A 62,374-nucleotide genomic window follows, 5' to 3' on the forward strand; every position below is an offset into this window, starting at 1 on the left:
CTTTTTAAAATTGGACTTTTCTTGCTGGCATACTGACTTAAAGTGGCTCTGAGCACATCCAAGGTAGAGCTGAGTTCTCTGACCGTTCCTACAGTCCCCTTCAAGCTGCCTCTTTGCTGACAGAATTAACCTTTTCTTAGGTAACAGAGGAGACAAAGGAAAAAGGAAAAAAGCAGCTCAGTGTGAGGAAGAAAAGACTGCCCTGCCAATTACAAGGCCCAGAGGACAGGCACTGATAAAGCTAGATGCAAAGTAAACAAGAAACAGGGTTTCTCCCAAAGACATGCTGTACCCATCAATTCATAAATTGTCATAATGATTTCCCCTCCCTCCTTTGAATTTTTTAAAAAATGTATTTATTTTTGAGAGAGAGAGAGACAGCATGAGCAGGGAAGGGTCAGAGATAGAAGGAGTCACAGGATCTGAAGACAGGCTCCAGGCTCTGAGCTGTCAGCACAGAGTCTGACACGGTGCTTGAACCCACAAGCAGTGAGATCATGACCTGGGCCAAAGTCGGATGCTCAACCGACTGAGCCACCCAGGCGCCCCCTCCTTTGAATTTTTAAAAAATATTTACTTAATTTTGAGAGAGAGAGAGACAGACAGACAGACAGAGACAGAGTGTGAGTAAGGGAGGGGCAGGGAAAGAGGGGCACAGAATCCAAAGCAGGCTCCAGGCTCTGACCTGTCATCACAGAGCCCGACATGGGGCTAAAACTCATGAACCATGAGATCATGACCTGAGCTGAAGTTGGATGCCACCGTAGCACCCCCTTAAACATCCCACTCTGGTCTGGAAGACCTAGTCACACCGACAGAGAAATAGCCTTGACTTACAACTCAGTTGCAGAGTTTCAGTTAAAGGGCTACTGGATATAACATTCTAGATGTATCTCAAGTTTGTAGTTTCCAAGGAAATCAGATCCTATTTCACAGTCAAGATCTGTTGATCTTACACCCACAATCCAAAACAACATTTTTATTTATTTAAAGTTTATCTACACTTCATTCTTCCCCAAAATCCTATAAAAAGAAAAAAATGTTTTTTTGCTGAGATGCTCCATGGTTTTCTCTTATGCTTTGTCCTTCATTAGGATGAGTCAATAAAACGGCTTTATCAGACTACAGGCTTGTCCCCAGTGGTCTTAAACTGACTAGCATTTGGGCTAGGACAATTTAAAAAAAATTTTTTTAATGTTTTTATTTATTTTAGAGAGAGAGAGAGACAGCGACAGCATGAGCAGGGGAGGGTCAGAGAGAAGGGGAAACACAGGATCTGAAGATAGGCTCCAGGCTCTGAGCTGTCAACACAGAGCCCGATGTGGGACTCTTACTCACAAACCACAAGATCATGACCTGAGCTGAAGTAGGGCACTCAATGGACCGAGCCACCCAGGCGCCCCTATTTGGCACTTCGATATCAAGTTTTTTATTTATCTAGCGAGATTTGGGGTATTCTCTGGTAAAATACGGCTTTCAACTTCATCTCCCTTCAGCATGCTTTGCTACTCTCTTGTATGTTATATGTCTATATTTCTTCAGTCTTGTCTGCGCATGAAAAATTCATTTGGGGAAGAGCTTCTGTGTGTGTTCTGCCTCCTAGAAGGATACTCGTTTCTCCAGCCAGCAGGTGGGCGGCCATTCCAAGACTCAGGTGAGATGCCTAGGACACAGAATTTAAGGAGGTAGTCATCTCAGGGCATGTAAGTGCAGTGACAGTGTAGTTTCTTCCTAACTGATCAAATTAAAAGTTTCCCGAGAGAGAGGAAAAGAGAGGGAAAGAAAGGAAATGTGGCAGTAGCTTCTGATACATATGAAGTTACCATTGAAAAAGCCCAATTTTCTGTTGTACTTTGTTTATCAGCAACAATCATGGTATATTTTATCATATAAATCAAAAGTTCCTGGAGGTTTGTAAATATCCTTTCCATTCATAATATGTTCTTTGACTACAATCTTATGATTGTGTTTTACCATTAGAATTCCATTTTCTTCCATTCTGCTATTGCTGATTAACATAATGCATTTTCCAGAGGTATTTAGCCTTAATTTCCATGGCAGAGATAAATTGACTAGTCTTAACCAGCCCTGATGAAAACTTTTAAAGGCATATCCAAAGAAGCTAAGTCCTCCTTACTGACAATATAATCCAGTAAAAACTGTAAAGATGAAACAGGACCTCGAGCCAAACCCTCAAGAACCCTTTAAACACCTCCAAGTGGTGTTTATTGTGTTTCCCCCAGCAGTAGGATTTAACGTTTCATCATTATATGTCTTATTTTTAGGATAGATCAAAGCTTTTCCCAAAAGTGTTGAGGTGGGGGGTGGCATGTGGAGATACCTGTCTTTGTGTTTCCTGCCTAGGAAATTCTGAGTTCTACCTCCAGTGATAGAGACACCAGAACCATTTGAAGGCGCTTTGTAAGACAGTACATCTTCTTACTCATGATCTCCCTGTCCACCCCACCTTCATCCTTCAGGTATGATAGAAAGGATAAACAGAATGTTCAAACACCTGTTAGACAAACTTTCAGAAAATTCTAAATTTATTCAGTATAAATTGTTAATGATAATAAGGACAACTCCCTCAGGAATGCATTGTTCTTCTCCCTATGAACTGATAACCAGGTTTTCCCGTATGTCTGGACATACTGCCCCTAATCTCAGTGTCTCATATTTATGCTAACATAGCATATTACAAGTACATACTGTCACGCTCAATTGGTACCAGAAGCATTTCTACAACATCCTCTAAAACAGCCTCTTCACAATTTAAATCATCTTCAGGGCACCTGGGTGGGTGGCTCAGTCCGTTAAGATTAAGCACCTGATACTTGATTTTGGCTCAGGTCATGACCTCCTGGTTTGTGGGATGGAGCCACATTGTAGTGATGTTCAGATCGGGCTTTGTGCTGACAGCATAGAGCCTGCTTGGGATATTCTCCCCACCCCCCTTTGCCCCTCTCCCAGGCTTGTGTACTCTCTCACTCAAAATAAATAAACAAACATTAAAAAAGTAACTTAAAAAACAATAATCCTTCAGAAACAGATAATGGCATGTAGGTGACCCCTTTCCTCTAAAAAGACTAGATGTGGTGACAAATTCCAGTTCTTTGACACATTAGCAGTTTCTTCACAATACCCACATGCCTGCTTGTTTTATAAACATACTTGCGGGGCACCTGGGTGGCTCAGTCGGTTAAGCCTCCGACTTCGGCTCAGTTCAGATCACACGTTCGTGAGTTCGAGCCCCACGTCGGGCTCTGTGCTGACAGCGGGCTCAGAGCCTGGAGCCTGCTTCTGGTTCTGTGTCTCCTTCTCTCTCTGCCCCTCCCCCTCTCATGCTCTGCCTCTCTCTCTGTATCAAAAATAAATAAAACATTTAAAAATAAATAAATAAACATACTTGCATCCTGTGATTCAACAACTTTATTCCTAAATCTACTACAACATGAGTAAGCTGAAGAATACTGTATGATTCCATTTATATCAAGTTCAAAAACATGCCAAGAGAAGGAAGGTCCCAAGGACCCTGGTAATATTCTTTCATTTGATCTGGATGGTGTTTACAGCTTCTTTGAAGATGCACTGAGCTTCAGTCTTATGATTTGTACACATAAGTAGATAAACATTTTAAAAAAAGAGTTTAGACATCTACTGATCAAGTATAATTAGCATGTAGTCTTAATAGATTCTGATTTACATATAAATTTGAAATTATTTCACAAAGACCACAGAACAGAGTTAAGTGCACAGAACACAAGAGATAGCAATGATCAAAAAAGAAGAAAAGTAGACCCAGGTTTACAAACAGGATTTGGAAAACAGTTTGTTTGGATTTCACTCTCAAGGTCAAGTCAGAGTTCTGCCTTCAGGCAATGGAGAGCTTCACTTTAAATAATGTAGAGTAAAACAGCCAGTGGGAAAAGCTACTTTTGGTGAATCCCACCATTGAAAATCATTGAAGAGAATGTATCTTAGGGGAGGAAGGTAAGGTTGAGAAAGTTAACTTTTACTTTGTCAAAGACTGCAGCGGTCCAATAAAACAGGAGCACAACTGGGCCACCTGGGCGGCTCAGTTGGTTAAGCAGGACTTGGGCTCAGGTCCTTGCAGTTTGGGAATTAGAGCCATCCCACGTTGTTGGGCTCTGCTGACACTTCAGAGCCTGGAGCCTGCTTTGGATTCTGTCTCCCTCCCTGCCCCTCCTCTGCTCACTCTCTGTCTCTGTCTCTCTCTCAAAAATAAATAAATATTTTTAATATGATTTAAAAAAAAAGCAGGAGTAGAATTTACTTTGCAAAAAGCAAAGGGTGAGCATGGGCTGAAGAATTTGGGGTGGTGACTGCAGACTTCATGGTAGTGTGGATATTCAAAGAAAGAGATAAGGCAAATAGCCCCTAAGGGCAGGGAAGTCTTGGGGGAAATGTCTCAACTGCCTCTACTTTTTTTTTTTAAGACTTTATTTCTGGGGCGCCTGGGTGGCTCAGACAGTTAAGCATCTGACTTCGGCTCAGGTCATGATCTCATGGTTCCTGAGTTTGGGTGCTGCGTCAGGCTCTGTGCTGACAGCTACCTCAGAGCCTGGAGCCTGTCTTCAGATCCTGTGACTCCTTTTCTCTCTGACCCTCCCCTGCTCATGCTGTCTCTCTCTCTCAAAAATAAATAAAAACATTAAAAAAAAAAGACTTTATTTTTAAGTAATCTCTACAGCCAATGTGGGCCTCAAACCTACAACCCCAAGATCCAGAGTTGCATGCTCTTCCAACTTAGCCAGCCAGGCTGCCTTTATTTTCTTGATCAAGTGTTTGTGAAATCGCATATGAGCCAGAGGACATGATCGTATTAGTGGGGAGTGGAAAGATTGCCAACAGGGAAAATGACAAGGGTATGAAGAGTAAACGCAGCACAACTAGAAGGAAGGAAGTAATAAAGAATAATGTGGGGTGCCTGGGTGGCTCAGTCGGTTAAGCCTCCGGCTTCAGCTCAGGTCAGATCTCACGTTCGTGGGTTCGAGCCCCGCATCAGGCTCTGTGCTGACAGCTAGCTCAGAGCCTGGAGCCTGCTTCCAGTTCTGTGTCTCCTTCTCATGCTCTGTCTCTCTCTGTATCAAAAATAAATAAAACATTAAAAAATTAAAAAAAAAGAAGAATGTGAAAAATCTATGCAGCAGAAAATGAAAAAAGTCAATGTACGAAGTGAATCCTGTGAAAAGACAAAATTGACAAACCTTAGCTAGATTGACCAAAAGATTTAAATTACTGAAATCAGAAAAGGGATATAATCATTGTCCTTACAGAAATAAAAAATTATTAGGGAATACTATGAATACTATGAACAAGCATATGCCAACAAATTAAGTAAATTGGATGAAATGAGAAACTTCTTAGAAAAAGACAAACTGCTGGGGTGCCTGGCCGGCTCAGTCGTTAGGAGCCTGGGACTCTTACCTCGAGGTTGTGAGTTTGAGCCACGCATTGAGTGTAGAGATTACTTAAATTAAGCTCAAACTTTAAAAAGAGTCAATTAATGTGACATACAATGTTAATAAAATAAAGAACATATGATCATCCCAATGAGTGCGAACAATGTTAATAGTGTTTTGGGGTGATGATGGGGTTCGGAGCCGACGGCCAAGAATTCTTGAAGACGTCTTTGGTGCAAAGAGGTGATTTTCTTTTTCTTTTCTCTCTCTTTTTTTTAAATAGTTTATTGTCAATTTGGTTTCCATACAACACCCAGTGCTCTTCCCCACAAGTGCCCTCCTTCATCACCACCATCTCTTTCCCCCCTCCCCCTTCCCCTTCAACCCTCAGTTCATTTTCAGTATTCAATAGTCTCTCAAGTTTTGCATCCCTGTCTCTCCCTAACTCTCTTTCCCTCTTCCCTTCCCCCTGGTCCTCCATTAGGTTTCTCCTGGTCTCCTGTTAGACCTATGAGTGCAAACATATGGTTTCTGTCCTTCTCTGCCTGACTTATTTCGCTTAGCATGACACCCTCGAGGTCCATCCACTTTCCTACAAATGGCCATATGTCATTCTTTCTCATTGCCATGTAGTACTCCATTGTATATATATACCACATCTTCTTGATCCACTCCTCAGGGGATGGACATTTAGGCTCTTTCCATGATTTGGCTATTGTTGACATTGCTGCTATGAACATTGGGGTACATGTGCTCCTATGCATCAGCACTTCTGTATCCCTTGGGTAAATCCCTAGCAGTGCTATTACTGGGTCATAGGGGAGTTCTACTGATAGAAGAGGTGATTTTATTAAAGCATGGGAACAGGACCTGTGCCAGGAAGAGGTGCCCTGGATTGTGCTGAGTCACTGCTTCTATGCTGCTGAGTTGGGGACCGTAAAGTCAAGAGAAAGTTTCTTTTCTTTTCTTTCTTTTTTTTTTTTAAGTCAAGAGAAAGTTTCTTAAAGGGATTTTCTTATGCTAAATAGGATTTACCGATTACCGGAGGCCTAGGTATTGTCAAGCTAAAGTTGTTTTCCTCTCTAGCAAAGTATTATTAGATAGTAGGGAGTTCCTGGAGATTAGGTTATTGAAGAGATCACTGTAAACTGATGAAGACTCTATCAGTTTAACCAGTGTTTTCGGTCCTTTTCTTTGTTCTTGGGCAGCCTGGAGTGCCTGAGGAATGTCACACACATCCCACCCTGGGGCGAGGGGGTGTTGTGCTACCTTGTGCTTAGCCCTCAGCTTGCCTTATGGTCCCTCATCAAATGTATTTGACAAAATCCAACATGTATTAATGGTAAGAACACTACTAGGAATAGAAGGCGACTTTCTTTTTTAATTTTTAAAATATTTTATTTATTTTTGAGACAGAGAGAGACAGAGCATGAGCGAGGAGGGGCAGAGAGAGAGAGGGAGACACAGATTCCAAAGCAGGTTCCAGGCTTTCAGCTGTGTCAGCACAGAGCCCGACGCAGGGCTCGAACCCACGAACGTGAGATCATGACCCAAGCCGAAGTCGGATGCTCAACCAACTGAGCCACCCAGGTGCCCCAGAAGGCAACTTTCTCAGCCTAATGAAGTTCATTATCAAAAAACACAGCTAGCATCATATGTCATACTTAATGGTGAAAGACTGAATTCTTTCCCCGGAAAATCAAGAACAAGGTAATGATGCCGGCTCTGGCTTTTATTTAACATTGTATTGAAGGTTTCTAGCCAGTGCAACCAGGCAACAACAACAACAAAAAATAAAAGGCTTGCATACTGGAAAAGAAGTAAGACTGTCTTTACCCACCAATAACAAGATTTTGTATGTAAGAAATCCTAAGGAACACACACACACTACTATAAAAAATGAGTTCAGAAAGGTTACAGGATGCAAGATAAATATATACAAAAATCAATTATATTTCTATATACTAGCAAGAGACAACCTAAAAATGAAGTTAAGAAAATTCCAGTCATAAGAGCATTAAGACACTTAAAGCAGGGGCGCCTGGGTGGCTCAGTAAGTCAAGCCTTTGAGTAAGACTTAGGTCATGATCTCACCATTCATGAGTTCAAGTCCCGCCTCAGGCTCTGTGCTGACAGCTCAGAGCCTGGAGTCTGCTTACTATTCTGTGTCTCCTCTCTCTGCCCCTCCCCTGCTCGCACTGTCTCTCAGAAATAAACATTAAAAAATATTTAGAGGGGCACCTTGGTGGCTCAGTTGGTTAAGCATCCGACTTCAGCTCAGGTCACGATCTCATGGTTCATGGGTTTGAGCCCCGCATGGGGCTCTGTGCTGACAGCTAGCTCAGAGCCTGGAGCCTGCTTCTGATTCTGTATGTCCCTCTCTCTGCCCCTCCCCTGCTCATGATCTGTCTCTCTCTCAAAAATAAATAAATATTAAAAAAAAATTTAGAAAAAAAAAGACAATGTAAAAGCTAAAACTATGAAACTCAGAGAGGGAGACACAGAATCTGAGCTGTTGGCACAGAGCCTGACTCATGGCTGGAACTTATGAACTGACCTGAGCCAAAGTAGAACTCAACCAACTGAACCACCCAGGTGCAAAGATTTAAAAAAAACTTTTAACTTATTTTTAAAGTTTATTTATTTTTGAGAGAGAGAGCACACAGGGAAGGGGCAGACCGAGAGGGAGAGAAACCCAAGCTGACTCCAGGCAATCAGCACAGAGCCCAGGGTCCCCTGGGGCCTGAGCCAACAGAACCAGACACCTAACCCACTGAGCCACCCAGGTGCCCTGAGGCAAAGATTTTAAATAAGCTCTACACCCAACAGTGGTGCTCAGAAAACATAAAAAGTAAACTTTCATGACCTTGGTTTAGGCAAAGATGTTTTTTTAGAGTTAGCCCTATATCCAATTGTGAGGCTTGAATTCCGGACCCTGAAAGATCAAGAGTCACATAATCCACTGACTGAGCCAACCAGGTGCCCCTAGGCAAAGATTTTTTAGATATAATATCAAAAGAGGAGACCCAGGGTGGCTCAGTCAGTTAGGCATCCAACTTCAGCCCAGGTCATAAAAAATATAGATATAATACCAAAAGCAAAAGGGATAAAAAAAAAAAGTTGGTAAGTTGGAGTTCATCAAAATTATAAAGGATATGTATTGATTTTACAACTTATTAAGCCAACCAATTAAAATGGATTAAGAAAAATCGGATAAAATATATTATCTTTCATCATACAAAAGGCCAATAAGCACATAAAAGTATCCCCTATATCATACATGGTTAGGGAAAAGTAAATTAAAAGCACAAAATAGCTCTACAGGACCAAAAATGTCTATAATCAAAAAGATAATTACAAGTATTGAGGATGTGGAGAAACTAGAACCCAAATACAGTTCTGGTGGGAACGTCGAAAGCCACCTTGGGGAAGTTTGCCTATTTCTCCATGACCAACCACTACAGGATATCTGCCCAAGAGAAAAGTCTTCTAAACAAACATTCATAGCATGTTTTTCATGATATCCAAATGACAAAAACCCAAATGTCCACTAACCGGTGAATGTATAAACAAAATGCACTATGTCCATACAATGGAACACTAGTTGGCAACTAACAGGAAGGAAATACTTGGGGCACCTGGGTGCTCAGTCCATTATGTGTCTGACTTTGGCTTACGTCTTGATTTCACAGTGAGGTCAGGCCCTGAATTGGGATCTCGGATGTCACGACAAAGCCTGCTTCAGATCCCGTTTCCCCTAGTCTCTGACACTCCCCCTCTGATTCTCTCCCCGTCTTAAAAAAATAAGATAAAAGGAGGTGTTGTGCGTGGGGGGTGGGGGAATGGACTAAATGGTCAAGGGGCATTAAGGAAGACGCTTGGGATGAGCACTGGGTGTTATATGTAAAGGATGAATAACTGGATTCAGCTCCTGAAATCATTATTGTAATATATGCTCACTAAATTGGGTGTAAATTTAAAAAGGATGTAAACATCATACTAAATAAATGAAAGAAGCAGACACTAAAAGATAAATATTATAGGATTTATATGTTTATGTAAACCTTTATAGACAGAAGATTGCCTGTGGCTAGAGCCTGGAGTGATTATAGATGGACAAAGTATTTTTTGGGGGTGATGGAAATGTTTTAAAATTATATTGCAGTGGGGCGCCTGGGTGGCTCAGTCGGCTAAGACTCCGACTTCGGCTCAGGTCAGATCTCACGTTCGTGGGTTCGAGCCCCAGGTCAGGATTTGTGCTGACAGCTAGCTCAGAGCCTGGAGCCTGCTTCGGATTCTGTGTCTCCTTATCTCTCTGTCCCTCCCCCTCTCATGCTCTGTCTCTCTCTGTATCAAAAATAAATAAAACATTAAAAAATTAAAAAAAATAAAATTATACTGCAGTGATTTCTAAAATTACTACATTGTAATTTTATTGCAGTCCAAAATGAGCTAAGTATGTTGGCAAAACAAGAGTCATCATCTCAGTATTAAAGAACTGAAATTTTATTTCTTTAACAGAACCATTAGTGATCTTTAAGGTTCTGTTAATAGCAAATGAAAGGTAACAGAATGATACTCCGAAATGACTGTAGGAGTTCAGGATATGCTACTCCCAAATAAGGTGCTTTGATACACTATTTTGAGCTGTAGGTGGTTGAAAAACAGCAAATGCAGGGACAGGGTTTTTCTGAACTCCCCTTTTCTGCCCACCAAGACAAGCTCCAAAAGGAACTCAACTGGCATAAACCCCTCCTGGCCAGAGTCTCATCAACGAGGTTAAGATTGAAAAAAATGGATGACACTGTCACAAACTGTCACAAACCCTCACATACCTCCCATCTATCCTTCTAGGGGCCCATTTATCGTTACTAAAAATGACTTACTCTCCCCTAAGAGACTTACATTCCTCCTCTTTTCCCCTTAAAATGGTTATTTAAGCCTAATTCCTAAGGGGTTAGGGCGTGTTGTTTATTTTTTCCTGTATCTTTCTCTTGTTAATCCACCATTTATTACAGAGATTTCAGCCAAGAACTTGGAGAAGTAGAGGGCAGATAATTGTTCCCCTCTACACACACACACACACACACACACGCACACACGCACGCACGCACGCACGCACGGCCGGCACATTCTGCAGCAGAACTCCAAATGTATGGGACTCTTGACGCCCTCACCTGTGCACCCACACAGCCCACCCATTTCACTTCGTGTTGAGGTGAACATAAGGAAAGACCCTAGTATCCCACAGGTTTCTCACCAACAGCTAATATAGACAATTGTCACGGCTTGCTTAGCTTCTCCTTCTGCCCCCGAAAGGAAAAAAAACCCACAAGACTTTCAGTAGTCCATAGGGCTATCCGCAATCCTGGCTTGTCGAAAACCCCTCGTCTATTTTATTTTATTTTTATTTAAAAAAATTTTTTTAATGTTTATTTATTTTGAGAAGAAAGAGAGCGCAAGTAGGGGAGGAGCAGAGAGAGAGGGACACACAGAATCTGAAGCAGGCTCCAGGCTCCAAGCTGGCAGCACAGAGCCTGATGTGGGGCTCAAACTCTCAAATCGTGAGCTCATGACCTGAGCCAAAGTCGGACGCTCAACCAACTGAGCCACTCACGTGCCCCTCGTCTATTTTAAGTAAAACCAGAGGAAGCCTGTCCCCGCTTTTTTCCCTCGGGACTGACTTAAGCATGTGGTGGGAACCGTTTGAGGTTAGTTTGATAGAAAGCCACGGATTCCTCCCCTTACATCTTACCCGGCTAAATCTTCAGGGACCCCCGAGGATTGCGCCTTGCAGACAGGCGAGCCCCACTCAGGGCCGTCCCTGGGTTCATCCCCACCCTGCTCTTAGGTCTCAGAGTCGCCCAGCCACCCAGGTGTCCAGAATTCGCACTTGCAGCAGGAGCTCGGTCCGTTTCTACAAGTGTGTAATTTGGTGCCTGGGTAGTGCGCGCGGCAAGGAGGGCGCACGGCAGAGGCCGGGCCTCCGCTGGCCGAGAAACTGTACCAGGGGTGGCCGCAGAGGCGCGCGCCTAAGCAGGCGACCCAATCCCAGCACTCACCAAAAATCTTCGACGCCGGCTCTACAGGCACGTCAAACACCTCCGGGGTTGCAGGTGCGCCTCTTGAAATCTGGAAAATTCGCAGATCGATGCGTCCTGGGCCTTGCAGAAAAGTCCTCCTCTGCTGCGCGAGGCCACCGTCAGGTCCCGGTGGAAGCTGCAGGCCACGGCCCGCGGGAAACCGGGAAGGCCGGTACGCCGGAGCCGCCCAGTACCGCAGCCCAGGGCTGCAGGCGAGACCCCGGCGCGCCCCGGTGGCCCGGATTTGCCGAGGGCGCGCCGCTGCCTCCTGCCACCGTGTCCGAAGGCTTCCCCGAGAGCAGCTCCGTGCGCGCGCGCCCAACCGAAGCGGCGGCCACTGGAGCCCGACGCTCGCTGCGACGATCCACCGGAGCGGCGGGAGATGGCGCTCTGGAAGGCTAGGGGCGACTTTCGAACTCCTAGTTCACCTTACGCCCACAGGCACCACGCGAACACCGAACACTCAACGTGAAGTAACGTGACAAGGGGCTCACAGTCTCATTTTTGGACCTCCGAAGGCAAAGTGGTGGAAAAAACGGTCCGATTTGCCTTTGCTTGCTCAGATAGGTTGGAATTCATTGAGAAACGAGAGCAAGTCTTCCTTTCTCTAGCTATTCGTGGCAGGTAGTGCAGCGCCTGCCTGGCACAAAATGTTTATGAAAGGAATAGAGAACTATGAATTTCAGCTCCAGCTTTGCCACTTCCTGGATTTATGACTCTGGGCAGTTTAACTTCTTTGTTCCTTGATTTCCTCATCTGTAAAATGTGAACAATAAAAATAGTAATACTTGGGGGATTGTTCAGGAGATTAATTGAATGAATGCAAAGAGCTCAGGACAATTTCTGGCTTCTAATATTTATCTATCTAGTTCAATAAATATAACATACATCACGATGGGCTGATACGCTTAAACTGTACGACGTTCTGCCGTCAACAATGATTAATTGCTCTGAATTTTGGATCCTGCTTCACTCCTCCTTTTACCCTCTTTCTACACTTCCTTCACCACCACTAACTGGCTGTGTGTGACTTTGGGCAAGGTGTCTAACCTCTCAGTCCGTTTTCCATCTGTACAAGGATGATAATGATAGTACCTTGATCCTAGAACTGTGATGCTTCAATGAGTTAATGCCATGTAAAGCCCTTAATTGTCCCAAGGAAGTAGAAAACGGTAAATATCAGCTCTTAATATTTGCATACATAACTTGTTTCATGTTATAAATATTTCCATTAAAAAAAGAACCTCAGGGGATGCCTGGGTGGCTCAGTCGTTAAGTTTCTGATTTCAGCTCAGGTCATGATTTCACAGTTTGTGAGTTGGAGCCCGGCGTCGGCCTCTGTGCTGACAGCTCAGAGCCTGGAGCCTGCCTCAGATTCTGTGTCACCCTCCCTTGCTCATGCTCTGTCTCTCTCTCTCTCAAAAATAAACATTAAAAAATTAAGAAAAAAAGAACCTCAGATGTAGAATTACTAGTAAAAGGATGACAAACTTTTTCTTCTCTTTAGAGATTGCTTTTTTCTTTTGCAACTTTATCAAATTACAAAGAATCATAGAGAAGAAAAATATTTATATGATATATCCAACTCCCTACCTGACATCTGCACTATCATAGGTATCTCGTTAAAACCTACTCCCCACATCTGCCCTTTCCTAGTACTCTTCCTTTCAATAAAGGCCACCACTGTTCACCTGGTTGATTTTCTCTCTTTGTGTCGCATTTTACACCTATAAACAAATCCTGTCAGCTCAACTATCAAAATACAAACGTACATGTACAAAACATGTATGTGTATATATGCATATACATATACATGCATATACAAACATACATATATACAAAATAATATGGTATATAATAAAAGTATTTCAAGACAGTGATGGGGCATTGGATATTTTGAAAACACATTTGGATGGCTGACATACACATAAAAACTTCCAGAAAGAGAATAAAAATCCTGCATCTTTTTTTTAAGTTTATTTATTGTGAGACAGAGTATGAGTAGAGGAGAGACGGAGAAAGGACGAGAGGGTCTCAAGCAGGTTCTGCACTGTCACCACAGAGCCTGATGTGGGACTTGAACTTATGAACTATGAGATCATGACCTAAGCCAAAGTCCAACACTTAATCCACTGAGCCACCCAGGTGTCCCCAAAATTTTACATGTTTTAAAAGGCAGTGCTATTAGAATATATAGATCGATGTTTATAGAATTTGAGGGTAAAGAGAACCAGATCTTGGCTCCAAATGTTGTCACCATAAAAGAACAATGATAGTTTTTTGCTAAATTAGAATTAAAACTTATCCCCTATGCCTGTCCCTCGCATGTGAAATGAGAAGACAAATTGTAGAGAAGACCGAACTGTAAATGATAAAGAAATACATGTTTAACAACATGGGTGAAATGCCTATTTTACAAAATTCAAGGGTAAAAGCCAGACTACAATAAGGATCCCAGAAATTTGCCTGGAAAAAAAAATTGGGAGGGATAAATTTATTTCTAGGCTATGTTTCCATTTTTTGAAACGTGTGAACACATTAATTCTATAATCATCTTGAAGCTGAAGTTAACTATCTTTATTGTCAGGGAAACAGTTTTTTCTTGGTAGAGACTGCAGTTCATAGCTGAAATCCCCTTCTTCCTGGAAGTCACCTTCGGTCCTTTAAAGGCATACTGGTGCAGCAGAAATTGTCCAGCTTTGGCATCACATTCACCCTGGGTTCCCAAGCACAAGTGGCTCCTGACCTCAGTTGCTTCATATGTGAAATGGCAACACCCACAACCACCTCACAGGAGTTTTCTAAAAAATAAATGAGAAGGCAAGCCTGGCTGATTGTAGATGTCCTACATAATGTCACCCTTCCTGATTCAGGTCACAATAGACCCTACAGGGTTTATTTTCCAAAATTATGGTTACCACTGAAATCACAGCTTGGTATGTGCCTAAATTCAAGTAGAAATTGCTCATCTAACTGCTTCCAGAGCCAAGGGAGGTATGATGCCTCCTTGTGGGATGGTGTTGAGACCATGATACTTTCCTCCCAGGATACAGGGGACCCTTAGTCCCATCCCCACAGGATGCAGGAGCGGCACGCCGTGACCCCGCCGCTGTGCAAACCCCAGGAGAAGCTGTGGCTGGGCAGGGACCTGGAGGAGGCGTCTAGAGCCTCGCGGTGCAGGGCGAGGGCGCCAGGGAGCGGGTGGGCCCCCAAGCGCCTTCGCTTCCGCTTCCGCCCTAAGAGCCTCGAGAATCTTCTTCAACCGCTGCCAGCCGAGAAAGGCCCTGGTGCGCCTTCTGAGGTTAAGTGGCTTCTGAGGTTAAGTGGGTGGAAGGGAAATAGAGTTGCGGAGTGGGGTTGATTTAGCCTCTGTCTCCAGAGTAGAAGTCCCTTCTCTCCTCCAGAGCTGGCGGTCATCACTCCCGGAGGGAAAGGGGGTGAGTGAGTGTAAGCCTTTCAGTCTGCAAAGGAAAGCTGCTGGCTTGACGGGCCCTCAGGTCAAAATCGCCTTAAATTCCGCCTTTTTATCTTTACCTGGGGGGGTTGGGGGGAGAGGAGAAGTCGAGGTCGACCGGACCTGAAAGTCTCACAGCCACACTGGTTTTCTACTTGCTTAGTGAATGTTCTGAGTTCTAGCTAGGATTTAGAGTAAAAGATTTCACCTTTTTTTTTTTTTTAATCATGAAAGGCTTAATGTCACAGATTTTGGGGGAGGGGGATGCATTTTCCTCTATTTTATGAATAATTTAAAATACAGAAAAGAATCTGTAATTACCATTTTAGATATGCCTTTCTTTTAGCACCTCTCACCAAGAAAATAAAAATATTAGAATGTTATTTGCTAGTCAACTGTCCAAGGGGCAAAAATTAGCGGATCCAATTAAAAATAAAACCAAAATGAAGAGCTTGATACAAAATAGTCTTTTCAAATAGTCTTTTCAAAAATAGACTATTTTCATAAAGCAGTTTTAGGTTCATAGCAAAGTTGAGCTGTAAGTCCATAGATTTCCTTGTATTCTCCTCCCACCTCCTGTCCTCCAACCCCCATCACCCAGCCTTCCTCACCATCAGCATGTGTCACCATACTGGTACATTCCTTGTTATGATGATCCCACCGGACATGTCACTACTACTCAAAATCCAGAGTTTAAGGTTCACAACTGGTGTTAGGGTAATTTTGACTTCATTCAATGAGTTAGGAAGTATTTCCTAGAAAAGAGAATTGGTATAATTTCTTACTTATATTTGGCAGAATTCATTTTTATGTGGCAGGATGAAGTGAAGGAAGCCTTTCAGAAAGTCAAACAATACTGGGGGTACCTGGCTCAATCTGTAGAGCATGTGACTCTTGATTTGGGTATTGTAAATTCAAGCCCCACTTTGCACATAAAGATTACTTAAAAAAAAATAAAAACAGGAAAAGCCAACAAAGAAAATAGAACAATACATAAAATTTAAAACTTCTGCTCTGTGAAAGACACTGTTAAGAGAAAGAAAAGACAAGCCACAGACCCAGAGTTTTTAGAGGGAAATTTATAGCCTTGAATGCATATATATTAGAAAAGAAGAAAAATCTAGGGGCTACTGGGTGGCTCAGTCAGTTAACATCAGACACATGATTTCAACACTTGATTTTGGCTCAGGTCATGATCTCATGTTCATTAGATGGAGCCTGCCTTAGGTTCCTTGCTGGTAATATAGATTCTCTGCTTGGGACTCTCGCTTTCTGCCCCTCACCTGTTGTGCTATTTCTCTCACATGCTTGTGATCTTTCTCTCAAAACAAATAAACATAAAACAAGAAAAGAATCTAAAATCAATCACCTAAGTTTCCATTTTAGGAAATAAAAAAGGAAGAGCAAATTAAATACAAGTAAGCAGAAGAAAAGAAATAACAAAAATGAGAACATAAATCAAATTCATATATCAAATTGAAAACTGGAAATCAACAGAGAAAATGGATTGAACCAAAAGCTGGTTCTTTGTAAAGAGCAATAAAATCTTAAACTTCTAGCCAGGCCAACAAAGAAAAAAAGAGAAGACACAAGGTACTAGTATTGGAAATAAAAAATGGGACATCAATATATATCCCATGGACTGTATTTAAAAATTTATTTTATTTTATTTTATTTTTTTTAGAGAATCTGAAAGAGGCTTCCCAGTGCAGGCCTCTAACCCATGACCCTGCAATCACTACATAAGCGAAATCAAGAGTCTGACACTCAACTGACTGAGCCACCCAGCATCCCTCCTATGGACTTTAAAAAGGAATACTATGAACAACTCTATGTCCACAAATTTGATGATTTCCTTGAAAGACACAACCTGCCAAAATTCACACAAGAAGAAATAAACTATTTCTGTTATATCTATATCTATTAAAAAATTAAATCAACACTTAACACTGCAATGAAACAAAGCATCAGGCCCAGGTGTGTTCACTTAGTGATTCCTACAAAACATTTAAAGAAGAAATGACACAAAATTTCTATAATCTCTTCCAGAAAATAGGATAAAGGAAAACTTCCTAACTCATGCTCTGAGGCCAGCATTGACCCAATACCAAAAGCAAAGAAATTGCAAGAAAAACTACAGACCTCTTTCTCATAGACCTATGTGCAAAAACCATCAAAAGAATATTAGGATTCGACTGGATTAGACTAGATTGGATTGGATTAGATTAGAAATCTAATCCAACAAAATTCTTCTCTAAAGATCATTAATACTATCCATTTCAGATAAGGATAAGAGAATGTATATTAAATACAGAACACAGTTATGCTTTTCTGTATTTCCTGGATGCTTCAATAGCATTGTAATTCTATTTCTCCAGACATGATTACATTAAGAGTTACAGTTAGGGGCATCTGGGTGGTTTAGTTAGTTGAGCCTCAGCCTCTCGAACTCAGGGTGATGAGTTCAAGCCCTGCCTTGGGCTCTGACCCTCCTTGAGCCTATTTAGAAAGGGAGAAAGAAAGAAAGAAAAAGAAAAAGAAAATTACAGTTAATTCCATGTGAATTAACCCGTTCAACCTGGATGGATCATGTTTGGTACATTTTTTTTCTTTTTTCCATTCCTGAGCACCGACCACAAAACCTACCATAATAAAGAACTACTTTGTTTGATAGACTAGTGAACTGAGATTTGTTACACAATTCAAAGATCCTAATCAAAGCAGGGGACTCCTAGCTAACTTACTTTGCTGAAATAATACACCTAGCCACAGAACTAAGCTACAGTGACGAGAGTCCTTAGGCTTTCATTAAATTTATTTCATTAATTCTAATACAGCAAACATTCAGGGTCAAGTGTGTGAAGCATTAAAGCAGCATTTTTCAGTCCAGAAAATTTTTTTTAAACTAATGGCCATTAAATTTTGTGCATAACAAGCAATGTTTTAAAGATGAATATTGGATTAAATATACAAAGTGCTGCTCTTATAACAATGTACATGCTGTTTTTTTTAATCTTTTGTTTCACCTGGGTGGCTAAGTCGGTTAAGCGTCCTTTTTCGGCTCAGGTCATGATCTCACAGATCTGGGTTTGAGCCCCGCATCAGGCTCTGTGCTGACAGCTCAGAGCCTGGAGCCTGCTTCGGATTCTGTGTCTCCCTCTCTCTCTGACCCTCCCCTGCTCACGCTCTCTCTCTCGGTCTCTCAAAAATAAATAAAAAACATTAAATTTTTTAATTTAAAAAATGAATATTGGATTAAATGTATCAAAGTGCTTATCCTATAACAATGGTAAATGCTGTTTTCTTAATCTTTTGTTTCAAAATTTTTATGTATGTACTGGGTCATGTTGTAAAACTGGCTGATGTTTACAAGTCCCAGCTAAAAAACGTTCCTGAACAACAGAATGTTCAACTCCTAGTCCAACCAGACTAGGAGTTTCATAGGGCAAAGCACAAAGTGAACCTTTGGAAGTTCCACGCTTGAAAACGAACGAACCTAAAACCTGAGCATCGACCCTTTCAAGTATCCCTCATACGATAAAAAAAAGAAAAGTGGATTGGTCAAATTGTGAAGGCCCCGCCCACAATGTCTTGTCCACCAATGGGTACATGGCTGGGGCGGGCGGGGAGGGGGGGGGAAAGGGCGGGGCGAGCCTGGAGCGGGCTTCTTAAGAAGCCCCAGCGTGGCTACCCTTCTAGAGTATTCAGACAGCACGGAGGTGTAGTGCAGACCCTAACAGGAGCGACGTCGGACGCATTCGGTCTTCAAAAAGCTATGTTAAGGCAAGATGCAAACGCCAACGCCTCCTCGTGGGTCGTTGCGTCCAGACGAAGCTCGGCGGTGTCCCGGGCTCCAGAAAGGAGGCCGACAGAGGATCCAAATCGAAGAGGTCAGGGGATGCCTAAGAGCGGCGGAGGTAGCGGCTGTAGGTATTCTGGGCATCCGCAGGCTGTGGTGCCAGGTGCCCGGGAACCGCCGCTCTGCTTCGGGTTAAAGAACGAGTGGGTCGGCCCTGTGATCGGTGAGTAAAAGATTGGATATGCGGGGTGGGTCCAGGGCCTCCCCACCCGGCTTTCTTCAACTCCGTTTAGCTGCCATCTAATGAGATTAAGGCCTTTTCTGTATTTCTAATAACCGTCTGATGCTAGACTGATGTAATTTAATGCACTTTTAGATATTTCGTGGAGGTGATACTTTGGGAGACCAAACTCTTAGATTGATCAAATCTTTGGAATTAAAGTTCCTTCCTTTTCACAGCTTAACCCAAAATGAACAACAAAGGAGTGCTGAGTCCAATTTTTTTAATTTTTATTTTATTTTATTTTTTTTTATTTTCAAGAGACAGTGCGAGCAGGGGTGGGTCAGAGAGGGAGACCCAGAATCTGAAGCAGGCTCCAGGCTCTGAGCTAGCTGTCAGCACAGAGCCTGATGCAGGGCTCGAACCCACGAACCATGAAATCATGACCTGAGCTGAAGCTGGACGCTTAACCAACCGAGCCACCCAGGCGCCCCAGAGTGTAATCTGTTTCTTTTAGCATCATGTAGAGCCATTAAAGAAGGTGGAGGATATTAGGATTGTTCAGAACATTAGCTAAGTTTTTCACGCAGTTTCTTTTACTTGAGTATGATTTACCTGCTGAAAACCAGGATCTTTTTTTATTAGTATATCCGTAAGTCTTAGAAACTCATTTTTGAAAAACATTAAGAAACTATAGGAATGGAGATTTGTCCCATTTGCGGCCATTAAGACTGAAGACAAATTAGAGCACTTTGCCTAATAGGTATGAGAGCTAATATTTTGTTTTACCATTTTATAAACCTGTTTTTAAAAAACCTCATTTTGCAGGCTACTATTAAATAGAGCTGATTGATAGACCAGGTAGAGATTTCATTGTTTCCTCAAGGAGGCTCAGACCCAAAGATCTGAAGAGTGATGCTCCATAAATGAAAGCCCCTAGGTTTACCCTAAAGATCACGCACTGAACATTTGCTGAGCACTTGTGATAGTGTAGGCCCTGTGCTAGAGAGCACTCACTAACTGTTGGCTCTGGAGCCCATATTTAAGCTTAAATGTAAGAGTGCAGTACAGTACTGTTAACTATAAAAGCAATGTTGTATGATAGATCTTTGGAATGTTTTCATCTTGGATGACAACTACCCAATGAGAAACTCACCATTTTCCCCTTTTCCCAACCCTGGCAGATACCATCTTAGTTTTTTCTATAATTACATTAGATACCTCAAAGAAAGTTATCTGCTTTGCTTTTTGTAATTGGCTTATTTCATTTAGCCTAATCCCCTCAAGGTTCAATCATGTCAAAAAAGGATTACTTTAAGGCCAACAGCTTTTTTAGTATGTTTATACCATGTTTCCTTTTTAAATTTTTAAATACTAAAATTTTTAGTGTTTATTTACTTTTGATAGACAGTGCTAGTGGGGGAGGGGCAGAGAAGGAGACAGAATCTGAAGCAGCCTCCAGGCTCCAACCTGTCAGCACAGAGTCCGACTCAGGGCTCAAACCCATGAATCTTGTGATCAGGACCTGAGGTGACATCACTCAACCAACTAAGCCACCTAGGTGCCTCTATACCGTATTTTTCTTCATTCAGTAATCTATTGATAGTCATTTAGGTTGCTTACACCTCATGACTATTGTGAATAATGCAGTAATGCTGTAATGAACATGGAAGGATAGATATCTTGGAAATTGTAGTTTTGTTTCCTTTGGGTACACATCCATGAGTGGAATTGCATAGGGTAGTTTTATTTTTAGTTTTTTGAGGAACCTCCATACCCACCAACAGTGCACAAGCTTCCCTCTTCTCCTCCACATTCTCACTAAAACTTAATTTCCCATATTTTTGATACCCATTCTCATAGGTGTGATGATACCCAGTTGTGGCTTTGATTAAATTTCTTTAAATCTTTTATTAAAAAACAGGTCGAGGTGGGTCAAAAATAAAGGAGATACAAAGTACAACAAACACAAAAATACAGGTAAGTGGTCTGTTCTTAAATCCTCAAAGAGCGTAGTTCATTTCTAACTGATTTCTGTTTAGTTATTAACATACTGTGGTTTAGGAAAGCTGCCAAAGCCCTTCAGGCTGCCATTCTTTGCCAGGAATGGTCCCACACTGTGGTCCATTTCCAGGTCTAGGTTTTGTGACACTTGGGAGGTAAAAATCTTTAGAGATAATCTCCTGACAGTTGAGGTCTCTGGAGAATATTCATCATGCGCTTCCTGGACCCCATCCCTCAAACCCTGACCTGCATCTGTGTTCCCAGTCTCAGCAGCAGCATCATTCACTGAGTTCCAAAGCCAGAAATCTCAGATTACTTGCCTTTCCTTACCCTGCAACAGTCGGTCACTGAATCCTTTCTATTTCCTGTGTTTCTCAAAGAGAATCACATCATTTGGGGCATTCTCCCCGAACTGTCCATCCCACTTCTAGTCTTATCCCCCTCACTAGGCTCTACTGTGACCAGGGCAACACAAGTTGTGTTCATAATGTTTTCTTTTCCTGCATAAAAACTTCTTCTCATAATATCTCAGGCTCTTAAGGAGTCCGGACTCCGTAGTTTGCTCCACTTGATCTGGCTCCTTTCACCTCTAGCCTCCTTTGCCTTCACTCCCTCCCCATCTCCTTGAGTACTTACAGCTGGGCTCCTGACACTCTCCTTCCTATCTTAGCTGACATGACACCTGCTCATCAGGGAGGTCTAAGACCTGTGCCCCCATTCTCTGAAGGTTTCTTTCCATCCTCTCTGCATTCATTTCAGCCTCCTTTCAAGAACGTATACGGGAGACCTGAGTGGCTCAGTAGGGTAACCTGACTTTTTAAGCTTTTTTCCTTTTAAGGGGAAGAGAGAAAGAATCAAAAGCAGGTTCCCAGCTCTGAGCTGTCAGCACAGAGCCCACCATGGGGCTTCAACTCACTGACTGAGATCATGACTGGAGCTGAAGTGGAAAATTAACACAACTGAGCCGACCAAGCGCCCCTAACAATCTGACTCCTGATTTTCACTCAGGTCCTGATCTCATGGTTGGTGGAATTGACTCCTGCATCCAGCTCTGCACTGACCATTAGGAGCCTGCTTGAGATTCTCTCCCTCTCTCTCCCCTTGCACACCTTCCCTCTCTCAAAATAAACATAAGAACTTACACAGAGTTGTCTGTAAATAGTGCAAATGGTAAGCTTTTTGGAAATCACCAGCCTAAGATAGCATTTGGTGTAGCAATTTCCAGATTCTGTTGAATCAATGAGGTTATTTGTGTGTCAAGCACAGAGCTGAGTGAACCATGAGATCATGACCTGAGCTGAAATCAAGAATCCCCAACCTTAAACCCTACTGAGCCACACAGGTACCCCTGTCACATTAGTTTTTAAATTTAGATTGTCCTGTTTCTTTTCATCCAATGAAGAGGTAAGTCTCAGGATAGATTTGTAATATCTCCAGTTAGAACTCAGATACTGATAGCAATACTAGCCTTACTTAACTTTTATACTGTTTGAAGTTGAGTGGTTTTTTTTTTTTTTTTTTTTTTTGGTGGGGGTGCATGGTTAAAAGATTTCATTCAGTCTCACCTGGTTTTCTCCTGCTTCTAGATAATAAAAGATTATACAGAGTCACAAGTCAGAATATTTGGCACCAGGGACATGAAGGCCAAGGCCAAAACAGCAATAGATAATGTTGTTAAAGAACAAGAAATTTATAATTCAAAACAGAAAATTGGTAAGTAATATTTGCCTAGTACAGCCTTGTTAAAAATTTAAAGTATGCATTCAGTGTTATAAGGCATTATAGCTGATGCTTTTCTTGATAACAAAGCTTCAGATTGCTGTCATTAAATCTTGTCTGTTACGATTTTTTTCCCTTTGAAATGCCAGAATACCTCTTTTCCTCAAATTAAAACACTTATTAATTTCTATGGTTAAGCCTACTAGCAGTTTTACTTTTAGCCACAGATGAGTGAGAAACAAAATGACCTTAATGCAGTCACTATTAATGGCAGAAGGATTAGTCCTGGCCTTCTGATTCTCTGATCTCATCCCTAGAACTTGACCAACTTTGAGAACTGCCTAGTTATTTGGCATTTTAAAAAATCTCATGGTCAGCTGGCTGACTTAGTTGGTAGAGCATGTGACTTGGTCTTGGTGTCATGAGTTTAAGCCCTGTGTTAGGCCTAGCTTACTTAAAAAAAAGAAAACTCAGCCATTATTGAGCCATTTCCAGAAATAACATGAATGTAAAAAGAAACGGCATCTGAAGTTGATGGCAGCATTGCCTCTTTCTTAGGAAGGAAACTCTGGGAAACTAATTTTCCATTTCGTAAATCTGGTAACTGACAAAACCATACAAATTGTCATAGAATTATAGTACTAAAACCCACTCTTTATATTTTAAAAGCATTTTCTGGTATGTATGTATTAAAGCTTATTATATTTGTTTTGAGAGAGTGTGCATGAGCCAGCTAAAGGCAGAGAGAATCCCAGGCTGATAGCCCAGAGTCCAAGGTGGGGCTTGAATTCATGACCTGAGCCAACTGAGCCACCCTGGAACCCGTATTGTCTGGTTTTTAAACACAAAACAGTAAAGTAGGGTAATTATAAAATCAGGATTTGTTTTAAACTAATTTGATAAATATTTTAACAGATATTGTTGCATTCCAACCTTCTGTTGGAAGAGATTTAAGGACAGAGGGTAATAGTACAAAGAATCAGCCATTGATTGATTGGGATCAGATTCGAGAAGATGCTTTGAAATGGAAAAAGAAAAAATGGGAAGGTTAGTGCTGTATCCTAACATGTACAGTTAGTGTTGGTGTACCTCTTGGTGTGTTTTTTTTTTTTAACCTTGAGGGTTTTTTTTCCTCGATCAATTGGCTGACTATATTGACAAGATACTGATTGATTACATGTTGAAGAAAACATACAATACAAAATACAGGAGGTTGGTTGCATCCCCTCCCACCATCCTGATTTGGTCAGAACAGGGTTCAGAGCCAGAGGTCAGAGTGACTGAAGGGGGGTTACGGGAAGTGGGTTGGTAGCTGGCACAATAATGCTGTAATTTCTCTCCCAGCTGTGAGTCAGGGGGTGAGGGGGACCTACAGCTGGACAGCCAGCTGAGGGAAGAGCTGCCTCTCCCTTACCTCCCCCAGGGCCTGCCCCACCACCCAGAACCAAACCCACTCCACAGTAAGGATATGGATGCTCTTGCTGAATCAGCCAGTCAGCAAGAGGCAAAGAAGGGCAACTGCTCCAACCCCTGCCTCCCCACATGGGGGCGGGGTGGGGGGGAGGGGCACATGGCTACTACCAGAAGAGGAAGAGGGGGAGAGCGGTACAGGCTGGAGGTGGGAAGAGCAGGTCATATATTAAAAAGATGATATATATAATGACCTAAAATTGAATTAGTTGTACAGAAAGGTGTAGGTGGAATAACTTACTCCAGCCTATGAGCAAAATTTAGTGGAGAAATAATGGCGGGCCCCTCCTCCCCAGTGGTCTGAGTCGTTAAGTGCTATTGGTTAGAGTGGATTCCATTTGAGTAGATCAGATGGAGGAAGTAGGGGCAGTGGGCAGCAACCTCTTGAGGGTTTTATCCTCTTACAAATGTGTCTTATTTCTAGTAATGAAATCAATATGAAAAATGATACAACATTAAATGCTATATTTAGTCCCTGGGGAAAAGTTTGTTTCTATGTTTTCTATGCTGTAATCAGTGCTATAAATGGGGAATTAAATGGGGAGACTGGGTGGCTCATCTAGTTAAGCATCTGGCTATGGGTCAGGTCATGACCTCACTGCTCCATTGGTTAGAGTCCCGCATGTGGCTCTGCAAGGACAGCTCAGCCTGGAGCCGGTTTCAGACTGTCTCTCTGCCCCTTCTTCATGATTTCTCTTCTGAAAAAAAAGTAAGTTTGAAAAGTTAAACTTTTGTAACTCATAGCAAGAGTTTAAAGATACCCAGGACCAAAGGGACAATGAAGGCAATAAACATGCCAACCACAAGTGGTTAACATTGTTGGATATGGTTGAGCAAAAATGGATTCTGGAGTGTTCTGGCTGACAAGGGCAAAATAAAAAGAGGAAAACATTTAATAAGAAAAGCATATAGTTCTTGTAGAGGTAAGGTTTTTTCCATTTGCTTTAATTTTAAATGAGATTCTCACTTGGAATTATGTGGAGTGTAATGTTTCATATATCCACTAAATTTCAGTCTAAATTCAGGTACTAATTTTGGCTATCACAAGGCAGCAATACAACATTTAAATTTGCGATGGGCTCAGCACTGAGTGGAGCCTGCTTATGATTCTTTCTTCACCTCTCCCCCTCTCCCCTACTTAAGCTCTCTCTAAAAAAAATACATTAAAGAAAATAATGCATGACTAGTGAAATATTAACAATGATTACTTCAGGAGTCAGTCCACCTGCATGTTAACTTACCAGGGACACCCTGAGTAGTATGTGGAAGGGAAATCTTGGATGGGGGTCCAGAAAAGATTTAAGTTTGTGGAGGAAGTATGCTAGGCATATAAGAAAGGAAACAAATAGCCTCAGAAAGTGGAATGAGAAATGCTCTATACCTAAACAAATAAAATGGACCTTCCAAAAAAAAAATCAGTCTGCTGTATTTGAGAAGATTTCGTTAGTTGATGATTGTCTTGTAAAGCATTCTTTTATTAAACTTATTAAGGCTCTTTTTCTCAGATGAAAAATATAATTGAAAGATAAACCAGAACAGGATCTCTTAGAGACTAGCCTAAGACTGACTGGCAACAAATGGTCTAAAACTGTAAGGTGTATTTAATATTTTTTTATTTCTGTTACATTGAATAAATTTGAATGAAATATAAATCTGATTTATCAAAGTTTTAATTTTCATCTTTGTTCCAGATTTACCTGCAATTAAGAAAAATTTTTACATAGAGTCAGAAACAACAAGTTCAATGACACAAGAGCAAGTAGATATATGGAGGCGAGTAGTTTTACTTACGAAGTATTTTTATTGTTATATTATTAACTCAGGCAAACATTTGAAATTACTGCATTTGAAGACTACATTTTTGGTGTTAATGAACGTGGTTACATCCTACCTGAACTATTTTATTTTACTTTATTTTTGAGAGACAGAGAGAGTGAGTGTGACCAGGGGAGGGGCAGAGAGAGAGACACACACACACAGAATCCGAAGCAGACTCCAGGCCCCAAGCTGTCAGCCCAGAACCTGATGCGGGGCTCGAACCCATGAACTGAGATCATGACCTGAGCCGAAGTCAGATGCGTAACCTACTGAGCCGGCCAGGCGCCCCCTACATGAACTATTTTAGGACATTGCTATCCAAGAAACCAACCTTTCTGCAAAGATGGAAAAAAGACTGTATTGGTCCAAAAGAGTACTCACTATATTATAGCTATTGGATTTTTAAAATGTGCCTAGTATAATCGAAGAGCTAAGTTTTTAACTTACAATTTAAGAAGACTCTCGTGTGGTTAGTGCTTGCTGTGTTGGACAGCAGTTTTTTTTTTTTTTCCATAATATTTTATTGTCAAATTGTTTTCCATATGGACAGCAGTTTTTAAGAGAATTATTTCTACAAGTAGTAAATCAGAAGTTGATACATGAATATCAGCATCTCTGTTCTTCAGTGTTTATTATCTGGAATTAAGGGTCCAAAGAGCAACATGTTTTCTATCAGTTTTTAATAAAACTAAGATATTATGGGATAGCAGAAGGAACAGTTATTCTAGGATTATGATAGGACTCAGTCTTTGGACAAGTGATCATTAATCAAATGAGAATAATTCCCATTGACAGGATTGTTAGGATAAATTAAAATGTAAATGAACATTGGAGAGTCTTGTTTGCCAACTCTGATTTGAATCACGAAGCATATGATTTTCAGGCTCAGTTCACCTTTCCATGAAATTTCATTGGCCCATTCATATGATGTATCTTTTTTCCTCTGTTTCAGGTTAGAAATTGGTTAAGTATTGGTTAACTATTGGTTTAGAAAGAGATGGGCTTACCTCTTTGTTTTCTGTAGTTTTATAGTTGCAGTTGAATTTCTAGATAGGATAAACTAATGCTGGGAAAAATTTCTTGCTTCGGGAATAAAGTGACCAAAGCCACTAATACTCCCTTTATCCTTAAAGGAAAGAAAATTATAATATAACGTGTGATGACTTGAAAAATGATGAGAAGCGTCAGATACCAAACCCTACATGTACATTTGAAGATGCCTTTAAATATTACCCTGAGGCCATGGAAAACATTAGAAAGGCAGGTTTCAGGAAGCCGACACCTATCCAGGTATGCTTTAATTCCAATATTTTACTGTTTCCCCCCCCAAACAGTATGATTATTTGAAGTTAAATCCCCGGAGAATAACTATACCTTGTGAACTACCCTGTACTACAAGGGCCCAGCACTCAACATTTTGAAAGAAGTTTGGGGCAAGGAATTGGGGGGCATTTGACTAAAAGATGCACTTTTATTTTATTTTATTATTTTTTTAAAACCTTTTTTTAAAATGTTTTATTTATTTTTTGAGAGAGAGACAGCGTGAGCAGGGGAGGGTCAGAGAGAGGGGGAGACACAGAATCTGAAGCAGGCTCCCGGTTCTGAGCTAGCTGTCAGCACAGAGCCCAACATGGGACTCGAACCCACGAACCACGAGATCATGACCTGAGCCGAAGTCGACACTCAACTGACTGAGCCACCCAGACGCCCCAAGATGCACTTTTAATATTTGTTTCAGTCACAGGCCTGGCCAATAGTGCTACAGGGATTCGATCTTATAGGAGTATCCCAAACTGGAACAGGGAAGACCTTGTCCTACTTAATGCCCGGATTCATCCATTTGGATTCCCAACCTATGTAAGAATTACTACAGCTGGGTTCTCTTCAAAGGGGCTTAATACATAATGGATATCAAAAATGCAATTAAAGTTTCTCTGTTGCATTGGTCAAAAAGTATGCTTAGCCTTAGGGAAAGGCACTTGAACTGTGCTATTTAGACTATAAGTTGGCAAAGGATTTTTAGGTAGTCTTAATAGTGAAATACTGAAAATGTTTAAATTATGTCCAATTTGTGAAAGAAAGTTTGACACAGGAAAGCATTGGCCATGTTAAATGAAAAGGCTGGTAATGGGCTCTTGGGTGTTTTGGTGTGCCATTTTCCTATATTCCGTATTTTGTGGTGAATGTATGACTTATGACATCCATTGCTACAAACTCTGAAAGCAGTGAATGGATGTACCGTATGGACCTGAGACAGTTACTTTAATAATTGTTTTCTCTCCAAAGAATTAGAGAACAAAGGATCAGACCCGGGATGTTAGTCCTCACACCCACTAGAGAATTAGCGATTCAAGTACAAGCGGAATGTTTAAAGTATTCATATAAAGGCCTTAAAAGGTACGTAATTTCATTGTCCATTCTTCTATCAGCATTTGAATAATTGATAGCTTTATACATTGTACTGTTTTTTACACACATTTAGAGAATCTGATTTGGCTCAACACAGGTCAGGCATTACCCCACTCTAAATCAGAGCCCAGGCAGTGACCTCAAGTACCCGTGATGCAAATATGGCTCCTTAGGGCATATCACGGAGGGGTGATGAGTGTGGTTAGTTATTGGAACGGGACAAATACTACCCAGAAGTTATCTTACATACTTTCTGACTTACATACCCTTGGTTTTGTTATTTTGTACCCAAAATGCTTTGCTTGGGATTTTGCATTGTAATGGGACATTCTTTGCCTAAACATGTACCTCTTTTTTTTTTTTTAAGTATTTGTATCTATGGTGGAGGAGATAGAAATGATCAAATACAAACATTGAAAAAAGGAGTAGATATCATTATAGCAACGCCTGGACGACTGAATGATCTACAAATGAATAACTTTGTCGACCTCAGAGGCATAAGTTATTTGGTAACCATGGAGTGAGGGGTTGGGATCCTGGGAGGAAGAACAGAATTCTTACTGAAACAGACTCTTAGAATACTATTCATTATGTAATGTTTTTAAGTTTGAGAGAGGCAGAGTGAGTGGGGAGGGGCTCCCTTGCTAGCAGAGCCGGATACAGGGCATTAAAACTGCAGATCCACACTTAACTTGTACTGAAGAAATTAAAATAGTGGCTTCAGGGTGCCTGGGTGGCTCTGCTAAGGATCAGACTCTTTACACTCAATTTTGGCTAAGGTCATGATCTCACCTTACTGATGAGGGATCCTGGGTGGGACTTTCCCCCACTCCCACTGGCTTTTCTCAAAATAAAAAATTGGCATTTTTCTAAAACAAAATAGTAGCTTAAGAGAAAAAATGGCCTTAGAGTATTATGTTAATGGGAGCATACGCAGTGACCTCCCATATCTGATGTAGCCACAATCATTTTTAATGCAGGTGTTAGATGAAGCCGACAAGATGTTAGATTTGGGATTTGAGCCCCAGATAATGAAGATTTTATTAGACGTGCGCCCAGACAGGCAGACGATTATGACCAGGTAGGTATATGCCTAATGCTAGTCGACAAGATAGAAATCAGTGGACTGGACTCCATTCTTAATTCCCCACAGTATTTTAGAGAATTACGTGAAAGTATCTTGAGATGCTCAGGTGAGAGACATTAGTCATCACTTAGGATAGCAATTAAATTTAGTATAATCATGATGTTGGACTTCCTTGCTACAGGTAAGTTACAGGTATGAAAACATACAGGGAACTGATGGAGGGGAGATTGTGTTTTTCCAGAGCAGAGGCCTCACATTTTGAAAACAATCACTTGTCCCTACTGAATAGTTTTTTGCCAAGACAAGACTGATCCTGCGTGTCTCAGTGGGTTAAGTGCCCAACTCTGGCTCAGGTCATGCTCTTCCAGTTTGTAAAGGTTGGAGCTGCTGACAGCTCAGACCCTGGAGCCTCTTTCAGATTCTGTGCCTGTCTTTCTCTGCCCCTCCCCTGCTTGCACTCTCAAAAGTGAAATAAAAACATTAAAAAAATAAATGCAAAGTGATCTAGAGACTATTTTCTCATGACTTATACCTTTGTGTCATTAACATTAAAAAGAATAGTATGTAACTGGAAGCATATGAAATTTCCTCCTTTGTTACTAATGGTTCCCTTGTTACAATTACTGTTGAAAGCACAAAAGTTGATTACTTAATATGGATGAAGAAACACTTGAATTTAGATGTCCATTCAGCACACTTAAAATGCTTTTATTTCCCAAAAGCACTTGGTTTTTTGACTGCTGGCAATGTATGCTGATAAAAAAGAACTTAGTTTTTTTTATAAAGGGCAAGAGAAAACTAACCTGTAAACTCATTTTAGATTAGAATTTAAGGCATAAATCTTTTTTACCTTTGGTTTCTAAACCTGTTTATTCAACTTATTTAAAAGTTTCATCTAGTAGCTTCACCCTAGCTGAGCAATCCTTTATGAAGTATGCATTCTGTGAAAATCCTTATTTAACAGTATTGTCTTTCATGGGTGATCTGTTTCATAGCATTCTTAGGGAAATTAGTTTTTGTTCATAATAAAACTTTAATGTTTTTTAATGGTTTTTTTCCAGTGCAACGTGGCCATGTGCTGTTCGCCGACTTGCAGAGTCCTATTTGAAAGAGCCCATGATTGTATACGTTGGCACTTTGGACCTGGTGGTAAGCTTGTTTTTTAATAACCCAAAATATTAGTAATTTATGAGAATTTTATTTTGTGTTTTGGCATGGCTCACTCCTTATAGAGAGAAATCTTAGCTGCTTCAGTATGCATCTTAGACTAATTTTAACATAATTACAGTACTGTTAATCTCACATCTAAAAATTTAACCTTTAATATGCTCAACCAGTCCTTTTTCCTGTTTTTCTGATATCTCATTTTTATTTAATCCTGCTTAAATCAGATCCTGAGCAAGGTCCACAGGTGCATGTGTCTAGTGTTCTCTTTTGGTAAAGTTATGATTGGTCGATGGGTTCAGATATGAGCACTTATTCAATCCATAAAAATCTCTTTCATATCTCCTTTATAAAGTTCTATGGCCTTCCACTTAATCAAAATTGACCTTTAAATCATTATTGAAAAATCAGTCTTTTAATCATGAATGTTAATGACAGGTCATCGCCTAGGCTCATTTCATTAGAATTCATGGAAATGTTCAGCTAGATAGGGCATTCTTTTAATTAAATGCTATTAAATCTCTGGGTTAAATTGTATCTGATATTTTAAGATTTTGCATTAAAGTATCAGAATATTCTTTGAATGGAAACTCTTATCACAGGCTGATCATCCTCCATGATTAAGAGCTGTGCCCAAGTTCATGACAGTTGGGCCTCACTCTGGTTCTTTCTTTCCCAATAATGGTGACCAGTTGCTTTCAACTAACTGCCAGGTATTCAGGTTTCCAACTCTGGCTTGGGTGAATAAGTATGAAGCGAGAGACTAGGCTATAAATATTTGAGTAGAAACAGGTCATTTTGAGAGGATTTGCCTTTTTTCCCCCTTAGCAGTTTATTAAAACCTAACCAGCGATAGCAGTAGATGTATTTTACGCCAGTGTATAGTGTCTGCCTATCAAATTTGATGTACTGATCTTTGACTCCTTTAGGCTGTAAGTACTGTGAAACAGAACATAATTGTCACCACAGAAGAGGAGAAGCGATCTTATATCCAAGATTTTATAGAGAACATGTCTCAGAAAGAGAAAGTCATCGTGTTTGTTAGCAGAAAAGCTGTGTAAGTATTTTTATCATTGAATTCATCAAGCATGTTGAACAATAGGTTGATTTGTATACTAAGTTCAGACAGGGTATATATGTCTTAAAATATGTTTTAAGTTTTCTGCTAATAGAAGTAAAACTAGTGAGTTAATAATGGTATTAGAATAAGCACTTAAGATCGCTGACTTCATCTTTTGCGTCAGCGCTGATCACTTAACAAGCGACCTGGCTCTGCAGAGTATATCAGTGGAGTCTCTTCACGGAAACAGAGAGCAAAGAGACCGAGAGAGAGCATTGGGAAACTTTAAAACAGGTATGTTAAAGCAAAACAAAACAAAACATGTGCACTTGGCTGAGGGACAGCGCCTTTTCATTTAGCCTAAAATCTGTCCTCAGCCTGCAGATCACAAAACTACTTGCTAGAGCTGGTGCCTGGGTGGGTCAGTCTGTGGAACATCCAACTCTGGATTTCAGCTCAGGTCATAATCCCACTGTGTGGGATCAAGCCTCACATTAGGCTCCGTGATGAGCGTGAATTCAGATTCTCTCCCTCCGCCCCCTCCCTGTGCTTAGGTGCACACTCTCTCAAATTAATAATTAATTCAGATTTTCAGAGCTCTCAACTCCAAGAACTAATATTTAAACCTGGATATCAAGGCAATAATTTGCAATGTGGGGTGTTGTCATTAATTTATCTGAAAGATGTATGCCTTTGTGACATGATTCAAATGATATAGGGACTATTTGCTGAACTATTATGTATATTATGTTGTGACTTGCCAGCCTTTAAAAGACTACAAATATCCCTTTCCCATTTTCATTGTCTTAAGTGTTTTAATATTAAAGGTAGTAATGGCTCACCCAATTAGGTATTGGGGAGAATACCCTTGCTGACATGTCTTGGGTTGGCTTATGCTGGAGTGTATATTTTGGCTTTACTCCGTAGGTAAAGTAAGAATACTGATCGCCACAGATCTGGGGTCTCGAGGTCTTGATATCCATGACGTCACACACGTTTATAATTATGATTTCCCCCGGAACATTGAAGAATACGTACATAGAGTAGGCCGTACGGGAAGAGCAGGGTAAGCACATTCTACCTATGGAAGAAGCCAGCTACCTTCACAACTGATTCGTAGCTAGAAAAACGTTCTTTGTGGTCTTGCCTGTAAATTGTCTGGGTCACCTGCTTGCTGCTTTATTCTTGTCCAGTTGGCCTGTCCCAGATAAAACCAGAGGCCTCTCTGATTAGCTGCAGCTGTTTCTTAATCTACTCTTTGCTTCGTATCTGTAGTGTCACACTGAGCTTTACCCAGTGGTTACTCTAGTGTTTCCCCCAATGAGAGCACTATTCGCAAATCCCTTGCAAATATGGTTGAGACCAGGCGCCTGGGTGGTTCAGGCAGTTGAGCATCTGGTGCTGGGTTTCAGCTCAGGTCATGATCCCCGGGTCAAACTGAGCATGAAGCCTGCCTGGGATTCTCTCTCTGCTCCTCTCTCTGCCCCCTCCCCCATTTTCATGCACATTCTTCCTCTCTAAAAACAGAACAGCTCCAAACTATTGAGATTCCAAATTGCTGTTTGATGCTAACTTTTAATGCATAATCCATATTTGTTTGGACTTGTGAAAAAGTTTTGCTATTTTTATTTTACTTATAGAAAAACTGGAACATCTATTACTCTGATAACCAGAAAGGACTGGAGGATTGCTGGCGAGTTAATTAATATTTTGGAAAGAACCCGGCAGGTGAGAATAAACAACTCAGAATTCTATATCACTTTTCTAATGCACAAATAATTTAGTGTATGCCAGGTACCGGGGCTTAGTGTTTATCAGGAAAGAACAGATATTACACATGACAAGGCACTATAGTGTATAGCTGGAGGGTCTGATCTCGTGGTAGTGAACATCAGTGGAGATCATCCTGAGGAAGAGGCCGACGGGGCGGGAAGGGAAGCCTGTGCTGGCAGGGCCGCATTCAGGCCCCATGCTAAGAACACAGAAAGTGGCGCCGGTTACGGCAGTTAAGGGACTGGGAAGCAGCTGCAAAGGGCAGTGGTAGCACAGCCATGGGAATTTTTAAATGAAGGTCAGTCTGGTTTTATTCATTTATTTTTTGAAACAGTATGTTTAGTGTTTATTTCTGAGAGCAGAAGCAGGGGAGGGGCAGAGAGACGGAACAGGATTAGAAGCAGGTTCCGGGCTGAGAGCCCAGAGAAACCAGTATGGGGCTCAAACCCACAAACTGAGAAAAGCTTTTATTATAGGGTTCCTGGCAGGCTCAGTTGGTTAACTGTCCAACTTCAGCTCAGGTCATGATCCCATGGTTTGTGAGTTCAAGCTTTGCCATGGGCTCTGTGCTGACGGCTCAGCCTGGAGCCTGCTTCCGATTCTGTCTCCCTCCCTACCCACCCCCACTCCTATTCTGTCCCTCTCTCAAATACTAAATATTTTTTAAACTTCCAAGAAAAGCTTTTACTTACTCTGAAAGAAAATGTCTTTCCTAGTAACACACTTCTAATGTTTCAGAGTGTCCCAGAGGAACTTGAAGCAATGGCTGAGAGATACAAGGCACATAAACTGAGAAGAGAAATGGAAAAATTGGGGAAACCCCAGGGAAAATGGTACAGAGGTTATTACTAATACTGAAGTGGTACCAACCTACTTACATAAAGGTAAAATTTAAATTAACACTTGGATTTTGTTATCTAAATTCCAGTTAGTATATCATTTAGAGAGAGTTGTATTAATTTGAGTTGAAAAATACACTTAAGTTGTATAGACATCTCAGTAAGAGTGTAATGGAGTTGGCTGAAATATGAACTGGTAGAAGCTCTATGAGCAATTTGATAATGTATCAATTATAAATACATAACACCTTTTCAGCAATTACTTTAGGAATGTATTTTATAAATATGTCTACATGTGTAAGTAAAGATGCACTACTGCATTACTTGTAGTAGGAAAAGAATAACCTAAGTGTCCAGCAGGGGGCCATATGAGTACACTCTGGAGAATATTTTCAACACACAACCACCTGGTGCTCATCAAGTGTCCTCCTTAATCCCCAGCACCCATTTCCCCTACCTCTCCAGTCACCTCCCCTCACAGCCATCAGTTTGTTCTCTAGTTAAGAATCTGGGTTTTTTTTCTTTGCTTGTTTTTTCTTAAATTCCACATGACTAAATATTTATATATTTAAATGGTACATACATTTAAATGTGTATATTTAAAATGGTCAGCATGGCAGGTTTTGTTTATGTGAATTTTATCAGTTGAAAGGCTTGAATAGCAATTTGTTTTTCACCTTATTTTTCAGGTCTCAAGACCTTGGAAAACTAGGATGTGGAAATATTGCAAGCATGCTGGCTGCATGAAGCGATGACTAATTCTAAAAAGTGTTTAAAAAGTTAGAATTCAGTGTTTTATACTTTTAATAAAATTAGAAATTTAAACTTGTTTAATTTTCTTCATACTTACTATTAAGGAATATAGTGTTAATTTCCCACTTATTTTATTTAAAAATAAAAGTACATTTTATCTCCTGAAATGTTCCTCTGTTAAGGCCAGTCTTTAAAGAGTTTAAAACCTGTTAAAATGTCTTGGCAGTGAAGAAGATACTATTGACAAAATAAATGTTTTTCTATGATAAAAGATAACTGTGATCTGGCGTTTTGAATAGCCCTTTAATTTGGTTTACTAAATAGAATTTTATTTGTGAGTGTTTTTCTAAAATTACACTTCACCTACTTCTAAAAAAGAATAAAAGGACTTCATGAAATCAAGACATGCAACAGTGCTTGTTTCTGCCTACAGGCTAAAACAAGTCCTTGGGAAAAATTCATTTCCATTAAAGATTCTCAGACTAATCACATTCCCCAACTTCTCTTTATAGTTTTGAGTAGTTTTGTTTCACACATGATAGTTACTTGTATTAAGACTTTGCATAGTTAGGGGCACTTGGGTGCTCAGTTGGTTAAAGCATCCTACTTCAAAACTTTTTTTTTTAATGCTTTTATTTATTTTTGATACAGAAGAGACAGAGCATGAGAGGGGGAGGGTCAGAGAGAGAGGGAGACACAGAACTGGAAGCAGGCTCCAGGCTCTGAGCTAGCTGTCAGCACAGAGCCTGACGCAGGGCTCGAACCCACAACTGTGAGATCTGACCTGAGCCGAAGTCGGAGGCTTAACCGACTGAGCCACCCAGGTGCCCCTAAAGCATCCTACTTCAGCTCAGGTCATGATCTCGTGGTTCATGAGCTCGAGCCCCGCATCAGGCTCTGGGCTGACAGCTAGCTCAGAGTCCGGAGCCTGTCTTCGGATTCTGTGTCTCCCTTTCCATCTGACCCTCCCCTCCAAACATTTAAGAAGAAGAAGAAGAAAAAAAAAAACTTTGTGTAATTAGCTAGGACTTTACCTTCTCTGACATTACTACACATTCATACAAAAGTAGTTTCCTGAAGGGAAGACTGGGTGGCTCAGTCTGTTAGGCATCCAACTTTTGGCTCAGGTCATGATCCTTTCAATTGTTGGACTTTGTGCTGACAGTTCAGAGCCTGGGGCCTGCTTTGGATTCTGTGTCTCCCTCTCTCCCCTACCCTGCTTCTGCATGTTCTCTCTCTAAAAAAATAAACATTAAAATGCCATAGCATAGGAGAATAAGAACTAGATAAAACATCTAGAAGTGAAAATTGTGTATGATAATTTCAAGTTCAGTGACCACAGATGAAACCAGAAAAGTGAAATGATACTGTTGAAGCTAGGTGATATACGATAATATATTATCCTCTACTTCTGTATATTTGAATATTTTCATAATAAAGATAGTAAGTTTATCAGTAGACTCAATAGACTAAGTGAACTTATAAGTCAATCCAGATTGCAGCACAGAAAGATAACCTTTTCTCTTTCAATGCCTGGCAGGGAGACTTGGGGAAGTTGTAATGGGCCCAGGGCTTCACAGGGACCCTGGGGACTTTGGTTAACTTTGAACAGAGTACTGGTAGGGCTCTGGCCACATCTGACCCCAGCAGCAGTCCCTCAAAGCCAAAGCAATACAGACCAAGGGTCTCCAGCTGGCTGGAAGGTCACCTCTATCAGATGTTTCCAAGTTCGAGTTAGAGTCAACATTCAGGGGGTACAGCACAGGAGTGGTGGTCCAGGTGCAGGGGATACTACATGTCTTAAAAAGAGGCCCTCCCTACCAGGCTCCTTGTTAAAAGGTTTGTTTGCCTTCTTTGGGGGAAAAATGTCCTTGAGCCCCTTAGAGGAATGTGGACAAATGATCCCTACAGTGTACCGGTATCTTCAAAACAGTGGGTTTATGGCACCTGGGTGTCTCAGTTAAGTGACTTTGGCTCAGGTCATGATCTTATGGTGGTTCATGAGTTCAAGGCCCAGGTCAGGCTCTGCTGTCAGCACAGAGCTTGGTACAGATCCTCTGTGCCCTCTCTCTGCCCCTCCCCAGCTCATTCTCTCTCAAAATTAACTTTTTAAAGCAAAAACCAAAATGGGGTTTTCTGACTGGAGGCACATGGGGTCCTTTGGGCCAGATTTCAGGGAGGATGCTCTGGAGATCAGGGCCTGATTTCTGCCGGCCCTCCAAGGACTGAGTAGGAGACAGGGCCCTGGGCCTGAAGGGCTGGGCAGCTCCCCTGGAGCACGTTTGCCTCTCTGACGTTAGCTTTGATCTCAATCATCACTGACGCTGGTGGCAAACGGGGAAGGTTGATGGAGACCCTACATGGCTTATTTTTAAAAAGTAATCCTCAGCCCTTTCCCCCTTTATTTTCCATTATCAAGATGGAGCCACTTCATCTTTTAGCCATTTCTAAGTAACATGTTTATATTGCATTTTCTTGCTTTTTCAAATTTGATATTATACACTGGTTTCCCATTATAAGAGAAATAATTCAGCCCTGTGATGGTTAGCTCTTAGGGTGGCTCCATGACTCACCTTCCTGGGGTTTATATCTAGCTAATAAAGATATGGCCCTAACTCCTTGGCTTCTGGCAGGTCATCACTAAGCACTTGGAACAGCGCAGAAAGTTTAACAAAGTGGTTTATGGTGGGCCTTTGGATCATGAAACTTGACTTCCAGAGTGGCTGGACTCTTGAGGTTCAACATGTAGGGAGTTGACTACTGAGCTTCAATAAAAATTCTGAACACTGGCTCAGGTGAGCTTCCTGAGCCCAATTCCATATGTATTGTTATACACAGATACCAAGAGAATAATGCATCCATGACTCCACTGGGAAAGGAGAATAGAAGCTCTGTGTTTGCTATCCTGCTGGACTCTGCTGAGTGCTTTTCCCTTAGCCAATTTTAACCTGTGTCTTTATCCTGTAATAAACTGCAACCAGTAACCATAAATGTAGCTGCTTCAATGAGTGTTCTGAATCTTCCCAGTGAGGGGCGCCTGGGTGGCTCAGTCGGTTAAGCGTCCGACTTCGGCTCAGGTCATGATCTCACGGCACGTGGGTTCGAGCCCCGCATCAGGCTCTGTGCTGACAGCTCAGAGCCTGGAGCCTGTCTTCAGATTCTGTGTCTCCCTCTCTCTCTGACCCTCCCCTGCTCACACTGTCTCTCTCTCTCTCTCTCTCTCTCTCTCTCTCTCTCTCTCAAAAATAAATAAAACATTAAAAAAAATCTTCCCAGTGAATTATCAAACCTAAGAATGCTTTTGGGAATCTCCTGAAACTAATTGGTGTCAGAGGTAAGGCTCATCTTGTGGGGATTATTGTCCCTCTACCTGTATAGTTGGCCAAACTGACACAACACTCCTGGGATTACCCTATCCCTTGAGTATGTATGGGACCTTGCTTGCTTCCAACCAACTGGAATGGTAACGGATATGGAATGTACATGATTACCTGTATGGAATTACATTCAGTAAGACTGTATCACAGCTTCTTGCTGGAGTCTCTCCTTTCCTTGAACTTTGAAGCCACCTGCCATGTTGTGTGGGCTGCCAATGCTGGGAGGCTCACATGGTGAGGAACCAAATGCAGTTCCTAACAGCTAAGGGCAACTTCTGGCTGGCAGAAACTGAAGTCCTCAGCTTCACCACTGCAGGGACATAAATACCGCCATCAAAGGTGACCCTTCTCGCTCTGGCCCCAGATGATATGGCAGCCCCAACTGACACCTTGATTGTGGCCTTGAGACCCTGTGCAGAGTCATGCTCAGAATCCTGACCCACAAACACTGAAATAATGTGTGTTTTAAGCCACTGAATTTGGGGTAACTTGTTATGCATCAATCGGAAACTAAAGAACCCAGCCCCTCTATCTCACTAGCCCCTTATAAGCAGTCAGGTTGTTCCTTTATCCTCAAATAGCCATAATTCGATGGCATTGATAGTCGATGGTTATATAACTTTGACTTCTCATATCAATACAGCTGAGCAATATTATCAAATCAGACTTTTCTTGGACATATTAATTTCCTGGAATTAAAAGTAGTTTGGATTTTTTTGGTCTAGTTTTCTATTGATTCACTGTCCCCAAAACTTTCCTCCAAATGTCTAATTTTTCTCTTAGTATGTTCAAAACTAGTAGGTTGTTAAACAGGATATACAAAATGCCCAGACTAAAAAGAAGACTGATACATTCGACTACATTAAAATTTTAAAACCTTGTTTACTAAAAGACACCAAAAATGGTAAAGCCACTCCACACAAGGGGAGAAGTTATTTGTTACCTAGACAACCAATAAAGTATAATCCAAAGTATATAAAGACTTCGTACAAAAATTGAGAAAACAGCAAGATAGCCAGTAAGAAAATGTGCAAAATATGAGTGGGAAAAAGTTAACGAACAGCAGCTGCTTCTAAGTTGAACGCTGCCTGAGCTCAGAGGAGAAAGGGTAACATTTGGAAATACCACGGATGGAAGTGCCTGTTTCTTTGACTGTTGAACATGCATATGTATTACCTTTTCAGAAATATAAAAGTGTTACTAAAAATACAAGTAAGTTGCATGTTTTATACTTATCCACATGCATTATTCTATATTTTTTGTGACATTATGGATTTCCTGAGCATGCAGAGATGATGTAGAACTTATCTTTTCATTTCCTTCTTACCGATTCTGGCATATGTGACAGGACATTGCTTCCATATATTTGAACATTGAACGAAGTCTACCGTTTCTAATGTTGTCTCTTGCAACCGTCCACATACTTGTGCTAGGTGAGAAGTGGTATTCAGTAAGTGCTTGATGAATTTAATTCAGGCAATATGTATTTTGTCCTTTTCATTCCAGTCTGGTAAATCTTTTAGATTGTAAATACTCCTTTATGCTTCTTATTCCTTGACTAATCTCTCTCCTAGGATAATCAATCTGTTTATACTGATTAGAGTTCATTAAGACAGCAGAGGGTTATATGATTTACATTCATTTTAGTTAATCACTGATGTGATAAATTTCAAACATTTCAATATTATAAACTAATTCTTGATTCTTTTTAAAAGTATAATTTCAACATTTATGAAAAACTGGAAATCCATTGTTTCTTTCATATTCAATTTCCTGTGACAGAAATTCTTTACTTATTTTGTCAATTTGGTCCCGAGAGAATAGATTCAATCCAGGAATAAAATAATGCTCGAGATGTTCTATCTTGAGGCACTGAAGAAAGTATGTCACACAGTTTTCAAAGCAGAGCTCCAGGTCCCTGGTTTGCCAGTCACTGTCTTCTGACTTCTGGGTACATACATGAAAGAAGGCAGTTTTCACATGGTAAGAGCAGAACTTTTCCAGTTCCTTTCGTTTTTCAAACTTTATTTTCAATTGTTCTAAGAGATGTTTCATTAGTTTTAGACAATCTTTCCTGTTGAATAAAAAAGAAAACCACTTATTTTTATTTATTGACAACCTGCTTCATTCCACAAAAAGCTTTAGGCATGTTACAGGAAAAAAATATAAAGATACAATAAACAGGGGCGCCTAGGTGGCTCAGTCAGTTAAGTGTCCAGCTTTAGCTCAGGACATGATCTCACGTTCCTGAGTTCAAGCCCCGCATCAAGCTCTTTCCTGTCACAAAGCCTGCTTCATGCTTCAGATCCTCTCTCTCTCTCTGCCCCTCCCGTTTGCTCTCTCTCAAAAATACATAAGCATTAAAAAAAAGTAAAGAATACAGACATTATCATATATTAAAAATACAAAAACCAATAAAGATCTATAAATATAATTATAGGCCATTCTAAAACCTGATTATGTTTTCAAATACATGCTTTGAAGTTTCAAAAACATTTTATTCCTCGCTTTCTAATTTTAGCTTAAATATTTAAGGATGGATTCAACTATATGAAACTGGCAGATATTTATTCATCCAATCATTTAGTACCTAGAAAAGTCTCATTTTAATTTTTACAAAATGGGGGCAGATGGCTGGCTCAATCTGTAGAGCATGTGACTCTTGATCTCAGGGTCATGAGTTCAATCAAGCCTCATGTTGGGCATATGGCCTACTTAAAAAAATAATAAATAAATGATTTTTACAAAATGATTTTTACTTACTAAGCTGCAAGTAATTTATTTATTCATCCAGTTATTTAGTAGTTGACAAAATTTAATCTTTATAAAACTATTTAGCCTTATTAGAAATATATTTTTGGGGGGGTTGCCTGGTTGGCTAGTCAGAGAAGGGTATAATTTTTAATCTTGGGGTCATGAGTTCAAGCCCCACGTGGGTATAGAAATTACTTAAATAAATCTTTTTTTTAATTTTTTTAATGTTTTATTTATTTTTGATACAGAGAGAGAGAGAGAGAGAGAGAGCATGAGAGGGGGAGGGGCAGAGAGAGAAGGAGACACAGAACCGGAAGCAGGCTCCAGGCTCTGAGCTAGCTGCCAGCACAGAGCCTGATGGGGGGCTCGAACCCACGAACGTGAGATCTGACCTGAGCTGAAGTCGGAGGCATAACCGACTGAGCCACCCAGGCGCCCCTTAAATAAATCTTAAAAAGGGAGGGAGCACTTGGGTGGGTGGCTCAGTTGGTTAAACACTCGATTCATGGTTTCGGCACAGGTCATGATCTCATATTTGTGGGTTTGAGCCCCACAGTGGGCTCCATGTTGATGATGTGGAGCCTGCCTGCGACTCTCTCTCTCCCTCTCTGTGCCACTCTCCTGCTCTCTCTGTCTCAAAATAAATAAACTTAAAACAATTTTTAAACTTAAAAAATAAAAGCATATTTTTCTTTTCAAATTTAAATAAATAAATAGATAAATTTATTTATTTGTTTATAAAGAGAGAGGGAGGGGAGCGGCAGACACACACACACACACACACACACACACACACACACAGAATCCAAAGCAGGCTCCAGGCTCTGAGCTGTCAGCACAGACAGACATGGGGCTCGAGCCCATGAACCGTGAGATCATGACCTGAGCTGAAGTCGGATGCTTAACCGACTGAGCCACCCAGGTGCTCCAGGAAATGTATTTTTCTTAATGCCTGTTTCAAAGTCTACACATTAAGTCTTAACCTCCTGTGGCTGTGTGGGGGGCATTCTTGTTTTGACCTTTTACCTTTTGTGGCCCTTCTACCAGACAACTTTAGAAACGTGAATGATTGCTTTTCAATCTCAGCTCTTTAAGGTGCATATGTTAACTAGAAAAATAATTACCTATCTCTTAGTGCTGTTTCAAGTATAGCTAGTCAGTCCCGGGCCTGCACCACAAACAAACCATCGCAAAGCAAGCACCAGCACCCAGTAAGAGTGATCCTCTGGTCTCCTCCCACCATGTGACATTAATGCTCATTACCTTAAAGCAACCAGACTCCTAAGACACATCCAATTGTCGTGGCTAGCCATGTCGAATGTTGATATCCTCTCACTCTGTCCGACTTCATACAACTATCTGATTCAGGTTCAGAACTTATGCCCCCCGGTCTTGCCTTCTAACACTATTTCCTTGGTCCCGTGGATCTGGCTTCCCTGGTTTCGTGCTCACCCTCTAGATAATACTCCAGGGTCAACTCAGCCATGCATGGCCCCTAGGACTCAAGAATGAGCATCTTCAGGTTGGAGCTATGAAAACAAAGAATTAAACATTCCAGTGGTAATCTGCTATTTAACAAAATAAGGAAGTTACCTGCAACATTTCAATCCATTAATTTCACAGCAGGTTTTCGACTGTCCATGACTTTTCAAAATGTCCTTTTCAATGTGAGAGAAGGATAGTCGCCATGTTTCTTCTTAATTTCCAAAAAAAGAAAAGAAGAAAAGCACTTTACCAAAAGCATCCATATATAAACCACACAATACTGAAGTTATTTCCTTCATTAAAATACCACTCTGGAAGATTTCTTTTTTTTTAATGTTTTTTTTTTTTAAATTTATTTTTGAGAGACAGAGAGAGACAGCAAGAGCAGGGGGTGGTCAGAAAGAGAGGGAGATACAGAATCCAAAGCAGGCTCCAGGCTCTGAGCTAGTTGTCAGCACAGAGCCTGATGCGGGGCTCGAACCCACGAACCGTGAGATCATGACCTGAGCTGAAGCCGGACGCTCAACCGACTTGAGCCACCCAGGCGCCCCCTCTGGAAGATTCCTAAAGGCAGACAGAACAAAAGTGAATAAATAATTACATAAACAAGTGATCTGAAGCAAATAATGGGTTGAAATAGGAGAAATGGAGGGAAGCAGCGGGGAGCATAATATAGTGAGCATGATACAATGTATGTATTATTACCTTTTATATATTGCTAAATTCAATTTGCTAATATGTTGTTTCAATAATAATCTGAATCAACGGATTTGAATTTTTTATACCATCCTTGCAAGTTTTGGTATTCATGTAATAAACTAGGGAACATTTCCTTTTTTTCTACCTCTTGGGAGAGTTTATATAAGAATAGAAGCTTCTCCCCCCTACCCCCACCCCTTCTAGAGCTAGCTCTTTACATTCGTTCTATTCTATTATCTAGTTGTTTTCATACCAGAAATATGTGATTGGTTTGTAATTTAAAAATTAATCAATATACTGTTTGATTAACAGAATAAAGGAAAAACATGATCCTCTTAATAGAAGCAAAAATACAGCTAATAAATAAAATTTCTTAAATGTTGTTTTTGAGAGAGAGAGAGAGAGAGAGACAGAGCATGAATGGGGGAGGGGCAGAGAGAGAGGGAGACATAGAATCCAAAGCAGGCTCCAGGCTCTGAGCTGTCAGCACAGAGCCTGATGTGGGGATCAAACCCACAAACTGTCAGATCATGACCTGAGCCAAAGATGGATCCTTTACTGACTGAGCCACCAGGCACCCCTAAAATTTAATATTTGTAATTTAAATAAAAACCCTCTCTCAGCAAAGGTAGATTTAAAAAAAAAACAATAACATGATGACATAAGGTAAAAAGCTGAGGTTTTTTCCTTTGAAATTAAGAAGACAGGATATTGGTTATCTCCATTTCTGTTCAACATGCACTGGCCACCCTAACAAGCACAGTGAGGGAAGGAAAAACGGGACATCGCATTGGAAAGGGAGAAACAAAGCTATTATTATTGACAGATGACATAATTGTGTATGTAGAAAATACAAAAGAAGTTGGGTGGCAGGTATGTGTAACTTCAATACGTTCTTCAGTCTACTTTTCTATTGGTTTAAAGCTTTTCGTAATAAAAAGTTACAATTGCCTATAAGTAAATCTAACAAAATATATACAAATCTTTAACAGAAAATTCTAAGACTTCACTGAGAAGTATTAGACAAAATCTAAATAAATAGAGATGTGCACCCTGTACACAGATTGGAAGACTCATTATTACAATATATCATCTCCCCAAACTTATCTACAGATTCAATGTACTCTCAATCAAAATACAAAAAAAGTGTTTTTGTGGAACCTGACAAGAGGATACCAAAATTTTAATGAAAATCCAAAGGCTCAGGAATATCTAGAACACTGTGGAAGTGGGAGAACTTGCTCTAACAGATACCAAGACTTAAAAAGCTACATTACGTATGACAGTGTGGTATAGCACAAGGACAGAGGTTTGTTTTTTTCAACATTTATTCATTTTCGAGGGACAGAGAGGGACAGAGCATAAGCAGGGATGGGGCAGAGAGAGAGAGACACACAGAGACCCAGGGTCTGAAGCAGGCTCCAAGCTTCAAGCTGTCAGCACAGAGCCCAACACGGGGCTCAAACTCGAGAACCGCAAGATCATGACCTTAGCCGAAGTCGGACTCTCAACCAACTGAGCCACCCAGGCGCCCCCAGACAAAGGTTTTAATGTGACAGAATTAAGAATTTAGTAACAGCTACACAATATGTAGACAATAAATATATGGGAAAAGTGGCACTGGGCTAGGGGTGCTCATTACTGTGTAAACACATTTATGAAATCCACTTATACCACTCTGGAAAAGACATATATACAGCTGGTAAACAGATCAATAGTTGCCAGAGGTCGAATAAGTGAAGCATAGAGGGCTCTTTAAGACAGTGAAGCTATTATGTACGGGGAGATACATAATACAATGCATTTGTCAAAATGAGAACTCTAGAGCACAGTGAACCTTGAAGTGTGACAACTTTAAAAAAGTCATTTAAGAGGCCAAGTAAGCCCAGAAAATAATGCAGACCGGCAGAAGGAACTTTAACTATATCACAAATGTATGAAACAACCTTCTTAAAGGGGGCGGGTGTAGAAGCAAAACACCTCCCTGAAGGAGGGGGGAGGGGCAGAGAGAGAGATGAATACAGAGAATCTGAAGCAAGTCATGAATGTGAGATCATGACTTGAGCCAAAGTCAGATGCTTACTTAATGAGCCACCCAGCTACCCCAATTCCCCAATTCTTAAGTGTGAATTGTGCACAGTGGCTTCCTTCCAAATAGAACAGTATGAAAAAGGGGAAAAAGTAACAGTGGAGAAACCTGACAAATGGCTTATCTCAGCCAGGTGATCAAGGTCAATGAAACCTCGCTAAGTCATGCTCCTGGCATGTGCCCTTGATAGGATGTGATGAGAATGGCATTACCTCCGTTGTCTTCCACCCCCAAACCCAGAACTCCAGTTTAATCACAAGAAGACATCAGACACCTGTCAAATGAAGGACATTCTACAAAAGACCTGACTGGTGCTCCTCAAAACTATCAAGACTGAGAAACTGTTAACAGTTAAGAGGAGCCTAAGATGACATGATGACTAAATGTAACGTGGTGTCTTACAGGAAAAGGGACATTAGGTAAAAACTAAGTATCAGAATTAAGTATGAACTTTAGTTAACAATACTATTATCAATATTTGTTCATTAATGTTACAATGGGGGCGCCTAGGTGGCTCAGTCCCTCTCTGACCCTCGCCTGCTTGCACTGTCGCTCTCTGTCTCTCAAAGATAAACATAAAAAATTAAAAAACAAAAAATAAAAAACAAAACATTAATGTTACAATGTAGCATATTGATATAAGATGTTAAAAATAAGGAACTAGGTATGGAGTATATAGGCACTCTGTACTATCTTTTCAATTTTCCTGCAAAACTAAAATTATTTTAAAGTTTATTTTTAAAAACTACATTGAGATTTCATTTCTCGCTCTTTGAATATTTGGCAAAAATTCCAAAGTTTAAGGAGTTTTGCTGCTAAGGCTGAGAGTGAAATAGGTATTCTCATACATGGCTCTGGGAGTGCAAACTGCGCGATCCCTATGGGGGTGGTCTTGGCAACGTCCAGCAAAATTATACATGCATTTACTCCTTGACCAGCTATAAAAACAGACTGAGAAAAGAAATGAGTGCTACCTTTATATAGGGCCATAGCTGTATATTCAAACTATCTTACTAACTGAAAAAAGGAAGGTGTACTTTTTATCTTAAAAGATAAAAGTATATATTTATTTACATGAAAGGTAAAAACAATACAGAGGGTTTCCAATCAGGGAAGAAGAGAACAGTGTAGAGCAAACACGAATGGAAGCTGTGGTCTTCTAGGAACTCCTCTGTCTGTGGCTTTGACTTTGGAACCACGTGGATGCCTTCTATATACACTTATGAGACAAAATTAAATCAAAGTTGAAAACCTAGCATCTAAAATTTAAAACCATAATGAAACAAACAAACCTAACTATTTTGAGTTGGGTAGCTTGACCACCTGGAGAAATTCGTCCAAGTGGATTTAAGCTTGGCATTTTGACTGTCCTTTTATCTTAAGAACAAAAGAACTACAAAAAAAACTCATTGGTTTTTTTTTAATTATACTCTTGATAACAATGCTGGTATTATTTTGAAACAGGTAGAAAAATTTTTTTAATTCTTAAAAATTTATAAATTAAAACTAAATGAATCATATTTTTAAAAATATAGCTTAAACGAACAGAAAATTTATAGTAAAATGTTTGGAAAGAGAAAAACTAAAATAGGTGTCATGCATGTCTACAGTCTAGTATGAATATTTTCAGGGCTAACATGCCCCTCTGTTCAGTCCTTCAAATACAGAGAGGCGGGGGCTGAGGGGCACGCCTGCCTGGTCACAGGTAATCTGAAATGACAGGAGGAAAACAGCTATGGGTGACAGACCAGCTGAGCCCCCATCACCAGCCTCCACTTCATCTTCATGCAAGGACGTGAGGAACTACCCAGTTGCATTGGCCTTCGTACAGCCCCAGGGCCGCTGAAGGACTCTCCTATCCCTCACCTGATTTGTCTCCTGGCCCTGCCCACAATGGTCAGTAGCAGCCCAGTAAAAAGGTGGTACAGGTCCCATTACGATTTCTGTATCACATAGATGAGGGTTTCTTGGGGCAGCTATTCTAGAAATTATCCAGGGGTGCAACCCCTCTTTACAGGAAGCTATATTGCTTTTACAAAGTTATGAATGATTATGAATAACAATATATGTAATATCTTCTTACAAACCAACTTTTCTTGCAGAAAACAACTCCTTTATATGCACAATATAAAAAGCTGTCATGCGTCCACAAAACATAAGTCATCAAATTAAGCATGGTCGATGAATTCCAGGATTTGTTTAAAATACAAATTTGTAACATGGTTCACAGGTTTCCTGATTTCTTCCCTGTGCCTGGAATCCAGTGGCACTAGGTACCAAAAGTCTTTAATTTATAAGAGAAAAATAAAATAGTCAGCTAACCTGATTTTAGTTGTTTTACCTGTAGACTAACTCAGAATCTGAAGGTTACCCAAGATCAGCATCTGAAAACCTGTCCTACCAGTGAGGCCAGAGCACACAGGTGAGAAGACCAGCGGTAGGAGAGGCTGCACAGGTCTGCCGGCCGCCTGAGGCGCCGTGGGGGGGAAGACGACAGAAGGAAAGACATACGGCTGGGAATAAGAGTCTAGACTCTGATAACGTTAATAATATAGAACTGCCTTATGCTGAAATAGGGATTTTATTGTTTTTTTAATGTTTATTGATTAAATGAATGGGGGAGGGGCAGAGAAAGGGGGATAGAGGGTCTGAAGCACGCTCCGGCTTTAGTGCAGTGAGCCCATGTGAGCTTGAACTCACGAGAAGAACCGTGAGATCATGACCTGAGCCAGAGTCAGATGCTTGAACGCTCAACCGACAGAGCCACCCAGGTGCCCCATGAACTAGGAATTTTACATAAACTGTAGCATTTTTTCTCTTCCCAGAAACTTTCGAGTAGCTTTGAGAGGCTTGGTTAACTAGCCCAAGGTCACACACCTAGTAGGAGAAGAAGCCTCAGGATTCAGATCAAGTGCAGTCTGACTCCAAGGCCAGTACTGCCTTTCTCTACTGAAAACAAAGAAAAAATAAACTTTAAACGTGGGCGAGATGATATTTTGAAGCCAAGTATCTGATATTACTACTACAACTCTGCCGTTTTCAATGCTGTTTCTCACCAAAGTCCCATCTATTGCACCTGGTGGCTCCTGAAATGCCAACAGCACTGGTTACACTGCCCTAGTGTGCAACATTAACAGCTCTTGGGGCTCCTGGCTGCCTCAGTCGTTAGAGCATGTAACTCTTGATCATGGGTAGGAAGTTCAAGCCTCATGTTGGGCATAGAGCTTACTTAAAAAAGAAAAGAAAAGAAAACAAACACAGGCAACTCTTTTATATGTTTTTAAGTTAACCTTCATATTCAAGATACCTTGAAAACCATTTCCTTCCTTTGCGTGCTTGGGCACCAGGTAAAATGGCTGCTGTCTGAGACTGTTTCTAACTTTTGTTCCAAGCCAGCGCTCGATGGGCAGGCCACTCTTGGTACTAGCAGGCCAGCTGGTGTTTACTTCCAAAGCCAGGATTATATCCACAGATATTTCTTTAGGTTTCCTAAAAAGAAGCGTTACGGCAGGGCTCCCTTTCTTCTTCTTCTCGACAGTGACATCTGTATCAGTTAAAACATATAAAAGGGAAGACAGCATTTATCGATACAATTTTCTTTGAAAATACAGGGAAAATAATATATGTGTAATTGCAGATCCATGAAGTGATTAAGGTGCAAATTATTTCTAAGGTGAAAGTGACCTCACAAAGCAAAGTGTTTTTCCTCATTTCACCAATATTTATCAATACCTACCATGGGGAAGCACTGTCAAGATTCTGTCTGGTATAAATGATGAGGAGCCCATGGAGACTGTGGGCTTTGGGAGTGCTGTGACTAACGTTTTACTTAAATTGATGGAAGGCATTTTGGAGGGAATCCTGGAGAAGAGACCAGATGAATGGCAGAGAGGGGACGGGCAATTGAGAAGACCACAGCAATAGCCCAACACAGAGGGCGTGTGCCTGTGGCACTCCAGAGGCGGTGGGCATGAAGATGCAGGGAGCAATCCACATTCACTACAGCATTCTTCACAACAGCCAAGACATGGAACAACTTAAGTGTCCATGGATGGATGAATGGATAGAGAAATTGAGGTACATACATACCATGGAATATCATTTAGCCTTAACAAAGAATATCTCGCCATTTATAACAACCTGGATAAACCTGGAGGGCATTATGCTAAATGAAATAAGCCAGACACAGGCAATACTGTATGCCCTCACTTATATGTAGAATTAAAATAGAAGTAGAATACATAGAAGATGTGGGTAGGATGGTGGTTACCAGGGAGCCACCATGGTTGGGGGGTGGAGAGAAATGGGGAGACGTTAGTCAAACGGTACAGAGTTGCAGTTATGTAGGGCGAATTATGTACAGAGATCTAATGTACACCGATGATTGTCATTAATACTATTACACTGGATACTAGAAATGAGCTAAGAAAGTAGATTTCAAGTACTCTCACCACACAGAGAAAAGGCAACTATGTGAGAAGATAAGTTAATCTTCATGACTCCTGAAATAATTTCACCATGTATATGTATATTAAAACATCATGTTGTGCACCTTAAATACAGTTGACTTTTGAACAACATGGGTTTGAACTGTTCAGGTCCACTTACGCTGATTCTTTTAGTAATGACAGTGCAGCACTGCAAATGTATTTTCTCTTATGATTTTCTTTATTTAAAAAATTTTTAAATTCCAGTTAGTTAACATACAGTCCAATATTAGTTTCAGATATGCAATATAGTGATTCAATACTTCCACACAACATCCAGTGCTCATAACAAGTGCACTTTTTAATTCCCATCACCTATTTAACCCATCCACCTACCCACCTCCCTTCTGGTAAACATCAATTTGTTCTCTATAGATAAGAGTCTGTTTCCTGGAGGGTGCCTGAGTGGTTCAGTCAGTTAGGCATTAAACTCGATTTTGGCTATGGTCTTGATCTCATGGTCATGGGATTGAGCCCCGCGTCCTGCTCTACGCTGAGCTTGGAGCCTGCTTGGGATTCTCTCTCCCTCTCTTTCTGCTCCTCTCTCATGCTCACTCTCTCTCAATAAATATTTTTAAAAAGAAAAAGGAGAAAACAAGATTCTGTTTCTTGGTCTGCCTCTCTCTGTCACTTTGCTCCTTGGCTGTGATCGTGTAGTGGTTAGTACTCTGTGTTGTGTCACTTTGCTCATTTATTTTGTTTCTTAAGGTACACATGAGTGAAATCGTAAGGTATTTGTCTGTCTCTGACTTATTTCAGTAAGCATAGTACTCTGTAGCTCTATCATGTCATTGCAAATGGCAATATTTCATTTTTTATGGCTGAATAATATTCCATTGCGTATATAACACATCTTCTTCATCCATTCATCAATCAGTGGACACTTGGGCTGCTTGCATTTCTTGGCTATTATAAATAATGTTGCTATAAACGTAGGGGCACATGTATCCCTGTGAATTAATGTTTTTGTATTCTTCAGGTAAATACCCAGTATTGCAATTGCTGGAATATAGGGCTGTTGTATTTTTAGCTTTTGTTTTTAAGATTCTTTTAAAAATTTTTTTACATTTATTTATTTTTGAGAGACAGAGAGAGGCAGAGCACAAGTGGGGGAGGAGCAGAGAGAGAGGGAGACACAAAATCTGAAGCGGGATCCAGGCTCTGAGCTGTCAGCACGGAGCCTGACATGGGGCTTGAACCCACAAACCATGAGATCCTGACCTGAGCCAAAGTCAGATGCTTAATCAACTGAGCCACCCAGACACCCCTATTTTTAACTTTTTGAGGAACCTCTATACTGTTCCAGGTGGCTGCATCAGTTTGCATTCCCACCAACAGTGCATGAGAGTTCCTTTTTCTCCACATCCTCAACAACAACTGTTGTTTTTTGTGTTTTTTATTTTAGCCATTCTTATAGGTGTGAGGTGATATCTCATTGTAGTTTTGATTTGCATTTCCCTGATGGTAAGTGATGATGGACATCTTTTCTTGTGTCTGTTGGCCAGCTGCATGTCTTCTTGGGAAAAGTGTCTGTTCATGTCTTTTGCCATTTTTTAGTATATGTGCTGCCGAAGCGAGCACATTTTGCCCATTTTTTAACTGGATTATTCATTTTTTGGGTGATAAGTTTTATAAGTACTTAATATATTTTGGATACTAACCCTTTATCAGATATGTCATTTGCAACTATCTTCTCCCATTCTTTTTTTTATGTTTATTTATTTTTGAGAAAGAGAAAGACAGAGCCTGAGCAAGGGAGGGGCAGAGAGAGAGGGAGACACACAATCCGAAGCAGGGTCCACGCCCCGAGCTGTCAGCACAGAGCCTGACGTAGGGCTTGAACTCACGAACTACGAGATCATGACCTGAGCCGAAGTTGGACACTCAACCGACTGAGCCACCCAGGCGCCCCTAATGTATTTCATTTTAGACACACTGAGCTCTAGGTGTTTGGAGAACACCCAACAGAAGGTGGCCACTGGGCAGGTGGCTTTGGTGGCCAGAAATTCAGTATCCCTAGATGAGAGATACTGGCGCTGGGATTGGGAGATACATGAGCAATAAAGACTACTCTCAGATAAGGCTTATGGAAGGGACCATAGTAAGAGAGAAGATAGAGGACCAAGGAGAAAATCCTGGAGAACAACCTCATTTTGCTATTACTAAATGTGCAAAACTACCCACTTCTTACCCATTATACCCTTCTACCCTCCTACTACTACTGAGGAAGTGTACACCCACCTTTCAAAGGCCACACCTGCACATGGTGTCTGGATTCCTTCCTTCTTACCTTCTTAAGCACCTTATTTCTTCAACTGTTCCCTCTCTCCTGCATCAGTGGCTGTCCCCTCCCTACTGGATCATTCCTTTCTGTATACAAAGGATTCCAGTATCTTTCATTCTAAAATATACCTCTCTCTTGACCCCAACCTGCCTCTTCCCCATGCTTACCCATCTTTCTATGTACTTTACAGCTGAAATTTTGTAAAGATATGCCTGCACATGATGTTTCTACTGCATCCCTGCTCTCTCTCTCTTGCGTGCTCACAACCCCATCGAAACTAAGTCCAAGTTACCAACAACCCCCACAAAACTGAAGACCAAATCCAGTGGTTTTCCAAATGTTAGTAGCACTCTGCACACTGACCACTCATTCTGCAAAACACTTAGTCTCCTTTTGCTCCTTCTCTTCTTCACAATCTCTAGTGGGATCCTCTTACCACTCTACTTAACACTGCAAATCCTCTCTCCCCCATCCCATCCCCCAACACTTTTCATCATAGGACTTACTACTTTCTAATAGTTAAGATAATTATGTTTTCCATTTGTTATGAATTATATATCTGCCCTTACATAACTCAGGTACAGAAGGGTGAGGATCTTCATCTATTTACTATATTCTATTCTAATATGATATACTTATATTATAATAATATAATTATATTCTAATATACTATTACTTCATCATTACTATATCTTGAACACCTAGAACATCGGCCACATTAGGTGATCAATGAATACTGATTCATGAATAAATCAATCACGCTCTCTGCCTATGTGGTTTCGTCCATTGCTAATGCCTTTTGTATGTTTACATAGAGCCCAAACATATCCTCTGAGCTTCAAGCCCATATCCAATTACATACTTGATACATTCACTTCAATGTATCACAGGAAGCTCTAACTTAAACTATCCAAAGCCAAAACCTCCTAATTCATACCCCAAAATACATTTCTCCTCAGTCCTTCCCACCTTAGAAAATTACACAATCAATCCACACAAGTGCCTAATCGGAAACCAGGAGCCCTTCTTTAACTCAATCCTCTTGAACCTCTATACTTAACCCAGAAGTAAGCACTGCTGCCGCTTGGATGCGTCCGTTTCTCTCCATTCCCATCTCCACTGAAGCCACCACTATCTTTCACCTGAATTACTTCAATGTTTTCCTTTTTCTTTCCTTTTCTTTATTTGCCTTTTTATAATATCTTCTCCAGAGAAGACTGTAAACTTTTAAAAGTACAAAGCCAATCAACACTCCATAATTAAAATCTGACTTCTCAATGAACATGGTATCAGCGTGAATTTATTTCCAGGATTATAAGTCCTTGCACAGTCTGGCCCCTGGCCACCTCTTCCATTGCATTTCATGTAACTTTCCCCCTTGTCCACAGAGGCCTCTTTTTGTTCCTCAAGCTTGCCAAGCTCTTTTCTGCCTTGGGGTCTTACTCCATTCCAGTTGCTACTACTTCTCCCAGTTCATTCTTTTCGGAGCACTTAATGCAATTTGTGTTTACAAGCTTTAAGAGGGGACCCCAGGGATTTTATGTCATCACATGTACCCAGTGGCACAGGCAGCCATTCAGCGAATATCCAATGGACACCAAATAGAACAAATCAACCTTTAGGAGGAACACCAAGAAAATGTAGTAACTAAAATCAAGAGCAAGGAGTTGTTTCTAGGAGGAAGTGGTCAACAGTCTGCTGCAGGGAGGTCAAGAATGATGAGGAGAGGATCCTTTGTAGTTCATTAGGGTGATGATTGGGTGTTCCAGCTGCTGTGTGACATGTGCCTCCCTCAAATCCTGTTATGAAGAATGCACTTTACCTGTCTGATGTGGCGGGGGGGAGATCAGGAGAGGGGTGTGCATTGGCAATTAGTAGGTATGATCAGACCTTTAAGACTCAAAAGCCAAGGGGCACCTGGGTGGCTTACTGGGCTGAGCATTCAACTCTGGTTTCAGCACAGGTCACGATTTCATAGTTTTTGAGATCAAGCCCCGAGTCAGGCTCCAAGAGGACAGCGTGATGCCCGTGATTCTCTCTCTTTCTCTCTGCCCCTCCCCTGGGCACACACATGAACGTGCGCTCTCTTTCTCCCCCTCTCAAAATAAATAAATAGTTTAAAAAAAAATCAAAAGTCAAAAATCTTACCTTTAATGCTTTCAATTTCTTTCTTAATGATTTTCCTAAACTTGCACAGCATCTTAGAAGCTGATAATATTTCCCCTTCTAAAAATGGACTCAGAGGATTTCCTTTAGGATTTCTTTTGAACTTCACAAAGTAAAACGCACCACTGTTGCGATACTCTTCTAGCTGAATTCTGGAGACCTCCAGTTTGAACATAACATCAAATTCATTAGGAACAGAAACCTAAGAAATAGTAAAAAAAAAAAACAACTTGCTTATGAATATTTTCCAAGCAACAAAAATTTCTTTTTTGAAATTTCCACTTAAACCCTCACTTTGAAAAGCAAGATCCCTAATATTTATACCCTCTGGGAGTATGATTGGTGGAGGTAGGAGAATATTGTTGCTTTGGTTGGTAGGTTCCATACCTTTTCTTTTTAAATAATGCAAGAGTATGCATTATTTTTATAATTTAGAATTTTTAATGATATTTACAAGCTTTGAAAATCTGTACCATTGTTTTTTGAATTTATAGCTTAATGATATTAAAAATGCTACAGGACACACACTGCAGCCACCAGCTTGTCACAATGGTCTAAAACAATGTGTGTAGCCACATGCTGGCTAGGTGGGCAAAGGCCATCTTGTTATAGCTTCTGGTCACCCAAGTGAGTGAGAGTTCCGACTCACGCACTACATTAGCGTCTTTAACCGCAGCGTTTTAGGAGGTTCAAAGAATCTTTTTCATCCTCAAGATAATAAATGAGTCAGCAATTATAATAAATGATCATTTTTCCTATATTAAAAATCCCACATAGGGACATGTGGGTGGCTCAGTTGGTTGAGCAACTGACTCTTGATTTCAGCTCAGGTCATGATCCCAGGGTCATGGGATTGAGCCCCACATTAAGATTCTCTCTCTTTCTCCCTCTGCCTCTCTCCCCAACTCATGTGCTCTCTCCAAATAAAATAAAATAAAATAACCCACAGGGGAGCCTGGTGGCTCAGCTGGTTAAGCGTCAGTCAGTCTCTTGATTGCGTCTCAGGTCATGACCTCACGGTTTATGGGATCAAGACTCATAGTGGGCTCTTTGCTAACAGCTCAGAGCACTCTCTCCCTTTCTCTCTGCCCCTCTCATGTGCACACATGTGTGTATTTTCTCTCTCTCTCAAAATAAATGCATATTTATTTATATTATAAGGTTTTTTAAAAAATGTTTATTCATTTTTGGAGACAGAACATGAGTGGGGGAGGGGCAGAGAGAGAGGGAGACACAGAATCCGAAGCAGGTTCCAGGCTCTGAGCTGTCAGCACAGAACCTGATGTGGGGCTTGAAGTCACAAACAGTGAGATCATGACCTGAGCAGAAGTTGGATGCTTAACCGACTGAGCCACCCAGGAGCCCTTTTATAAATCTTGAATTAATTTTTGTGTATCATGTGTAGTAGATGGGTGTCAAATATATACAATTGACCTAATACTGATTACTGAAAAAAAAATCATTCTTTCTCCCACTGAATTAAACTATTGCATATATTTTGCACTGAACTGAATTATATATGTAGGTCTGTTTCTAGACTTTCTACTCAACTGGCCTATTTATCACTGTACTAGTAACAACTGCTTAATTAAGGTAGTTTTATATTAAGTGTTGCCCCTTGGCAGGGTAAATCCTTCCTCCAACATTTTCTCCTTTAGAACTGCCTTGCTATTCTAGGTCCTTTGCATATCCACATAAATCTTATAATTAGCTTGCCAGTTTAAACAAAAAATTGATAGGCTTCTGACTGAATTGCATTTAATCTATATAAATTAACTTGAAAGCTGAACATGATATAGATATCCATTTATTTAGTCCATTTTCAAATTTACTCAGCAATGTTTTGAAATTTTTATCATCTTTTGCAAGCTATTCCTAAATATTTGATGTTCTTGATACTATTATATATGGTATTTTTGTTTCACTTGCACTTTTGTTGTTAGAATATTAAAGTACTTTGATTTCTGTTTACTGACTTCACTGTATCCAGTAACCCTGTTAAATTCACTGATAACAGTTGAGCAACACAGATTTGAACTTGGTGGGTCCACTTATACATTTTTTTTAATAGTACAGTATTGTAAATGAAGTGTGTCTTCCTCGTGACTTTCTTAACATTTCTTTTTTACTTTATTGTAAAATACAGTAACATACAAAGTATGTATTACTCATATTGTTCATTGAAAAGGCCTCCTGTCCATGGTAGGCTCTTAGTAGTTAAGTTCTGGGGGTGTCAAAAGTTATATGCAGACTTTGACTGCACAGGTGCCCCTAGTCTCTGTGTTGTTCAAGGGTCAAGAGTATTTCTAATAGTTTGTACACAAATTCAATAAAGGCATCTGTATAAGTAAGTTTTATTACTCCTTTTCTGATCTTATGCATTTTGTTTCTTTTTCCTGCTTTGTTACATGGGCTTTATGTGTTCCTTTACCTCCTCTTACAATGAATTGTAAGATTCATTCATGTTGTTCCATGTGGCTGTAGTTTATTTCTTTACTGGTTAATGTACCACTGGCTAAAACCATTACAATTACTTTATTTCTATATAACTTTTCAGTCAGCCCAGACTATATACTTAGGATGGCAATTACACAGAGAATTTGTACAAGAAATCTTCCAATTTTTCATCTAGAAGTTGACAATATAACAATAAAATATCTGAATAAATGTGTCAATATGGAACCAAGTAAATAAATTACTGAGAGGTATATTTCATGTCTATCCTTTTTAGCAAACAGAAAGAGTTTAGAATCCAATTTTGAAATCCCAGTGTATGTGTAACAGAAGAAAATACACCAAAATGATAATGGTGAATAAAGTAAACAGGAATAATATTGCTCCTCTTTATCCTTTTCCTAATTTCCCAAGGACATCATCATGGAAAAGGGGTGAGTATGGAAAAGGCTGAGGAAAGTGGTCCATGGGTGGGAAAAGCCGTGGGCGCCTGCTCGAGGATGCGCTGCTAGGGTCAGGCAGCGAGTCAGCTCTATAATATGTATATCTTTTATAATCAGTTTTAAAAAATCAATACATGTTTTTAATAAAACAAATTTCACTCCATGTCTTCCATCAGTGCATGATTTTAAAAAGGAGGGGCACCAAGCTGGCTCTGTCATAAGAGCATATGACTCTTGATCTGAGATTATAAATTCAAGCCCCACACTGGGTGTAGGGATTACTTAAATAAAACTTTATTTTTAAATTTTGTTAATGTTTTATTTATTTTTGAGAGAGAGCATGAGCAGGGGACAGTCAGAAAGAGAGGGAGACACAGAATTCAAAGACAGGTTTTACGATGCGGCGCTCGAACCCACAAACTGCGAGATCATAACCTGAGCCAAAGTCGGATGCTTAACTGACTAAGCCACCCAAGCGCCCCTACTTAAATAAAACTTTAAAAAAAATTGGGGTGCCTGGGTGGCTCAGTCTGTTGGGCATTGGATTCTTGAGCTCAGGGTCCTAAGTTTAAGCCCTATGGGGTTACAGAGGAAAAAAAAAAAAAAGAGAGACTGGTTCTGGTTGGAAACTGTTCTTTAAACATCTTATTCTGCCTGGGTGGTTCATTCAGTTAAACATCCAACTGCAGCTCAGGTCATGTTCTCATGGTTCATGGGTTTGAGCACCACATCAGGCTCTCTGGTGTCAATGCAAAGCCTGCTTCAAATCCTGTCTCTCTCTCTACTCCTCCCCCATGCATGCACACTCTCCCCAAAATCATCATTTTTTTAAAAAGTCTTACTACCCCAGCCATGTAATTGAACTGATTGATACTTATGCAATAAGAATCATACTTAATGGGCACTTAATGGGCAACTAACTCTTGATTTTGGCTCAGGTGATGATCTCATGGTTCTGGAGTTCAAGCCCTGACAATGCAGAGCCTGCTTGGGATTCTCTCTCTCTCTCTCTCTCTCTCTCTCTCTCTCTCTCTCTCTCTCTTTCTCCCTCTCTCAGCCCCTCCCCTGCTCTATCTCTCTCTCTCAAAAAGAAGAGGAAAAGAAGAAGGAGGAGGAGGAGGAGAATAATCATACTAAGACAATATAATTAAAGTGCTCACTTGGCTTTCAAAAAACTTTTAGATAGAATTATACAGTCCTTAGGCTAAAAGAGTTTAAGATTCAAAGACTGATACATACACTGTCTTTTTGACAATAAGTAAAAACACCTCAGAGTCCACACCAATGTAATAAGCAGCTGTTTAGGCTACAATTTATGTAAAACGTTACGTGACAATGGAGTTTATGATATAGATGGTTAGTCAAAACAAAAAATATATGAAAGGTTAATTTCACTGAAAGCTACCAGGTTAAATGCTGATCATGGGAATGACACCTGGATCTGCTACCCTGAGAAGGCAGAGGTCTTGAGAGAGACCACCCATATTTTCTTCTTGAGCACATTAATTCATTCATTTGCTTGAATGCTTGCTATGTGTCAAGACTTAGAGATACAAAGACGCATAATACTTGGCCTGCTATCTTAAGAGTTTATAATCCTAAAATCCTAAATCTAGAGTTTAATAATCATCTACTTCTGGAGAGCAGTTAATTGCATAAAGCCAATGCATAACTCTAAAATAAATTATGATTACCTAATAAGGAAATATTCTCAGCCTCTGTTTCTGTTAATGCTATTTCAAAGATCTTGTACAGATCTAATGGAGATGCATAGCCCAGCTCTGAAAACCTGATAGCTTAGGCCAAAACACAATTAGAAATCTGCCACTGGTCAGAAACAAACTCCAGTCAGGAACCTGTTCCTAAATCTTCGATTCATACTGGAATGAAGATAACTCAGCTACACACAAACAAATGGAACTGTAGAATACATACTTAAAAACAATCACATTGGATAATGTGTATTTAGGGAGTACGCTTTTTAGGATCTATAGGCGATTTTCTCTTAATTTTTAAAGAACATCACTCACTGTGAACTTCCCATAACACCTGTATAAGAAATTGGGGACAGAGGAAGCGGGCAGAGGGGAGAGGCTGGAAGACGTTTTCCCTATGCAGTTTTTCCCCTAGAAAAATGTTCTTAGATACACTAATTTTGTGGAATTTTTCGCAGACCACTCCTAATTATCCAACTCAGAATTTGACTAGGGAACACCAAGTATAGCACTGTTACAGTAAGTCAGTACAAATCGCTTGCATGAATGAATCTATTTGAATCCCCTCAACAGCAGTGTCTTGGCAATAGCGGGCAACCTAGTATGTTCGCTGGATGTATAGATGGAGAAACGAGCAACTGTTCCCCTTTTTAGATAGAACTATGTCACAGGCAAAAGGACAGGAGTCTGAGTTACTTAACGAAGGGAAGTGAGGGACCGTGGGAGGTGGGGCCATCCGACAGGCTGGGGGGAGGGACGAGGGACGAGGGAGTCGGGCCCGGGGAGCCTCCGGGAACCGGAGGGTGGGCGCTGGGCGGCTCACCTTCACATGCTCGTAGTAGCTTCCTGTGCGCAGCAGCGCGACATCTTTGAACTCGGAATCACAGCTCTTCAAGCTCCGCAGCAGGTGGTCTATCACCGGGTTCACGGTCTCCGCCGCCAGTGAGATTTCCTGGCGCCTCAGCCTCAATTTCTCTAGCACCGCTCGGGGGTTCCAGGCGCCGGGCGCCGAACCCGAAGCTGAAACCCGCGGGCCAAACCCCGGGCCCTCCGTGGGCTCTGGCGGGGGTCTTTGCTCCCCCGCGGCGCGCGCGCTGCCCCTGCGGCGAGAAGGAGCCCTGGGATGGGGCGGCTTCGCCGCCGGAACCGCCTGCCCCTCCACCGCGTCCTCGGCGTCCAGCGGCCCCTTTTTGGCGCGGGCACCCCGCGCGCGGACCTGCGGTGTCTCCGGGGAGGCCGGCGGGCTACTCTTCCGCCGGGATCCCGATGCCCCGACGGCGGAGCGCTTCCGTGCGTTGGGCCGGGCGGCCCCAGTGGCGGACGGAGATTCGCTGGGCTCCTCCCGGGGACCCTTAACTCCTTGAGCCGAAACCTTGGAGGGAGCGGTCCTGGCCTTTGAAGCTGTCCCCGTGGCTTTTCCGCGCCGGGGATCCATGGCCGGCGCTGTCTGCTCCGCGAAAACGGGGAGCCTGGGCTTCGCGAAGAGGCCGAAGGAGGAGAAGCTGGAAGTCTGAGCGAGAAATGAAACTTAAATATCTGGCGGGAACGCAGGGAACGGGGCGGGGAGCACGCACCCAGGGTGAACACTGGGAGTTCAAGGGGACCTACGCCCCGCCCACGGTGCTGCGAGAGATGCTAACTTTCTCACCCTGCAGGACAAGCGACGTGCGACGTGGTTGGGCAGGAAGCACACTAAACCGGAGGGAAGCAGAAAAACTTTTCGGAACTTTGAAACAAAGTTTGATGGATCTGCTCGCTTACTGCCTAAAAGAATTTTGGAGAACTACAGATCTTCTTGCATATTGAAGTTGACAGAGAAACTTATTTTTATTTTTTTATTAATGAAATTCTTTAAATTTATTTTTGTGAGAGAGAGAGAGAGAGAGAGAGAGAGAGAGAGAGAGAGAGAGCGAGCCAGCTGGGGAGGGGAGAAGAGAAGGAGGGATCTGAATTCACAAATGATGAGATCATGACCTGAGCCAAGGTCGGACGCTTAACCGACTAAGCCACCTAGGTGCCCCAAGAGAAACTTTTTATATGTAAGTTTAAGTAAGGGTAATGAGAAATAGAAAATGGTCAAGTTTTACAAGGCGGGAATGAAATGAGAACTGCAATTGGAATAAATATTTCATTTTATTTGACTTCTTAAAAGCTCACACAGTCTTAAATTGTGTAGTTCTTGTCCATGAGTTTTATCCGTTTATTCTCAAAAGCCCATCAAAAACTGGCACTTACAGGAGCACCTGGGTGGCCCAGTCCATTAAGCAACTGACTCTTGATTTCTGCTCAGATCATGATCTCAGGATTTGTGAGATCCAGCCCTGTAATGGGCTCTAAGCCTGCTTGGGATTGTCTCCCTCTCTCTTTGCCCCTCCTCTGCTGTCTCTTTCTCTCTCTCAAAATAAATAAATAAACATTTTTTTAATGGCACTTAGGGGCCCCTAGGTGACTCAGTCAGTTAAGGCTCTGACTTCTGCTCAGGTCAGGATCTCATGGTTCATGAGTTCAAGCCCTGCTTCTAGCTGTGTGCTAACCGCTCAGAGCCTGGATCCTGCTTCTGATTATGTGTCTCCCTCTCTCTCTGCACCTCCTCCACTTGTGCATTCTCTCTCTCACTCTTGCTCTCAAAAATAAATGTTTAAAAAATGACACTTATATTTTAGATAATCCATGCTGCTTTGGCCATTTTGATTCCAGAGTTCTCTATACAGGCTTTCAGATATCTATTTCTAATTTTTTTTTTTTGAGAGACAGAGAGAGACAGTGCGAGCAGGAGAGGGTCAGAGAGAGAGGGAGACAAAGAATCTGAAGACAGGCTCCAGGCTCTGAGCTAGCTGTCAGCACAGAGCCTGATGCGGGGCTCAAACTCACGAACCTGAGATCATGACCTGACCTAAAGTTGGACACTTAACTGATTGAGCCACCCAGGCGCCCCTCAAATATCTATTTCTAAAGCTATGCCCTTTACATAAATACATATTAGACAGAAGCCCCCTGTGTTTATTTTATTTTATTTTATTTTTGCCACATATTCAAGTTTATTTTTTATTACATTTGTTTACTGGATGCACAGTGCATCATACAACATGCAGGAAGTAATTAGGTGAAGAACATAACAAATAATCAATGCTCAGTCTTGAAAGTCAGCCCCTAATCAATTATAAAATCAGAAGTTAGTTTTGCCCAATTAATTTTAGAATTTAATTTCCGTAATAGAGGAGTTTTGGAATGTCACAACTTATCACAAAAATTCCAGCTTAAAAATCAACTTGACATTGCCTGCCAAAAGAAATATTTAGAATATTTGACTGCTTTAGGGGCGCCTGGGTGGCTCAGTCGGTTAAGC

At 41.0% G+C, this 62,374-nt stretch overlaps 2 protein-coding genes and 1 non-coding gene across 3 annotated transcripts; 2 read left to right on the forward strand and 1 right to left on the reverse strand.

Moving 5' to 3' along the window:
- The first annotated feature begins 18,735 nt into the window (after positions 1-18,735).
- On the forward strand, positions 18,736-35,348 carry DDX43 (DEAD-box helicase 43). The gene is made up of 17 exons (XM_029943187.1): positions 18,736-18,982; positions 20,904-20,959; positions 22,570-22,696; positions 23,618-23,749; positions 25,864-25,945; positions 27,124-27,280; positions 27,729-27,847; positions 28,277-28,387; positions 28,767-28,908; positions 29,380-29,480; positions 30,548-30,635; positions 31,580-31,707; positions 31,895-32,004; positions 32,638-32,776; positions 33,351-33,438; positions 34,222-34,367; positions 35,012-35,348. Exons 1-16 carry the CDS (start codon positions 18,736-18,738, stop codon positions 34,333-34,335), a joined length of 1,941 nt encoding a protein of 646 aa, XP_029799047.1. The 3' UTR covers positions 34,336-34,367; positions 35,012-35,348.
- A 3,962-nt stretch (positions 35,349-39,310) lies between these two features.
- On the reverse strand, positions 39,311-60,555 carry CGAS (cyclic GMP-AMP synthase). The gene is made up of 5 exons (XM_029945393.1): positions 59,852-60,555; positions 54,399-54,618; positions 48,787-49,023; positions 42,800-42,902; positions 39,311-40,526 (listed from the first exon to the last, which is right to left on the reverse strand). Exons 1-5 carry the CDS (start codon positions 60,461-60,463, stop codon positions 40,175-40,177), a joined length of 1,524 nt encoding a protein of 507 aa, XP_029801253.1. The 5' UTR covers positions 60,464-60,555; the 3' UTR covers positions 39,311-40,174.
- LOC115297347 lies at positions 53,980-54,082 on the forward strand. The gene has a single exon (XR_003911431.1). It is a non-coding gene; the product is annotated as a small nucleolar RNA U13 (small nucleolar RNA).
- Positions 60,556-62,374: the final 1,819 nt, after the last annotated feature.

Source organism: Suricata suricatta, chromosome 7 (genome assembly GCF_006229205.1).
Source record: "Suricata suricatta isolate VVHF042 chromosome 7, meerkat_22Aug2017_6uvM2_HiC, whole genome shotgun sequence".
NCBI lineage: Eukaryota > Metazoa > Chordata > Mammalia > Carnivora > Herpestidae > Suricata > Suricata suricatta.

Excerpts from the sequence above, each read along its gene's own strand:
- CGAS (XM_029945393.1), bottom strand. The coding sequence starts at position 60,463 with ATGGATCCCCGGCGCGGAAAAGCCACGGGGACAGCTTCAAAGGCCAGG. Across the intron at positions 54,619-59,851 it reads GCTACTACGAGCATGTGAAG|GTTTCTGTTCCTAATGAATT; the intron begins GTGAGCCGCCCA and ends ACTATTTCTTAG. Across the intron at positions 40,527-42,799 it reads AATGGATTGAAATGTTGCAG|GAAAGATTGTCTAAAACTAA; the intron begins GTAACTTCCTTA and ends TTTATTCAACAG.
- DDX43 (XM_029943187.1), top strand. The coding sequence starts at position 18,736 with ATGTTAAGGCAAGATGCAAACGCCAACGCCTCCTCGTGGGTCGTTGCG. Across the intron at positions 30,636-31,579 it reads TTGGCACTTTGGACCTGGTG|GCTGTAAGTACTGTGAAACA; the intron begins GTAAGCTTGTTT and ends TGACTCCTTTAG. Across the intron at positions 32,005-32,637 it reads ATTGGGAAACTTTAAAACAG|GTAAAGTAAGAATACTGATC; the intron begins GTATGTTAAAGC and ends TTTACTCCGTAG.